This window comes from Haliotis rufescens, unplaced genomic scaffold (genome assembly GCF_023055435.1).
Source record: "Haliotis rufescens isolate VD_foot unplaced genomic scaffold, xgHalRufe1.0.p SCAF_95, whole genome shotgun sequence".
NCBI lineage: Eukaryota > Metazoa > Mollusca > Gastropoda > Lepetellida > Haliotidae > Haliotis > Haliotis rufescens.
In genome coordinates, this window is record NW_025964389.1 from 102,193 (window position 1) to 174,281 (window position 72,089).

The 72,089-nt window shown below is 38.8% G+C and overlaps 1 long non-coding RNA gene across 1 annotated transcript; it reads right to left on the reverse strand.

Moving 5' to 3' along the window:
- Positions 1–11,037: 11,037 nt before the first annotated feature.
- On the reverse strand, positions 11,038–38,483 carry LOC124112638. The gene is made up of 3 exons (XR_006857638.2): positions 38,307–38,483; positions 36,209–36,374; positions 11,038–11,285 (listed from the first exon to the last, which is right to left on the reverse strand). It is a non-coding gene; the product is annotated as an uncharacterized LOC124112638 (long non-coding RNA).
- Between the last annotated feature and the right edge of the window lie 33,606 nt (positions 38,484–72,089).

Sequence of the window (72,089 nt, forward strand, 5' to 3'; positions counted from 1 at the left end):
CTGTATGGCTTCTGTCGTTTTTGTTTTATCGTGTCATGGACTGGCTCTGTCTTTGGAGCTTCAGAAATTTGTATTACGTTTGAAAATAATCATTTCCATATTCGTTAGAAATCTCTACTGAAGGGAGAGTCCATTTACCCCAGCGGTAACACCCGTCACAAACACACGCAAAGGCAAGTCAAATGTGGAACATATGGTACGAGTAAAAATAGGGAATTGCATCGGACATCATGTTTATCCTTGATTCAAAGAATGGATTTAATGCTTTAACTATTCCCGTCACGAACGGCGTTTATTATCAAGTCGCACATGACTATTGTCAATAAATAAAATAATCAAATCATTTGTATATTGAATAAGCGGCATTGGCTCAGCACATGCGAACAAAACAATTCTTTCCTCAGCGACACACCTGTCTGCCTGTTAATATTTTCTAATTAACAAATGCAAATTATATTTTCAGCATTGATCAATGACAATTTGGATGGAGCGTTTTGATTAAGGAAAGTTAATAAATTCCATGAATGAAAACATCCCGCAATACATTCCATCCCGCGTTATTGATTGACGTTAAGTATAACATATTACTGTTGACGGGAAGGCCCTGTTCCCGCGTCCCAACCACATCCAAACTCGCTCTTGTGTTCTCTGGAAACCCGTCAACTCCTTGCAGAGAAAACTGATGGCCACAAGATGCCCATCTCTCCCTAAGGTTCAACCACTGTCAAGGAACCCTACCCCCACCCTCGGTCTTAATGATCAGCTAAACGGAAGAAACAATGAAATGGGAGACTCAGTTTATTTTCCTAACTTAATCACCCGACAAAGAAAAAGAAACCTTCAAACAAGAGGCTCCTGTCAACACGGCAAAAGCGTTGTGTAGTGAACGGGATACCGCGTGGTTTTCTTGTCAGTGAGACCGACATTGTTACTTTCCTTCTTACAATCTGAGTTCAGTTACCAATACAAATGTGGATGGAACGCGAGAACGATTGCTTTCATTGCGTGTTTATTTGATGTATATTTACTTTATCGGTGAAGGTCGCTATTGTAAATCCGCTTTTTGTTTGTTTCATGAATATCTGATTCTAATAATGATATTCCTGATGACGACAACAACAACAACAACAACAACAACAATAATAATAATAATAATGATAATAATAATACAACAACAACAACAATAATATGTTTTTATCTATAAAAAAATACATAATCTTTCATGACACCCCCCACCCCCTCTTTCGCTGTGTCATTTGTCATGCCCAGCTTCATCTCAACGCCCCCCCCCCCCCCCCCCCTCCCCCATCCATATTATAATAATTGTTTACGAAAGAAAACATTAAATATAACGAAATAACAACATTTTTTAACGAAAATATAATTACGAATCGGTCAGCTGAAGATATTCCCAATAATTTTCATTTTTGTCAAAATTCATGAACCGATATTAATTTTAAAGATGAAAGACGAATACAAAATTAACACTGAAAATCAAAATTATGATTTAAATCATTTGTCATTTTGAATCACATATGAAACATGAAGCGTGCTCGTCATGAATGATTCTGCAAATTCACCTGTGTAATTAAATCAAATTATTGAAATAAACTACAAGCATGTTAAAACATTATTTACAAAAGGTTCCTATCGGAACATAAACCCCTAAAGAAAGATCTTTATTAGTTTTTATCTTTTCATATTTTCATAAACTAAACGACCGAAACCACCGCATCCTCCGGACCTATTATTAATCCTGTAATGAAAAGAAACAAGAAATACGTTTTTTGCCAGATAATGCCCCTGCTTTTAACAAATGATTAAAAATCAGACCATTTTCCGCATTTTTTAAAAAAGAAATGCATTTGTAAGCCTGTTCCCGTTCAATCCTTTGTATTTTGGCAAAGATCACATAATGTTTTTTGAGTTCAGGTCTTGATACCACCTGGTCAAACTACAATTAGCGCTGGCCGGTATCCGAGCGAAGGTGATGTGAGTTGACAGGCTTTTTACCTGGCCGCGCATCCATTTACAGAATGCTTTTAACTTAAAACTAGCGATCTTTTGGCTCGCCGAACACGTCCGGGTCTATAGCGTCAACACGAGCAAATACTCGGGCCAGACTCCAAGTTGACTTTGACAGATTCTCTTTTAAGGGAATAATTGTAATCCCGTGGAGCCGGCGTTTTTTCCCTGGTGAAAAAATGAGAAATGTAAAAATATCCTATCACTGATGTCAAATTCCATAATTGGCATTAATGTTGCTATGGAAATATCCCAACAAATTATTTGCACTAAGGGAGTTTTTTTGTGATGCGGATATGTTTCTTTATTTCTTTGTTTTCCGTATGAAATGCGTTCTCATTATCTCTGTAGGAACGGAGGCTGAAATATGTACATTCATCTTGTGATTCTGCATAACAATGGATGGAGCTGTACCCTTAGAACGAGTACACGAATGAAGAAGTATTCTTCGTGAAGGTATTTCTACCACAGCATATCTGTGTTGAGGCATTGATTATTTGAAATTCTTATTTTAAATTTAAATTTATGTCAACATATTTTTTCAAGACAGGAATGACCAGTGATCAGTTGATTTTGTGGGTAAAACTTTAGGACAAATTGTTTTTTCCCAGTTTATAATTCCGGAAGCTTTTTAAATTGTACCAGAGGTTATTCCTGTCAATGGACCATCCATGCTTCTCGCCAGTGTGGGAAGGAGGTTAAGTAAACTACGTTTATGACGAACACGCTTATAACGAACTGGCGATGTAACGATTTTTTTTTTGTCCCTGCCATTTGTTGTATATTTTATCAGATGAAATTGTATTTGTGTTTTACTACGCTTTTAGAGTGCAAACCATTGCGGACGAGGGACACGAAGAATCGACCATACATACTACACGCAATTTGGGATTCGAACTCGTCTTGGATATCACAGGCAAATCCCTGGTACTACTGGGCTAGCCATGGCTGTTGTTCCATGACATGTTTGGGAATTTGGGAATATCTGGCTACTGAATATCTTCCTAGCCTGGTGGTTAAAGCTTTCGCTCGTCACGCCAAGGACCCGGGGTTCGATTCACGACATGGGTAAAATGTGTGAAGCCAATTTCTGGTATCCCCCGCCTTGATATTGCTGGAATATTGCTAAAAGCGGCGTAAAACCACACTCACTCACTCCTAGAAATAATTTCAATATACAGAAAACAAAACCATTTATACACGTCGACACCGGAAAATAATATCCCTCTTATGTCTGAAGACCATTTCTGGTGCCCCCCGCCGTGATATTACTGGAATATTACTAAAAGCGGCGTAAAACCCTATTCACTCCCTCACTGTAATACGAGGGCCCTGTCTCACAAAGCGAGCTGAGCACTGAGACAGTGCTAAGATAGAATAAATTCATAAGGAGATCGCTTTGCAAATCGCGGCCCCGCTCTATAGTTATTTTATAACTCATTCTAATAATTCTTTACAATTGACATGCCTTTGCGTGTGTTTGTGACGGTGGGGAGGATACGCTCGCCTTTTCGCGAAAACTTGGTATCATGATTATTTGGCAGTAATTCATTATATTTTTGTGAAAAAAGTCAAAGAATTCTGCTATGAGCAGGGATTTCTTATAAATATGGAAATGGTTTGTCGCTTTTATATACGCACATAACAGTTAATGTTTAAAATGAGCTACAAACTGTTTCAGTCAATTTTGTTATCAACACCTCATAATGTTACGTAAGGTACAGCGCATTGTCTGTAATCAAAGCAGACGAACTGATAATGGAAGGCTTTCTGCCTGTCCATCAACGGTACCATTGTCAGGGCACAGGAAACGACCCTATAATTGTCTGGGTGGAGTCAGGGCAAGGCACCATCTATATATCCACGCCATTAAGACGGTTCCACGACGAACCGGAAACGAATGTCCCGGCCGCCATCGATGTTTGAACCAAAGACGGGGACGTTAAAGGTGTCTGGGTATGAAACGCAAACCCTTGCTGCTCTGCTCGGCTCAGCCTGAGACGCCATTAGAAAGTCGATTGTCTTTGACGAGAGATACATTTGTTCACGTGAAGTGTCCCCATATGAACATTTGTCAAAATGTCTTTAAAAGTCCATTAGAATAGCTCAGTATTTGACATGATCGTTAAGTGAGCTGTCTACAAATAATTAACCTAGGAACCAGGTGTTCTAATCGAACACGGCATTACACAGTATCAGACGGAACCTCGTCCTTTTGTTTTCTGTCGTAATCAAAGATCTAAGTTCTTTCTCTGCATGCAGTGTCTGCGTTTGTAAAGCTTTCGCTCTGTGTATTGGCATAATGTTTTGTGATATACAACCCTCCGATATTTACCATGCGGATTTTCTTAATTGCATTAGGCATTTCCGTACAATACCATGGGTTAAAGGGAATGCTTTTAGGGGGTCGAGTGAGTGAGTGAGTCGGGTTTAACGCCGCTTTTAACATTATTCCAGTTATATCGCGGCGTGTCAGCTTAATGTGGGAGGAAAGCCCGAAGTGATGCTGGTCTCAGACGTTTACCATTTCGGTAAAACCCACGAGCACGGGTATGTGCTGACAAATCTAGAAACATAATCAGGGCGAACCTGGATTCGAACCCACAATCATAGGTTTCTGGCGTGCCCAAGGGACGCAACTCTGCAAAGCGAATCACGGCGCCTTAAACGACTGGGTCACCCGTGCCCCCTTTAGGGGGATGAGGATGAACCGAGTTTCTATTGATATACCCATGGCATTACATACGCTGTGTATGCGGTTTTTCATGTGGTGCCTAGTATATATTTCATGATATATGCGCGAGTAAGCTCAACCGTGTCTTTGCAAAGAGGGGGATTAAAAAATAAGACGAAATAAATTAATACAATTTCCTTTTATGCCTTTTTTAAGAAATGAGAAATAATTAATATTTGGGGAAAGTGTTTTAAAAAAACACATTGGCTCTGGCATAAACTACCATTCCGAACTGACCGACCATTATCATATTACAATGTGGGTAGCGTTCAATCAGTGAAAATATGTTTATATTGCTGTGCTGGAAGTTATATGAAAAAATTATACATTTCGTCGAAATTTGTGCTGCACCTGCATGTTGTGCAAAAATGGTATATGGCTGTGCCTTGTGTACGATCGGAAATAATATAGTTCACTGGAGTATGTTATGCACGTTCATTGTGTTACGACGGTGTTTTAAGTAGATCTACATGCAGAAACAAATTTATTTCATCGGATTAAGTATTGCACGTACATCTATTTTGTCATCATCATGATCATGATCATCATAATCATCATCATCATCCACAGTATGGGCGTCAACACCGTTGTTTGTTTATAAAGCACCATATGCACGTATATTATAGCGTTAAAAGAGACTGTAATGTTTTGCACAACAGTGATATGTTTTCAAGTAGCATACTCTCGTGGCTCGTCGTGACGATAATGTATTGACGTGGAGAAAGACGTCTATAAATTATGGCGTTAGTAATGTGCCGAATGCCACTTTGAAAGTTAACGATGTGTGCCGACTGAAGAAGCACTACTCGGCGCCGTGTAGATGGAACAGCCTGCAGTTTTTGTCTAGAAGAGTTGACATAATATCGAACCAAGAAGAAATAACGTTCAAGCCAATATCGATGAAAATTCTTATTTTTGCAATAATAAAAAACCCCAACCCTTTTGCACAATAAAAAATACTTTGAATGACAGATAGTTCTTATTTTGTTACGTGTCGATTTCCCAATTGAAACAGTTAATCAACCCCGAAATCTGTAAGTGAACGTATTTAGTGTGAAACCAACAAACAACCAACAAATGGTATACCATGAACAACTGTATTACATAATTAACTAGGTTTACAAATCAATGTATATTACTGCACAACAACTCCAATGGCAGTATGTGATAGAGTGGTAGTACAGTATTTAGTGGCGGTTTAAAATATGAGCAGTGGAAATGACAATGATCACCTCGCCGCAACAGTGGTCAACAGTGGTCAACAGTGGTCAAGCTTCCGACATAGGCCTTGGCCAGGAGTCGAGGGTGAAATGTGATCTTCACACAAAAGCTGGTCTTGATGTAATGTGAGATGAACTGTGAGATGAGGCAGGCACGCGCCCGCTCCACTTATATAGTCCAACTTACTTTGAGCACTTTCCACACAGTGCTAGACCAGTCTAGTGTCACTAAAACATCACAGAATATTCGACATGTTCTGTAGGACTTGACATCCATCAAAGCTATTCCGGAAGTTTACAGACAATGCAAGCATCCAAATATAATAACTCCCTCTCCACTGCTTGCATTAAATAGTACTACATTCCTGACAACTATTGAACTTCTACTGAATCTCAACAGAAACGGGGTAATACCCTCACAGTCATTGTTTGACAATAAATTACACCGCCATAAAAGACTTGGAATTGATTTCGAAATCGTTATTGTCAGACGAATAAGGTTCGTATGTACGTTATTCGGCATAAGAAAGCGAAATGAACGTGTACAACGTGGTGCCCCCCACTCTCCGCCGTGATATTGCTGGAATATTGCTAAAAGTGGCGTAAAACCATACTCACTCATTGACTCATTGACTCACTATAACAGCTGATGTAAATATTCCTTGTTTGTCGTTTCGTTACTAGTGAGTGAGTGAGGCAGTACGAGTTATTTACGTACACCTCAACTTGCCATGCCTACCTATCTCGGCCTCGTCCACACTCATCTTCATCCAGGTTTGTGTGTGAAGCCCATTTCTGGTGTCCCCCGCCGTGATGATGCTGGAATATTGCTAAAAGCGTCGTTGCGTGGATCGATGTTCATGATCACTGGATTGTCTGGTCCAGACTCGATTATTTACAGACCGCTGGAATATTGCTGGTACAACGTTAAACAACAAACAAAACAAAAACTACTACTGCTGCTGCTACTACTACTACTACTACTACTACTACTACTACTACTACTTCTTCTTCTACTGCCACCACTACTACTACTTATACTACTACTACTACTACTGCTGCTCCTGCTGCTACTACTGCTACTACTTCTACTGCTACTGCTACTACTACTACTACTACTACTACTACTACTATTAATACTACTACAACCTCTGATACTACTACTTCTACTACTACTTATGCTGCTTATACTACTACTGCTGCTGCTGCTGCTTCTGCTACTGCCACTACTACTTCTACTACTACTGTCACTTCTATTATTTCTACTACTACTACTACTACTGCTGCTGCTACTACTACTACTACTGCTGCTGCTGCTTCTACTACTGCTACTACTACGTCTACTACTGCTGCCACTACTATTATTACTACTACTGCTACTACTACTCCTTCTATTACTACTGCTACTACTACTTATACTACTACTACAACTGCTACTACTACTGCTACTACTTCTTCGGTTCCGACAATGCATATGTTTATGAATCGCTATCAAACAGTGATGACACCAGGTGTTCGCGAAAGAACATGTTAATATTCGAATCTAGGCCCATCAAACAAGAGGTTGATATTATGACCAATGTTCCATGGCATGGGGATGCGATACCACGCATTCAGCCACGTCACCTAGCTTTACGACTGGATTCATTTAGGCGACGACAAATAGAGCGCTGGGAATATATTTCTCCGAAATACAACGGGGCGGATGGCGAATAGAAAAATCCACCTAAATTCCGGGGATTTGATTCCACTTTAAATGCAATGGGCTCTTGTGTGTTGTTTTGACATAGTAGCAATAGACACATCTTGGCTTCAGAGCTAGGTTTCTTTAACCAATAGCAATGTTCTGATAATAGCAAAGTATGTTCTGCGAAAACATGTGCGATCATTTAAAAAGGATAATGTGCTCAAAACACTAACATGATCGATATCATGTTTGGGAAGCCACTCCGATGACGAAAATGAAGGAGTATTATATTGAGACAGGAGATCTTGCGTAAACTGCATATGGTAATGTGGATATGTTTCATAAGTTCACCATGCGCCTTGAGGAAGACAGTATATTTATACGCATATTAGATATAAGTGATTATACTTCCTATGTAGTGTCGGGATGGTGGTGCTGGGTGTACACAGCTGCTGTGTGGAAGATGAGGATGGAATGTGCTGATGATGCAGCTATATTCATACAGACACAACCAGAATATGTTGTTTTAAATGTGCTCCAACCTCCTTGTTTAGAGCCCGAAGATATCTCTGTATACAGTCCATTCTTAATCATATAACGTCTCGAAACTCAATATATTTTTCTCTCAAGACGATCATTTCATTCGTATCTTAGTGTCTCATAAGAAAACATTAAAATTCGAAAAAATTCCAAAACACGTCTACATTACTGTCAATATCTTCAGTTTCAAGAAAGGAAGAGATTATCTGTGCCTCTCCCTATTATACATAGCCTTGCAAAAGAAAGTTTTCAAGGCTGAAAACAGTCGCCGAAAAACTGCAAACTTAAGGTCCAAAACACAACTGCAGTTTACATCAAAAGCCTCTGCATAATATTAATGTTCTTGCAATTCAGAAAATATAAAGTAGTCAATGCGTATGTTCCTTCGTTTAAAAATATTAATTAGAAAAAGCCATGACTTATTTGTTTGGTTGGTTTGAAAGATGGGTCAAGGTTTGACAGACTCAGTATAATTATCGATAATAAACTGCACACAATTAACGGGTTTCCTTGCCGTAATATCCACCTTACCCCACCCTTTCTCTTTCATGTTAAAGCCATCTAGTTTCTTGCTGTGTGGAGTCATTTATAACATGTCGGAGATACGCACACTGACAGGAACCATCACATCTAAAAACATCCAACTTCAAATTACACTCAAATGAATTATTGGTCTCGCTTAAATTTAAACAGGGAGGGGGGTATGTTTTGTTACAGTGTATAACCCAGCAGGTTTGAGTGAAATTTAGCGAATTCTTCAAGCAAGGGGGCGGCTGGTGATCACAGCCTTGATGAGCACCCAAGCTGTACCACTTGTCAGACACGATACGACACCCCCTAGTTGATAGACAACATGGATGTATTAGGAGTGTGTTAATCTGTCTGTAAATTAGCACGACTATTTGGAATGTAACTGAACGTTCTGGGGGTTCCGTGGTTTTCATTACAAGGGGGTGCAATGCAGGCTGATAGGGCCGCTCTGACATCCCGTGTCTGATTGAGGAGTACACATGCTGTTAAACTCTCATCCCCATCTTTAAACTACGTAGGTATCAGTTTGAACAATGCTTGTATTAACGACAAGTGTAAGGCTGAAAGGCTAACTCCAATATCATATTTACCTGGGTATGCCTTGTCAACTTCTTGTTCATGTATATTAATGATTTGTGTTTGTTTTGCAGTATGTATATATTTGTAATCACTGTGTAAGTTGTATGAAAATTCGTAGTGGTCATTTTGGATGGATGTTTGCTGGAACACATGACTGTGCTGATAGTGTCTAGTTTTTTTCTTATTAAAAGCGACAGGTTCCACACATACACATATGTAGTAAAGGTCCACAATATATATTTGGCGTAAGGTTCTACACATACATGGACATTTGTAATAATATTCGACACGTACATGGACATTTGTAATAATGTTCCACACGTACATGGACATTTGTAATCATGTTCCACACGTACATGGACATTTGTAATAATGTTCCACACGTACATGGACTTTTGTAATAATGTTCCACACGTACATGGACATTTGTAATAATGTTCCACACGTACATGGACATTTGTAATAATGTTCCACCCTTACATGGACATTTGTAATAATGTTCCACCCTTACATGGACATTTGTAATAATGTTCCACCCTTACATGGACATTTGTAATAATGTTCCACCCTTACATGGACATTTGTAATAATGTTCCCCCCGTACATGGACATTTGTAATAATGTTCCACCCTTACATGGACATTTGTAATAATGTTCCCCCCGTACATGGACATTTGTAATAATGTTCCACCCGTACATGGACATTTGTAATAATGTTCCACACGTACATGGACATTTGTAATAATGTTCCACACGTACATGGACATTTGTAATAATGTTCCACCCTTACATGGACATTTGTAATAATGTTCCCCCCGTACATGGACATTTGTAATAATGTTCCCCCCGTACATGGACATTTGTAATAATGTTCCACACGTACATGGACATTTGTAATAATGTTCCACACGTACATGGACATTTGTAATAATGTTCCACACGTACATGGACATTTGTAATAATGTTCCACCCGTACATGGACATTTGTAATAATGTTCCACCCTTACATGGACATTTGTAATAATGTTCCACCCGTACATGGACATTTGTAATAATGTTCCACCCTTACATGGACATTTGTAATAATGTTCCACCCGTACGTGGACATTTGTAATAATATTCAACCCGTACATAGACATTTGTAATAATGTTCCACACGTACATGGACATTTGTAATGATGTTCCTCCCGTACATGGACAGTTGTTGTAATGTAGGCCAATAGAGAAGGCATAGTAACCATTACATTTGACTTGTAAACCAAATCTTACTTAATTCACTCGATAAACAATACTTTAAAAGAGAACAAGTAAAAAGCAAATGTATTTAAAAAATGTAAACTGCCGGGCAAAAGAAAACGTACACTTGAAAATAGGATTTGACCGAAACATTACAATTATTATTAAAACGTTAATTGTCTGAAAACAGTCGCCGAAACACTTCAAACTTGCAAACAACTAAGATGCCCGTATCAAATAGATCACCATCGACCATGGTGTACTCTTTCCTTTGCCCTGCAGTTTATTTGACCACCGATTTTCGAGAAATAAAGAAATGAGACCGTAATGTATGTTCAATAAAACCATCTCCCCGTGGCTGCCACATTGACCAACAATGGCACTGTGTACTGAATGCATCGTCTTAAATATTTCCAAGGAAGGAAAACACATTGTCGAGCTTCGTGCACCCGTGGGGCTAATCATTCATGATAGAAGTTTGAAAATATGATGACAAGATTTATTGACAATAAAATGTTATGATAAGGTTACACCATGCAAACAAATAATATTGTAATTAGTTTCAAAGGTTAAACCATGTTCATCTGTAAAAGCTTTATATAGCAAATAAATATTTGTAAATTGTACAAATAGAGACGAAAGTAACATACAGCCTTGGCAAACACCACTCGGGAGAAACGCAAAATTCAAATCAGGTACACCAGCAAGGTTTTGACTTGACTCACAGCTCGTACTGAAATACAGAAACAGAAAAAAGATACTATATTCAATACGACACATACAAGCATTACGATACCTTAAACGAACTCATGCGACATGCTGGATTCTTCAACATATTTGCAAATACGACATTGTATGACCTATGACTGATTTAAAATAATGCTCTACCATAATGCAAAAAACAAATGGTCCTATATAAAGGTGACTATTGGCGTTCTTTTTACTGTTGAAATTGTACTGCAATTGCTGAAAAGCCATTGCGATATTGTTGTAATTTGTACAACTACTGTGGTAGTATTGCGATACCTTGATTGGTATCTGTACCTTCCTACAACTTAGTCTTCATTTGGCATTCTTAGACCCTAATCTTACACCAACTCATAGATTCAACATAGTGGATAGAGCGTCTGCCCGGAGAGCGGAAGGTCGGTAGTTCGATATGACCGCATCATACCACAAGACGTTAAAAGATGGGACTTGTTGTTGCCCTGTCTGGCGCTAGGAATTAAGGGGATGATAAAACAAGGACTGGTCGGCTCGGAGTCATATATTGAGTGGGTTGTCCGTGTTTAACTGTGGCATAGTATCATTTACGTTTTTTGCTTTGAAGCTGTCAGGGGATCGAACCATCGACCTTCTACTCTCCAGGCAGATTCTCTTTTCACTACACCACGGAGGCGGTCGGCTGAAAATGATCAAATATCTCGTTCACTGGAAATTGTTTTATGGTGGTTGTTCCAAATATGGATTGTCATATTTACAACAAATTCATTTGACAGTTTCATTTGAATTCGTTATATCGAACTATCGGTTATATCGAACACATGTATAGTCACAATAAGAACTTGCAATACTGGTCAAAATGGTCTCTTCGGATATATACCAAACCAATATCAATACCATCGATGTGAGTTCGTTACATCCGGAATTGTGGTGTGTTTTCCTATTCGACAAACATTCGCTACAGCCCGTTAAACCCATAAAATGACCAATACAGAATCTGTGTGGTCGGTAAACCAGTTGTGAGCCTCCCAAGGTCTCCGAGTTTTGATGAACACATCCAGGGCGCCATACCGATTCTGTGGCAGACTCCGATACACCCAGCATGTCGTCATCAAGTCGCGTCCCCCAAACCCCCGTAAAACCCCAGGGTGGAGAATATGATGGCGGATCTGTTGCCCCCCGGCAATATAAACACGCACCCTCCCTCCTTCCAACTCCTCCATCGTGAACGTATCCGTTGTAGGAGGGTCCAGGGTCGCGAGTTTCAGTTTGCACAACAATATTGTCTCAAATTGTTTCTTCTGACACATCCCAGAACTGGATAATACCGCGCACAAATATAAACCTGGTTAATATCTAGGTCTAATGCAGCTGAAACGTTTCAAGGGAGAACTCTTTATGGTTGAGAATAAATGAAGTTTAAAGCCGCATCAATGACCGCTCCCCGGCGATTGGAGCTCTTTTAAAGAGGAGGAAGATTAAGAAACATATGTTATGTAGAGTACCCGCAGTGTTATCATCTGAAGCGATTATACCCACGGTCTTAATGAGCTTTTCTGGTAAGGTGAAAAGTTAAAATGCGAATATATTGTGAATTCCATCAAAGAAACAGTTTTGTTACTTAAACTACAGTATTTTATAGACTGAAATGAGAAACCTGACTCGTGTTCAATTTCATATAAATATATATATTTTTATATTTATATTGTAATTATTATTTTATGAAATGGGGACTTATTGCATATGTATGTAAATTGTAGTCGTAGATAATGAAATAGAACAATTGAGGTTAAGCACCGTGCGATCTACTGACTGTATTTCGCCACTTTCTAAAATCGAGTCTAGTTATACGCATCTTTAAGACACTGTACAAATAGCGAAATAACATGTCTCTTAACAGCAATAACATATCTACAATATAACGACCAGTGAGCCCTAACCAGAAATTTGAAAGACGGTGTATAATGTATAATAGATAAACGAATAATTTATATTCAAGGTATATATACATTGAAGATAAAAAACAACCAAATGAAAAACGCATTAATGTACCACTGGATTTAGATTATCTAAGTTATTTACACACTCAACGGACACATAGTGGGTGTGTTAACACAACAATGACACTAAGAGTATGCATTTACACGGAAACATCTGAATGCTTGTCCGCCGAATGTCTATCCCAAATAAACAAAGATTAATAAACACACACGTGTCAGAAAAGAGAAATAAACAACTGATAATAATAAACATGCAGGGAATACGGTAATTGGAAACAAGAGTAATCGAATTAAGAACTGTATTTAGACCAACGTTGATTTGCGATGTATAGTCAGCTTCAGCAGCAAAAATGTCCTTATCTCCGCATATCGCTGTTATCACCGTTATCGGTGCGATCCAGTGCATGCTTATCTCAAACTGACCACAGCTCTCTATCCGAGAATAGAGCTTGTATTGGAAATAAGGATTACAGTGAGTGTTTATTTTCAGTCAGGTTATCTATGATACATAATTAATTCGTGGTTTTCATTTCGATAACATCTTTTCAAACGACCATTTTACCGCTAACCCAGAGCATCGGTATTCAAGATATGTATGTTCTCGTTCGCGTTTTGTTTTCATTTTTGCGATTACGTTAATACGCCGGTAAGTCGGTGGAAATCAACAAGCAATATATATAATCTACACAAATTGACTTAATTATCTAGATAGTTCCTTTAACGTTCTTATCCTCGGTATATATGAATTAATCCAGTCATTTAAACTGCCGGGGAAAAGAGAGTATACACCAATGTTTGATGGTAGCTAAAAATGAAACAAATCAGAAATGGTTATTCGATGGTGATGTATTTGATACGGGTATCATAGTTGTGTTTTGGACCTTAATTGTGCAGTGTTTCAGCGGCTGCTTAAGCTCTCAGCCTAGTTTTGATTAATGTTTTGGTCGAATCCAATGTTTAAGCGTATGATTTCTTTTCCCCTGCATTTTGGCTGTCTCTGTATCTTTCGTGGTAATAATACGTCATGCTGACAAATCTAAAAAATAATTTCTGACGGAATACGAAAGAACAAAAGGTAAAAAAACTGTATCTGTGTAATCGTGTGGACGGGATTGCACAGAAAAAATAGCTATATTGACGGATACATTTAGTCCACATCTTCATCTTCTTACATGCACATTTGGGCGCCTTGGGAATATTTAAATACTTCGTTTGAAATATGGACAGGCAGATACATGTTGTAAAAGTTTCTAAAGTTAAAAATCATTCAGTGATTAGAAGAACCAAGCGCAATTCAAAACCAGGCACAGCGGTAAGGGCACTTGGACCACAGGAAATGTCATTTTTTTAATGCGGAAACTTTAAAATATTGGTTTGAAAATGGAAATGTCAAATTTTCGAAATGCGGGAATTTGAAACTACTGTTTTAAACAATAACGGAATTTGTTTTTTCCAGCTCTTGCAGGTTTTGGACATTATCAAGAACACAAGAATAGTTCAGATTTAAATAAGTGAAAAGTTTGTTTTTTTAACTTTCAAAACAGTTGAAAGCAGATAGGTGACTTGCTCACATATAAGGACAACGCTTCTGAAAACTTCACAATCAGCCTTTTTGACATATAAAAAATAGAATTATAAGTCCCAAACATTTAAATGCATTGTGTGGAAATGGGGAAGGTCTAGTTGTCATCCATATGAACACATAGGATAGGATTTGTCAAGGTTTGTGTGACTATTTCACTGCATAACCCGTTGTCTATTTTAGCTCATACCTTGTTCTTAAGAGAATCGACACAAAAGATACCAAAGGTGCAAACACATCACTGACTGCTTAACACGGGGATTTCATGTAAATCTTGAATGAAGGTAATACATTAAACGATAGACAACACTCACCTACCACATGGTTCTACGAATAAGCTATTTCATAAAATGTAATCGACATCACATGTTTATAGATACCGTTGTCTTTGATTCTATAACGGTGGGCCCATTTCAACAAAGAATACCCTCTCCACATAGGTGCGGTTTATTCTCGACATTAATTAATAGAAAATCCCTGAAGATTTCAAGAACGGATGTTTCCGACCATACCAGCATGGTGGCGAAGGGGATCTGATACATAGTTGTCGTTGCCATGGTTACCCGTGTTTGCCGGGAATAAGATTTATCTGAGAAAAAAAAAATTCTATAAAGTGATGGTTTTGATGTCTCTCAGATTAGTCGTGGAGCTCGCGACATGACGAAGTGTTCGAGACAACGCTTTCATCAATGTATGGGTATGTCGCTTTTATCAACAGCGCTAGTTCTACAGATACCGTCTCGAGTTAGATTTCAGCGTTCTATATGCGAGAAAAGATGCAAGAAGTGGATAAGCATCTCCGCGCATTCATCTTGCCTATCAGCAGCTAAGGCGCGTCTTGTCTTACAGTGCTATCTTCATATGCTAGTCTTAGTTGCCTTCTCCACGGTGCTTGGCCGGCGACTTTCAAAAGGTCTTAATATCGTATGTTCATATTGGGGCAATTCTCTTAGAAATGAGATTATTTGAGGCTTTAATTAGCTTTTTGATATTTCGCGGACGGAGATATGCGCTCTGCACCTGTTTATAATTTAGACGGAGAGTTTTTCCCATGGTGCGAGTTGGAAAGAAACCAGGCTTATTTGATCCTATTTTGACATTTTGTTTGTTGATGCTGAATCCACCACCAGGGACAGTCGGTGCTGTGATGTGTTACTACATGGAGTCGATCTTCACTGTCAAACGTCGCCCATTGCGATGGTGATGGTGGTGGTGGTGATGAAGATGATGATGATGATGATGATGATGATGATGATGATGATGATGAACATATTTATATTATTTTTAGGAAAGCATGTTGTTAATCAAATATCATGTGTATTATCAACTGTATTATTACCGTAAATTCAGTTTCTCTTTCATTGGTTATTTAATGGTTGGCAATTCTAGTATTATTATCATTATTATTATTTCTGTAGTAAATTCTTAGGCATGTCCATCAGTTAATGAACTACTACTGCTGCTACTCAGTTAAGGAACTACTACTGCTGCTTGTACTACTACTACTACTACTACTACTACTACGTACTATTATTATTATTACCACTACAACTGATGTTGTTGCTGCTACTACTACTACTACTACTACTACTACTACTACTACTACTACGTACTATTATTATTATTACCACTACAACTGATGTTGTTGCTGCTACTACTACTACTACTACTACTATTACTACTACTACTACTACTACTACTACTACTACTACTACTACTACTACTATTGTTATTGTTACCAGTGTAATAATTGGTTTATGAACCCACGTTACTTTTTCAGAGGACACTGGCAGTGCGTTCTGTGTCAAACATCAACCATATCAGTCATTTAAAATCAAACCTGGTACTATTGTGTTCGTTTCAATATATGTCGGTGCTAGGTTAATGTAGTTCATGAAGACATTGTTTTTTCGTGAGGGTCACAAGTCAGTAAGCCACCGCCCCCCTGCCAGCAGTCACACCACCTGCTTAGAACAGTCAGTAACAAAACCATGGCATGCACGGTGTAAGTACAGGACTAAGTCCAAAAAAACAATTACATATACATAAATAACGAAACCCGATAACTTACAGATGTAACAATAAAGACAGGGCACGTATATAATAACGAATTTAAATCAACAACATATCGGGTAAACAATCGTCTAAAATATGAAAACAAACACAAGCGTGTTAAAAGAATCGTTGTAATTAACTTTTATTAATCCAATCAATTAAAATAAACACAAATGCAATCAAATGTAAACTTTCAATGAATAAACGATTAAACGACGTACCAACCCACTGCGAATATATTTTAAGAAAACAAGCAATAATAGTGCAAATATAGATGATTCATATCAACAAAAAGCATAGAAATTATCTTACAAGAAAAGTCTAAAATATGTAACGGTATACGTACAGTGGTAGTGATAAACTAGTTTACTATGCAATAATACTACACGACATTTACACTTGAGCAGTGGTGGAGCTAAACGCATCCATTTTTATTTCGCGGTACTGCCACTGTTATTACGAGAACAATTGAGTTATTCATATCAAATGTCGCAATATCATAATCTGCAGTATTATCTATTCAAATGAGCGTGTTGATTACGTCAAATGTATGTCAAAGCAATATCTGAAATCACACGTGCAATACATTTTGTAAATTGTACAGTTTGGACACAGCTGTTGAAATGCTAAAAATAAGCGTCCTTAGACCGCTGTGGTGTTTGAATTAATTCATGAAAAATAAGATAGCAGAAACTACAGGGAGTGCAGTACTCGTTGGACAATTTGATATGACTTAAACACGTTGATTAGTAGCCCGACCCCCACGAGATTCCTGTGCAATTAAAACACATGTTGCCTTACCCCAGCCAAGGAAATCAGAATATATTAGAGCAGTTGGTTGAGCGTGCTGTTTTGCGTTATTATATGCCATCATACGGTCACGCGCTGGAATTGATATTTGAAATTAAAAATAAATTAGATTCTGAGTTTGTCTCTTCCTTCTGCCAGTATGATTTTAATCGTTCGATTTTAATTTAGAAACTCTCAAGTCCGAGAATTTAATATTTTTGTTAACAGTTTGATTTATTATCTGCCTTCTCGCTATACATCAGTGTCTTAATGATTCAATCGTGTTTTATTTAGAACATAGCTTTTGATCATATGTTTTAACAATCTGCAGATGTTACATCTACAACATTTTATGACTTTATGAAGTTTCCCAAATTCGATACGGTAAATTTGATAAGTTTCACCAGCTGTTGAAGTAACCAAATGAAATTAATGCTCTACAGAATACCTGGACAGTTACAATATGTTGTCACCAAGCTGTCTCACTTCATATTAATGCTATTTGCTGACCACTGTGTTCATTTGAAAGTGCCTCCACACGAGCCTGAGAGTCACACTGGGATAAAGTCTTACGTTTTAACGAAAACAATGTGAAGTACATCAGTGATCGGTTGGTTGTTTTATAAGCATGCTGTTTGTTCAAGCAGAATAATACCTTCTTCAAATAATTTGTCTTAATTGAATATTATATTTGTTTATTGTTATACTGTGTTATCAACAAATATTTAAGACAAAATACAGTTCATATATTTAATGAAATGTCAATGTTAATGTTAACCACAGTTTCACCTGGTCGCAGTTTCCTTCTTTGATCTTTTGCCGACAACAGATTTGAAGGACACCTGTTTCGTGTGGCACACATACACTCGATAACATATTTATCACATTCCAAGATGTGTGTGGTATGTCAATGGCACGAGTTTATGTTGACAATTTGTATTATAATATTCATGTTTTATCGATATTATATGATATGTTTTCTGCCACGTCTAGACCATGAAATCACATGTGACAGAAATGTTATAGTTTTAGAATACCATCACACCTGAACGTTGTCTTTTATTTAAATACCAGAACGATTTACAGGCAAGGTTACAATCGGTTTCGAAATTAACACATCACTGGAAAGTGCATTATGAGTTTGGCGCTGACAAAGGACATTTATAATTATTTTGTGCATTAATTTATAATTTAGTTCCTCTTTATTATAAGGCAAGATAAACATTACAAATACATAATATTGATATTAGTCAATGCCATTCTCTGTTTCATACAGTATACAATTTATATGGTATGGAACATTGTTTTGATGCTTTGTTGTCATGGTAACTTACAGGTGATACAGTATTACAACCACCCTCAGCAACCCCTCCCCCCCCCCTCCTTTCACCAACCTTCCCACCATTCCGTCACATTCTCTCTCTCTCTCTCTCTCTCTCTCTCTCTCTCTCTCTCTCTCTCTCTCTGCTACTTGTTTCATCTCTGTAATACAGGCCTATATCGATGTTTCATTTCAAACATGCTTAAAAATCACAAGAGTTAATATCCTTATGAAAACTGCAATTTTACAGTAAATATGTTTCCTAATGTTATACAGTAACGTCGATATCTATGAATATACTTATATGCTATTTTTGAGTGTAAACATATTATCTAATATATGTCAGATATGTTATTTATGTTGGGAAATATGCAAGAACATATATTTCATAATCGAATAAAATCAACTGCAACTACCGTCATAGAGCTGGAATATAATTAATATTGCTGAGTTAGGCGTTAAAAAACAAACAAACAACACATGTATTCCTACCACATTCATATCACTGCTTCTTCTAATTCATTTCTACGTATGCTTCGATCATATTAATAATATTTCATCATGTGTGAACTTGAATAATTTCATGCCTACTGACCTGAGTCAATATTCAATTTCAATAGTAATAAATACTCAAAATAGAAAACGTTTTAGATTATCAGATTATTTCGATCAGGGAGCGCTAACACGTAACGATTTGTAGTCAAGTTTTATCTTTCGAATTATATACACAAAGATTTCGATCATACAACACAGGTATATTCTATTATCAGAAATTCCTGTCAACAACTAATAGCATGTCCATGGATAATCAAATCATACATAATATACGCGATATGGGAATGAATAAATATTTGAAATAATCATAAGTCAATATCCTTGACAAAGCAGTAATTTCCATGTTTTACCTGATGTTGGACATATATATGCACATACTTATATATACTTCAATCATGAGCATATATCCCAGATATATGTCAGATTTGTTGACATATTTTAAGAATATTAAATATTGCTTTACTCGGTATAATGATTTATCAGATTCACGGTAGCGGATGAAGGAACTTCTGTCAGTAACAAACCTAGATACATGTGTTTCTCGAGTAATTAATTACTCGTTCGTTTCAGATTTACGAAATGAGGAGTTTTAGTAAAAGCCATTTGCCGATACGCAAATGAACATCTATCATGGAAAAGATAAATCTCTTTGAAGGAAAAAAATCTAAACACTGAAATCTATTAGCAAGTCTTGCCACACGCATCTCAAAAGTCCTTAATGACATTTTAGTGAATAGATCCAGATCAGATACAGACAACCGCGAACTACTAAAACGACGAATTGTGAATATTCACGGGAAAAAATATGTTTATTTTGTACGTTCGCGTGTTTTATCGCTCATCAGCCGACATTATACGCCCACAAATGATACAATTTAATGAACAAAACATCGGATTTAGCAAGGAACGCTAGTGGAGCATTTAAGCGTTGGCTAATGAAGTTTGAAGTCAACAAATTGTATCTTATCAGTAAACATGTGTTCGCTAGTTTGTAATTGAAGCCTGGCCGGGGGGCCTTTGAATTTCGCCATGTGACCTCGGAACGTCAGTATAAAATTGATATTTATAACAAGGTGTTCACTGTATACATCATGATTGATGGTGCGAGAGTTTCACGGTGAAATATGGGTGTATAGAAAGTTGGAGGATAATGTTATCTTGCTTCATTATTTAAATATATTCATCTGAGATTTTGGTGAAATGTGTTAAAATGACTTCAATCAAATGATCACACATTTGACTTTAATTTGTATGGTTGAAATAGATGTTGTTGCTTGATAATTTATTTTTTAAAAGGGCGAACAATGAGTTCATGATGATTTGTACAATTGAATGAATTTACACCGTGACACAATGTTGATTAGCGACAAGGATGCGCACGTACGTGACATCAGCATGACAAATGAAAACAATGTCACACACGGAAACATTTGCATAAATCTTACCTGTAATTATCGATTAATCCTGATCACCACTAATTTCACCTGTTCGACTTAACAGTTAATCCGTTAATTAAGGTGTTATGGATTAGTCCGCTCTACGGTGGGTGTTAATCCGTCAATATTAAGTTTGAAATAACGCAGTTATGAAATTGCATGAATGGAAATAGCCTTGTTCCACCAACGTTGTCTTAAGTTTGAATGAGGATGGAGGCATTTGCCAGACTTTTATTTGTCATTCAGGTTTGAGATTCTCTCCCGGGGTGGCGCGTTATGCCACGGCCTTGTTCCTCTCTGGGTACCATCAGAAACTATGCGCCGTCGCTTATTTCTTTAACAACTTCTCAGCAGCGTCGCCCCAGGTCTTGCGTCCATGCGGCGGAACACTATGATGTGTCAACTCCAGACAGGGTTTGAGCGATTCTCACTGCTTGCTAAAATTACAACGGACTTGGTAATATTTGGTCGAAACCAGCTCTCTAATCATTGAGAGACAAGGTAATCTTGCCGGGCATTGAATCTCTGAGAAATAAAACGTCTTTTATCCATTTCATTGATTTTATGTTATAAGCAGACATTTTAATTACCGCAGACAATAGGAAGGGAATGGGATTCGTTTGCTCTGCCATTTTCCCGCCTTTTCTTATAATGTCGTCTGCTTCGCCAAACGGAAAGTTTTTTGCTTAGAGGAATCAAAGGACAGTTTTGGTTGTGTTGATAGGTTACGTTCTGTCAGGAATTTAGCGATAACTTTCAGAAAATAAATAAATATGGCCCTAGAATCGGGATAAGTGAATCGGAAAGAGCCCCGGGGTTAGATTCCAATACCTCGCTGGCTGAACCTGTTGTCTCTACCCTTATCACTGATAAAAAAATATTTCGTGGATCACGTGATTAGTCCACGTGACACTAACTAGCTGAATTCTTATTTTTATCAACAGAATGCTTTGTGCTTTGGGTTTCGACTGATGTTTTTAAATACTTGCAGTTAAGCTTTTAAAATTGAGTTTTCAGGATTTATCCCAATTACTCAGCACTTCACAGGAAATGCATCGCCAAATGTAACGTGATTTGAATGTGTTTCAAACACAACGCAAACAGATGTTTTTTGATAGCATTCACCGTTATGAACCAAATTGGTAGCGAAAATTGAAAGAAAATAATTTGAACATGACTTGATTAAAATATCTTTATTCAATTAAAATTTGATATAAATGACATATTCAACATTGTATTGGATATACATACTATACGATGTGTTCATTCTAAATATGAACAAGGAATGGGCTGTGAGGGAGAGTTAGGTGGGTGGGGGTTGTTGGGTGTGTCCGCACCCTCTTACACGCCTCTATCGTCACAAATACACGCAACGTGCTCTCTCACGTCAAACATATATCTGTGTGAAACACAAATTTGTTGTCTGAATTCCTAATTTAAATTTAAGTTAAATTACTTATAGAGTATTTTTTTTGCGTGTGGTTTGACGCCCACTCAGCAATATTCAAGCTATATGACGCAGTCTAAGTTATCATGAAGCATTTGGACCGATGTGTAGGACAGACGTTTCAAACGTTGACACACAGTGTATCTACAATGCGAAACATATTTTAATCTACAGAAGCAATTTAGTGATAAACCAGCATATTTCATTTTGATAATGGGTTCACCCTTTAACAAAAGATATGCATTCCTTGATATAGAATTTCACGGCTATCAAGGGCAATCCCCCAATGTGTACAAAGAGGTCACTGTATTTAATAGTCTAATTCCATACTATCGGCATTAACACTTTTCGTGACAGACCGACAGGTCGGTAGGCAGTACGCACACAAATAGCTGTTATTCTGTAACAAGAAATCAGACATCTAGTTCCTCGACTCTACACATATCTTCTTTCCAACGAATTCACAGATGAAATTTCGTTTCAGGCATACCTGTCACAGATTTTGGGTCAACCGGGCCGAAGACGACACCCGATTGCTCCGATTTGAATGACGTCTGCCACAAAGTGATTCATTTTCCGTTTCTTCTCAGTTCGCTCATTTATCACTCTGTCACCCGTCCTCACTGCGACTGTTACAAGCTCCTTACACCCGAGTAGTCACCCGGATCGGGTTTCTTACACCTGGCCGATATTTGCTTCGTTTCATTCACAGATCCAACTTTTAAATCTACACTTAAGCGCCATGTTGAACACCTAACCTGCCCTTCGCGAGGAAATCTTTTCATGTCTTTAAGTTGGGCTAAAGCTTTGAGGTTTAGATAGGAGGCGAAATGTGATAGAAAATGGGATCTTTTAAAGGGATTTAGAGCCGAAGCCAAAAATTATACTCCGCTTTAACAGATCATGATGGCCGTTATTGAAATATTTTGTGGAAAGATTTGATACCCGCGAATGCTCATATTGGTTTCATCTGGTCCAGCAGTGATAAGATCTCACTTTCCCAGCCACCTATGAAGCGACAATACGCGATAAAAAGATTACAGTAAATCAACATGGAGTTACTATAATGCTGGATGTTTTTTAACCGCCGATAACTTTAAACTTACAAATGGTACGCTGAGTCGCCGATTTCTATTAGTAACGAACAAGAGGGTAATTTGAAAGAAATGTCAATTGTTTTAGTTTTATTAGATAAGATAAGATAATATTTTATTTGCGTGTCACGTAGTATAAAAAAACAACATACATTCAAAGTACATGACAAAATATAAAATATACCACCCGGCCAGTTGGCCTATGAGACACGAGAGATAAAAAATAACTCAGTTTTATGTAAAGAGATTATACTAGTATCGTTTAGTGAGATACAAAAGCAAAATATATACGAACGTGTGGTAACATAACTATTTTATAAGTACTTATTTGAAAATGTCCCATTGTTAATATCTTTTGTAACTGTTGAGGAATCCTTTAAGGAAGAATACCATTAAAACTGAATATATTTAGACTTTTATAAACATGTGGTTAAATCCTATAAGGAAGAATAACAATTACTTACGGATCAGAAGTGCACTATTAACAATGCAAGTTGAAATTTTCTTCTTTTATACATAGCAGTAACAACTGCGGCTAGGGGAATAGCTAGACAATCATTCTGCATAACATATATAAATTGGTCTTCTGGGGTTAAACTTCTGAGACAAGTATATATTGGAGGAAACAAATGAGGATAGTCATATCATATTTATAGCCACCGATTTGTGATTTGGATTGAGTGCTGTGGAATATCTATGGGCACTTTTCAAAGTAAGGACACACGGAGCTAAGAGGTAACGACTTGCCTTATCTATCTGTCCACGATATTTAAAAGGAGCTGCCGTAGTGGCCATCATCCCATGATGAAATGTGGTCCATGAACGTTGAAATGTCTAGGACTCGCCCAAGACGTTGCTCTTGCAATAAAGCTGTTGGAATGTGTGAGTGTGTGTATGTGTGTGCGTGGTGTGTATGTGTGTTTGTGTGTGTATATATGTATGTGTTTGTGGTGCGTGTTTATGGACAAGTGTATACCGAGTTGTGTTTTATTTGTTTATTATGAACAGTGTTTTGTTTATTGACTGAGTGAGTGTTGTTTTGCGGCACAGACAACAACATTCCAGTTGATGTATATCACGTAATTGAACTGAAGTCACCATCTTAGATATATACTACTGTAAAGAAGTTAGAGATCACCCGATGCTATCATATTGCTACACTTAATGTATTTTGGTGTGTCATGGTATGACAGACTAGGTATAGCAATATTAAAGGATCGGGTATTCTCTGACTACTTTTGAGTATATATATATATATATATATATATATATATATATATATATATATATATATGTGTGTGTGTGTGTGTGTGTATCCACATACACAGAAGATACATATTGCATGTAATTTTTCAAATAATAAATGACATATTGTTAAAATCAGGAACAATTCCGTTACTTAATGAGGTAAAGTGAATATGACTTTACGCCGCATCAGCAATCATGCAGCTATTCGCGGCGAGACATATCAATATATCTAACATATATACATTTGTACATCGTTTGGAGCCTCGTGACAAATCAGTAAGAACACGAGGTTTTCTTCTTAAACCTGTTAATTCAGCATTACTTGCGCAATCAGATTGAAACAGACCTCCATTGTGAGGTCAGAAAAAGAGATCTTCGATGGTCGGCAGAACTCTCCCGACATATAACCTGTTAATATGAAAAAATATTCAGGCTCAATGTCGACGCGCGAGGATCCGGGGTAGAACAGGTCTTCAGCAACCCATGCTTGACGTAAAAGGCGACTATGCTTGTCGTAACAGTCGACCAACGGGATCGGGTGGTCAGGCTCGCTGACTTGGTTGATGCATGCCATCGTATCTCAATTGCGTGGATCGATGCTCATGATGTTAATCACTGGATTGTCTGGTCCAGATTCGATTATTTACAGACCGCCGTCATATAGCTGGAATATTGCTGAGTGTGGCGATAAAAAACAAACAAACAAACAGGCTTAAAGTCATTGTTCAAATGGTCAAGTGAAGAGCTTGCGGCGATTTATTTGGTTGTTAATATTTTTATATAATTGTTTTTCGCAGAGACATTATTTGAGATGTCACTATAGGTACCGGATGATATATGTATGTAACCTATGTGCACATGTGTGTATGGTAGAAGTAAAGTCATGAATGGAATTTGTTTTTTTAATATTTACATTTTGTAGGTTTATATTTACCCGAGGGTCAAATTTGAGTCGCACCTTTCAAATGAGACAATACCAAGGTATTTGAACAATAATCAAAGTCATGTAGCCCTGCCGATCAAGACCATTTCAGGATCCACACCGAATGCCGAATGTACCCGCCATACCGACATATTTTAACGGATTACCTTATCAACATACTAAATGGTATTTTCAGAACGCTCCCTGTAAATTGACACCATTCTGATGCGGGTGTGTTCTATCCAGTAATCTCTTCAGGACGATCAACTGCTCTCAGTCAGTCTGACTAAATTGGATATCGAGTGTTACTTCTTCGAAACAACTTGTCAAGTAGAAGCCTAATGTCTGTAAACGAACACCTTGTGTCCAGTACCCAGCCTTAACCGGAGTAGAAAATTGTCAAGAATGGACTTCAAGTCGACGGCATTGCAGCCTAGCAGGAGGGCCCTAAGCTGGTTCTACTAGGGGACGAGCTTGTGGACGCGGTAATTCTACATAGTAAGCGAAGGCCGTTTATCTGAAGGAATCTGACCCAGTCTTCGCAATTCTAGCCGGAATAAAAGATTGCCTTGCGACTCTATTTGTTCGGGTTTAAGAGCACCCTACAGACCAACACTAGGTCTTTCAGCAGCACAATGGAACGTTTTTGGGGAGGTGATAATGACTGCTTTGTCACTGATCTGGGTTTAACACCTTTGGCAAAGTCATGGGTCAGTGCGCGCGGACCGTTTGAAAGATCCAATCAGCGGCCATTTTGGATAATATTATCCTCTGCAGTTGCCTCCCTTGGATGTTCATCTATTCTGTTTTGTTGTGTTTTGTGTCAGATATGATTGTGTTGTATCTGTAAAATAAAAAAGCTCGTGAAAGTCACATGAATCTCAGTGAACTTTTCGCAATGTACACAGGAAAATGCACAAAATGCTGAGTGTGCTTGTTTTCCAGGGCAAAAGACAGTATACACATGAAAAATGGATTTGACCCAAACATTACAAATGTTATCAAAAAGTGACAAGGTGAAAACAGTCGGTGAAACATTGCAAAGTTAATGTCCAAAAATAACTCTGACCCCCGTACCAAAAACATCAGCATCTCATAATCATTTCTTGTCTGTTTCATTTTAGTCACCATTAAACATGGGTGTATTCATTCTTTGCCTGGCTGTTTACTTTTAAACAAAATATGACCGTGAATCAACAATGATTAGTGTGCCACAAATGACATCAACATATTGAAGTCAACGTTAGACTCAATATAAACACGGGTGTAACGAACTATCTTAACGTAAACCACGTAACTTCTTTATAAAGATGTTTTAATGCATCTTACATGACATTCAACTCCCGATGACTGCTAAGAAACTTCTTCGATATATCCATTCTTCGTTATTCACTCATACAATGAGGTTAAACTCTTCACCTTGGACTCAAATTGAATCGTTTAAGTCGATTATTCTCTGAAAATGAAACCACACAATTCTCAACACAAGTAGATGAGCCCGCTTCCCCCCACCCCCACACCCAACACACACAAACTAAATTATTCTTATACTGTACGGTTGGATCCTGACCAACATGTATATAATACCACATGATGAAATATGTGCATATTTTCTTTACACATAATACTCCAAACCAAAGTGAAAAAAAAACAAGTTCGTCAAACTACTAATATCTACCCTTGTGTAAGAAAAATCAAGGACAATCAATTTACTTCAGAATAGGTATATTTGGTTAAATCAAACCGTAAATATTTTGGTTAAATAACCAGGGATAAAAATACACTTCCCCTAATCAATTTGAAAAAAAACTTTCACATCTTCAGGGAGGCAGTGAAATAGAACTCTGTTCTGTTTCTTTTGAAATGATTTGAAAAACACAACTACACAATTGTGTCTAACGTATATATATGTATACTTTTAATTTTAAAAAATGAGTATATACATATTTATGTTTTTCGTCCACCAACACATAAACACCCGCTTTAAATTTGACGATATTAAACAGAAATTACCAGTGACTGATTCAGATGTACTTCGTCTCTTTCAGACGAATGTAATACACCCTTTACCCGGTTCTGTTGAAGTTAAAGCGGGTAGGGGGTACCGGGTAGATTAAAAATGTGAATACAAGCCTCAAGTACCCGACGAATCGAGCAGACTGCTCAGTATGGTGGGGGTATTGAGAACGGCGCCATGAAAAAAACTCGCTGTCATTTTCCCTGTTTGAGAGTGGTTTCGTTGTGATTTTTAAACGGAGAGCAAACGGACGGAGAACTGATACCCTTACACCCGTGCCGTCTGCCTTGGGTGATTGTTTCGGGGGGCCAAGTCACTGCCTCCCTGGGGGGATGCCGACTGCGTTATGACACTATCCCCCTTAGATATATGAGGAATACCTCTAGAAAATCGCCATCCCGCCGAGCCAAGAACTATCATATTAAACGCATTTACGGAGAGAAACATTGTTCGTGAATCATCACTTGTTTTGCGAATTTAGTAAAAAGACAACTTTTGACATGGCTTTGGAAGCATGCGGTGCGATCTATATAACCTCTTTAATAAGAATAAAAGTAACTATAATCGGTTTTACGGGTCACGGAGTTCATTCTTCAGTGTTGCCAGCGAGCCCTACTGTTTGGGGATCGCATGTCGTCATTTTCTGATGATGGTAGAGGGGGTTGCCCCATTATAAACGCTGTGTCGCCAGACCCACGGGAGACTGCCATTAAACCTACGTGACAGCCCGCAATGTACGTACACAAATACCTAACCAGTCTCATATTTCATACCCTGTTTTTTGAAGTGTTAGACTGGTGAAGTTCGCTATGAATTATGAAATCGCAATGAATAGCGTTGTTTGGAATAGGTCGCGCGGTGCGATTAAATCCATCTAACTGTGCAAGGTGATGTATTATTCATAGTATAATATTATGGCGTGATTTGTAGCGACTATTTCCACCACTAATAATATAAGATTGTGTTTAATGCCATTTCGCGGGCTTTCGAAAGGTCAAAGTAATGCCTGCCATTAACTTTCGAGTAAACGGTCACGTGTCTATGTTTATTGATAAACAGGACTATCACCACATACTTGACACAAAAATAATATAATCGTTCGTGTGTAATTGAATTTTTTTTTATCAAGATTACATTTTGTTGGAAGAAGTCAATTTCAGCAGGTGTCCCTCCAAGTGAACAAATTTCCATATATTTCTAGTTAATGTTACGTCCACACATCAAAAAGTTACCAAAACACGAACATTAAATCAAAATTATCTAAAACCGTACTTCTGTTTATGTTTTCATTTTAAAAGCTTGCATCCTATACTTTAATCTTTTCAAAGAAACTAATTTAAAGGGTGCTAAACATCATATAAATGTGACGCACTTTCATAACTTGTTTTCAAAAACAAATTTACATTTGTACAAAAAGCTATGATGGCGGGTGTTTTTCATTGATAAATCTTATCTGAGATTAAGCACAATTGTGTAATCGGGAGTATGTGATTCGCTACCTGTTGAGTACTTGTAAAGAACTGCGTTTGCATCAAATCTCGCGCGAATTTCCGAGATACGGAAATCAAAACCCGCTGCGACCCATCCCGGGACCTGTGCGCGCACACCACGTGACTCCATGGAAACCGACGAACTCATCTACAGGGCTGCTGTATCTTTAGGGCTAATCTAAGACCTGAGATTTACAACTCAGCAGTGCGCACGTGCGATATCTTGCACGTGACGGGGCGTCCATGATGTCGATGTCGATTTTAATACATTGTAAATATCTTTCAGAGATACAGATTTCAAAGAGCTACTTTTGGAATAGTTTCTCTGAGCACCGAAGAAGGCGTTTGAGAAATGCCATAATCGCGATTTTTTTCAGAATAAATTCGCCAACTGATTACCAGTTTTATCCGATATTGATCATATTTTAATTTTATTAACCTTTAATCGGTATCCATATTGAACACAACACTACATTATTTTGTTGAACTGTAAATGTACATATTTCTTATATTTTCTGCATGGCATTTCATGCCCCAAAACGCTGATCAGCATGGCATTCTAAAATATTAATCCATATTTCCCTTCACAAAATGTAATAATAATCTGAGACTTATATAGAGTCTAGCTGGTTGATTTAAAATGGAACAGAACAAATCCTATCTGAACAAGTGATTAGAGTCCGGGCTTTTGTATGTAATAAATGGAAATATTTCACTTTGGGTTCTGTCATTGATACGTTGTGTTAAGATCAACTTCTATCTTAAGGAGACAGGCGAACTATAGACTAAATAATTCATACATCTTACCCTGTAATAAACCCAATTATTTCTCTTCCCAATTTCTCCAGTTAACGAAATCTTGGCTATCAGTAGATCTCTGTCAAAGCCGACCGGATAATTATTTCCGTTGATTAGTACAACGCTATCGAGGCTTTTAAACAGCTGAAGATGAACGCGGAAGAAAGGAATGGTATTTGATACTTTAATGAACATATTTACTGATTTTCCTAATCCATTGGCGAACAGTTTTTTCAAGGTACACGCATTAAACTCAAGAACTATCCCACGGTGTTTCAAAGCACAAGGTTTTTACTACAGAACCGGGCCAAGCCGTAGCGTTCTGGTTAATTACAGTTATTAGCAAAACCTGGAAGCTAATTACGGTTCGATCCGGAACGAAATAGTCCGAGAGATTGCGTTGTAAATAAAGACGGGAAAACAAAAGCGGACAAGGAATATTCGACGACGTTGGTAATTGCACTGCGGCAGCGGTCCATCTGATTGAGCCGCCTTGGGCATAGTCGGAAATGAATCTCCCTCCGCGTCAAATACTAAATCAAGACAACTCATTTCTAGTGGTCCGTTTCGTCAGTTGGACTTCAGCAGAATTATCTTGTTCTGTCCGGCTAAGGATTTAATGACAGACAACGACGTGAAATGATCGAAAAGACGAACGGAGAATTAAGCAAACGAGAGAGGAACGATTTGTTTGTGTTGATCGCACGTGCACTCATGACAAACAGAGTAATTTATTAATTACACATTTCTCCAATATGCGGGAGATGTTGTTGTCGTTACGTCATTACCCTCTTCGTCGAAAAAAGAGTCATTATATGGTTATCATGTAATGTTATGGTTGTAAATTTAATTAGGATTTGTTTGTTAACAAAATAAAAGGCTATCCTGTTGGTTCTTATAGGGGTAATGAGATGTTGTGATACTTCCGAAGCAAGCCCGTCAACATAAATCGTCTCAAAACTTTAAACGGGAAACTAGTGAGTGAGTATTGTTTTACGCCGCTTTTAGCAATATTCCAGCAATATCACGGCGGGGCACACCAGAAATGGGCTTCACACATTGTACCCATGTCGGGAATCAAACCCGGGTCTTCGGCGTGACGAGCGAACGCTTTAACCACTAGGCTACCCGACCGCCCCTTAAACGGGAAACTAGAGGGCGCCTAATATTGTTTAATACAGATAGATGTTGGTCAGTCAACTATATACGTGTGTTGTGTTTTTCCACTAAATTTTTCAAACAATCATAATGTTGTGTAATTCAAATATCCTTTGTCTTATTATTTACTAATAATAGTGTTATTCATCTCAATATAGTGTTGTTCAACTTCACTTCGCGCTATTAAGAATAGATATTTAATAATTGAACTATATATTATGTTATTCAACTAAATGAGTTTTTGCAATAGTGTTACTAGACATTGTGTTATTAAACTTGACATTATGTTATTGCACTAAATATTGTTGCCAGACACTGTGCTACTGAACTATATACACATGTATTGTGTTACTCAACTAGATATTGTGTTATTCAACTATACATTGCGTTCTTCAACTAGATGCACTAAATATTGTTCCTAGATATTGTGTTATTCAACAAGATGTTCTTTTATTGTCCAAAACATTGTTACTATATATTGTGTTATTCAACTAGATGTTCTTTTATTGTCCAAAACATTGTTACTAGATATTGTGTTAGTCAACTAGATGTTTTTTATTGTCCAAAACATTCTTACTATATATTGTGTTATTCAACTAGATGTTCTTTTATTGTCCACAACATTCTTACTATATATTGTTTTATTCAACTAGATGTTTTTTATTGTCCAAAACATTGTTACTAGATATTGTGTTAATCAACTTTAAAATTCAAATGTTACAAACTTAACACAAGCAACAGTTTCTGATTTGAAAGTGCTGTGTTTAAAAAGTCAAATCCAAAAAACAGTGAACAAAGAAACAGATACTATAGATGAACACTACACTGAAGTAGTAACCTGTGTTCTTTTTCTATCCTATTTCAGCATTGCAATAGTATACATGAAATACAAAAACTTCATTAACATTTTTGTCAGTTGACGTTTAACCAAAGATGCTTCTTTTCTAAGATGTTGGATATCAAGATATAACTTTTACTACTGCCAGTGTTGTTGATAGCTTTATCATTGCAACATAAATGTTCAGACAACAAACACTTTTTTATGCAAATTCTTTCGCGAACACCTGGTGTCATCACTGATTATCAGTGATCCATTCATATAATTGTCATCGCTATTTTACCCAATGGAACCTGTTTCGGTGGATAACCGAGACTGGTTATTCTCTGGCGTTGATGTTTTATATTTTGTTCTTTGTATCAAACAAGAGAAGTATAATCAAATCTATCTGATGAAACGGTATTGCAGAGCCGTACTTGATACGCCTACAGACACCCGTTCAGACGGAACAACATAAGATGTTGGCACCGATTTCTTCATCCATGGATTGGTATACAGCCGGTGTATAAGTCCGTATTAAAGTGGAATTCCAGTTAGTCTGTCATTGAGGAGTTCGTCTTTTCGAAAGGCCGATGTAAAATGAGAATTCAATTTAACATTTCATGTCACATTTAAATGGCACCGGAACCTGGGGAACAAGCGACATATGATGACATCACGAATGTCTCACGGAGTAGACTATACAAATTGCACTTTAAGGTCAATTTTGTGAAATCAGACGTGAAAGGATTTCATCCCAAAATTTATTTATTTAATATTCTCTTTAAACGACATTCAACATGTACTTTTCCACAGAAGGGCGAACTTGACATATATGGATTGATTGATGAAAAATGTGAAGTTCAATTTGATAGAAATGTCTTGATAATCCGTGAATATACTTATCTAAAAAATTAACGGAACTACGGTATTGGTAAGCGTGTGTCATCGCTGATTTTCAGTGATCCATTCATACAATTTTCACTTCTAGATTGCTTTTTACGCCCAATAGAATCTGTTTCGGCGGATAAGCGAGACTGGTTGACGTTTTACTCATATTTGCAATTAAATTGTGTATACCCAAAACAAAAACAAACAATAAAAAACCCCGAAACAAACCCAGAGAATACTCGACAATGAAGTGATATAGTGCACTTATCAGTTACACATCGTAAAACGCTTTGAGCGGAGTTTTTTTTATGATTATGCAAAGGGTTTTGGCGCATTTATTTACAGTGACTTTTTGTGTTGACCATGTTAAAGCATTTTAGCAAAACACAGAGGTATACATTGTTCCGTCAGTACGCCTATGAACTCCCAGTGTATGCGGGGTATCAGTATATGCAAACAACAGGCATACAACGCTGACAGTAGCCAGTGATATAACTGACCATTTTCCTTTCGTAAGGAGACATATTTTTCAGATCATATAATTAAACTCATAACTTTGAATTTGTACAAGAACAGATACGTTCCTGTTATACATTCTTCATTATTCAGTACGTTTTGTATTGTTGTTAGTATTGTTGTGTGTGTATTCATATAAATAATAGCTACATAACTATTTCCATATTTGTAAGAAAGCTCTGCTAAAAGAAGAGTTGATTGTACGATTCCAACTATGTCATGAACATGGGTTTACGAATCACATCAATAAGGATACTATGGCTTCAGTGCTTAAAACCCAAACACCTGAGCGCTGTTTGAGGAATTCGTTCACACGGTGTTAACAGGCATTCCCCTTGAACCGAGGTACATCTCAAGTGCTTCCAGCGAACGCTACGCTGTGGGAACTAGCCAGGAACACGATCAGAAAATTAAACTCGTTGACAATAATTCTGAGAAAGTCTCCATGTTTTACGATCCATCCCCGCCTTCCCCTCCCCTTCAAGCTCCTTCCATGCGGGGGCAATGCGAAGCCACTTCGAAATCTCGGCGCCGGCCAGATAAAGTCTCGCGGAACCAACTCTCGCCCCGCCGAGATGTGAAGGTACCCCCCTCGAAGCTAGGTCTCCTAGGTCTATTAATCTATGAGTTATATAGGGGTGATGCAGAAACATGATACAAACTTTAACTACTTAGGGAGCCCTTTTTACTGTCATGGAGTATTTAAGTAGGCATTTCATATTTCGTCATACTCTCGTGGAATGAGCTGAAATCTCGTGAGATATGGCGGTGGTAATACGTGCTGACACTTTCATCACTCTCGTTCTGAACATTCGTGGATTTCGTTGAGTGCACCGAAAACTTATGTTTGCTAGTTTAGTTTACGAGGGGCAGCAAATTACCCACCAACTCGATGTGTGGGAAGACAAGCCTGGGGATGATACATCTTCGCGAATCAAGGGATGGTCAAAGGAGTACATACTAATTATATTTGTTATGCTATTGTTAAACTATGCTTGTAACCTCAACAACCACCCGACTACAGACATAGATATTGCTTCTAACACATAGTTTAATAATAATCCGTTTGATCTTTAGAACAGTGTTTTGAAATGTTGATTATGTTAATAAATAAAACGACGCCAATAAGTTAAACATGTTTTAATTTTAAATGTGTCTTTCAAACTAAATGTACCAAAGACCAACACGTTCAGACCATTTGCAAACAGAGCTCAATCGTTGCTAAAGAAAACCGTCAAAACCCTTACCATGTTCATAAGAAATCACTGCTGTTTGTTTGTTTGTTTGTTGCTTTAGCGCCGCACTCAGCAATATTCCAGCTATATGACGGCGGTCTGTAAATAATAGTCTGGACCAGACAATCGAATGATTGACATCCAGAGTCGATTGTATGGTTCCAATTTTATCATGCATGAGTATATGTTAGTGAATCACTATGTAATAGTGATGATGCTACGAAATGCACCGTTTAGCGTTCGATAGATTGCTACTTAAAGCTGATTCCCGCTTAGGTGTAGGTATAGAAACACCTGTACCTAGTACTGCACACTCACTGCATATTTATATACACTTACTGTATTTCCCAATGCATTTTCTCAATATATATATTTCTCCATTGCGTTATTTCTTAATATATCTTGAAATAAGTTTCAAAACTTCAATTAATCAATAATACTTATTTTCAATTAGAAACATTGCAATTAAACATTCACTCGTAGATCTGCGAACCATTTCTCACCGCCATGTATAACATTGTAGTGAGTGAGTGAGTATGGTTTTACGCCGCTTTTAGCAATATTCCAGCAATATCACGGCGGGGGACACCAGAAATGGGCTTCACACATTGTACCCATGTCGGGAATCGAACCCAGGTCTTCGGCGTGACGAGCGAACGCTTTAACCACTAGGCTACCCGACCGCCCCTATAACATAATAGAGTGCCCATTATCAGTCAAGGTATGTTCAAATTAAGACATTTGCTCCTTGTAATAGGTTGGTACATTATTCACAATTAGATTGATACGTACAGTAAACTACGGTTATAACGAACACGCTTATAACGAACTGACCGATATAACGAACTTATTTTTAGTCCCGGCCATTTGATGTATATATGCTGTATATATATGCTTATAACGAACTACGGTTATAACGAACTAAAATTAGTGGTCCCTTTGAGTTCGTTATAACCGTAGTTTACTGTATTATAATCTGTGACTTAGTGGTTAAGTGGTGGTTGACAGTCTTGAATCACATTTGCTAGCACTGCCAATCTGGCCGAGCCAAGTTCCCTTTAGAAGAGAAACCTTAAAAATATCAGTTCCTGACACCACAGAGCAATTGCCAACCCTACAAAGGCTCACTGTGGTATTAATCACATTCGCCATATCCTTATACAACCCCGATTATCGTCAGCGGGTGAGTTGTTCATTGGCACATGGGTATATGAGTTCACTAAAAGAAGAATTCCTGCAATGCAAAACAATTACGGATCCATTTCAATTTGTAAATTCCGCTGTCACTTTTAACACCAAATTGAATTTGACGGTTTTAATCCTGTTTGGAAATTTTGATTACAATTGTAAAATATGGCAGATGGGACAGGAAGAAAAATAATTTTCATTGACGAAAAGAGTATTGACGCAGTATGCACGACTTCTCACATTACTAAATCCCTGGAAAGCATTTGCTACAAAGTGAGAAAGGGCAATGTCAGATTTGACTAATCGGTTTTGTATTTAAACTGTTGAAAAGTGTGATGGAAAACCTAATATAAAGCCTGCTTCTCCCAACTCACCTATTCTTCAATCAAATGAAACCAAATTGCTCTATTGTTGTTCATCCTTTTGTTAGAAGATCATGCTCACTCGATCGTCTTTCACAGCAAGAATTAGCGCCAGGTCACGTGGCCATTTGCTGCGGGGTTGTCACATGATAGCTCCACACGCGCGACGAGAAGTCTGCTAGGTAAACAAAGCAGAGATAATGAAAGGTATCACAAAACTGAAACTAAATTTAGTTTTGGGTATCATGTGTTAAGATAAACAACACCACAACAGGGACAGTTTATTCCTATTTTAATCTTCTGAAAAATAAATATGCCTTTTACTTTGATGCATTGAGACTGAGCGTTTGTGCGTGTCATTTGACTGAACTGTATCTATTCGTAGAAATATAGGAAGAGGGTACAATCTTGAATTGTTTGTTTCCTTTTCTGATGAAATTTTTTTTGGTAATGAATGCTTTTCATCCAGGTTAAGGACAGGTCAGGTTGACTTTGGGAACGTCAGGGAACTGGGGAAAATATTTTCATGAATTGTCTGCGAAAATATTTTTGATATGTTTTCTGCTGCAGGCGAAGCAAAAAGATCTTTATGATCCCCTTAAACCCCTTATGATCACCTGCTAAGAATATTTTTATTTATGATATGGGGGGCAAGAATAAATTTGTGTCTAGTATAACTGCAATTTTTTTTAACACGTTTGTCATATCCGAGATTTGTCAACCAACCAGAACTAGATCGGAATTTAAAGGCAACGTGATGATGATAATGATGATAATTGTGAGGTGAAGGTGGTGATGACAAGGCATATGATGATAAAAGACAGTGATTGTGATGTGTGAGCATTCAGGACAAAAACAAGGGTGATAACGATAATGACTCCGCTGCTGTTGCTGTTCATGGCGACTCGAAAGATGATGATGATGGTGGTGATGGTGATGGTGATGATGATGGTGATGGTGATGATGATGGTGGTGGTGATGATGATGATGTTGGTGGTGATGGTGGTGAAGATGTCAATGAAATTTGCACATTAAACACACAATGGGGATGGTGATGATGATGTGGTGGTGGTGATGGTGGTGATGGTGATAGTGATGTTAAAGACGTGTGCACATTAAACACAATGGGAATGATAATGATGAAGAGGACAAGATGGAGTCTATGAACATAGCGATGACGACCATCGCGGAAGACGACACGGTGATGATACAAATGATAATCATGATGGCGGGCTGGTAATAATTGATGATGATGATGATGATGTGTGGGTGCAAATACAATAAATCACCAAGTACCGAACTGCGTCACCCAATCTTCTCATTTTATCCAAAACAACAATAACACCCCCTTAAAGCATGTGATATATGACTTCCTAAACCTGACCATTCATTCATCAATTATAAACAATTAAACTGAGTTCGAAGTTTTTAAACTTCGCATTTTAAATCGAGCGTCGCGCGACTAGTCACGTGTACTAATGACTTCCCCAGATTAAAGTTCAGACGTCCTACTTTGAACAAACATCCCGAAGGCGGATATTTGTAACATGACTCGAAACCAACACGAAACAATTATCTTCAGCGTAACGAATCTTGAATAATGAATGGGTAGCATCGTTTGTATTCCTCAAATATCACTCGACATGTTCGACTCGTGGCGGGTCTCGCGTCGTTCACACTGCGCATGCGTCGTCTCGAATTTAAGAATGTGTAAAGATTGACAAACTTGTTTATGTTGGAAATAACTACTACCTTGAAGACCTCAATTAGTAATCAGATCAATGTAGCAGCAGAAAGACATTTTTATGTAATTTGCGTAAGATGGGGAGCAGACTGTGACAAGATGAAGGCCGGTTCTTTAGACGTATCCTGGATACAGAATAGGAAGAGAGTTAACACCAACGGTTAACCGTTATCACATTGCATCCTTTTCATACACACATAATGGCCAGTCTGTCCATGTCTTGCGATAGAACAATGTACGCATATATCTCAACAAGAAACTGCCAAATAGCTACTTCATATTTAAAATCAAAGACTGCATGCACATGTAAGCAAGAAAATAGTTTGGTAAAATTTGTTTGGGTAGAAGCACTGAAAGCAAACTGACCTTGACCTTGACCTTTTGTATCCTCAGTTCCATCATAGTGGAAATATCATGAAAGTCATCGCAAGATAGGATAATTTTAATATAGGGCCGTGTGAATGAAGACCTGTCGCACGGCAAGCTTATTTCATCTAAAAGAAGAAAATAATCAGGAAAGACGTCGTAGATATTCGTCGAGTCTATACACCATTCCTGGCCATATTGATATGGGCAGATAACTCTAATAGTTCCTGCCTTATGAGAAGACCCCTGGAGTGGATGTACATAAATTTGCAGGATATCTTTACCGTGCCTCCCCATTTCTCAGTACATATGTTGCTGAGATCTTCGGTTGATAATGAAAAAGATTTAACCTTGCCAACGAGTTCAGAATTGACACAGATATTTAAACACATTCCAAAAATGAGTGGAAGGATATATGTGTTAGGCTTTGAAGTTTATTTCTCTAATTTCAATCTGATTCATTTATATTTTCATCAATGACATTTCCATAAGGTGATGTCCACTTCGTATGGAGTGACGCATGTTTGGAAATCGACAAATGCCACATTTCTACATATTACGACTTTTCATTTAAGCTTAGTGCCATTGACGAAAACTATCACGTTCTGAATTCGAAAAAACGGACTGGAAAACAATAGTTAAATAAGTTAATTAAATTCATTTATTCAATATAAAACTCTGTGGTGGAAGAACCAAAAGATGAAGCACATCAGATAATAAAATAAACAATAAATGACATAATAATGAGATCAATTGACTTTGAATAGACACGTAAAAATCAAATGTCCATGACTTAGGAAGTTCATCATTTTTATAAATGATGATAATATTACGTTATTAGCACATCACATATCAACGCCACAATGGAACTATACAATAGCTGACATAATTGTTTCCAATTCAGAGATGAAGATTAACTATGAACTAGCCATCTGTCGATAATGGTCGTTTTGACTTTCAGTCCTATTTATCTCCATACTTTTCCAACATTTTCCCATCATGAACTCCGACATTTTATATCCCAGAGTAGCGTTTTCAAATACCCGATGCCAACTTTGATTGTTGCACCCTGTCGTTTCAAAGTGCAGGACCACTATCTGCCTATAAAATCAAAGCCTGCGACGTCAAAATTTTGCATACTGGCAGAATTTGGGGCCCAAATATGGGTAATAAAACCCCACAGTCCGAACCGAACAGCTCGTTTAGCCGCATAAACTCACCAGGAGAGTGAACGCTTTAGCTTACAGCATGGAAGGTATGGTGGAGCTTTATTACTGTTTCGAGATCAGGGGAGCTATTGAAAGGCTCGAGCACAATGAAGTAACGGTGGAAAAATATGGAGAAAATATCACCTAAATTGGTCTTCTCTATTTTATGTGACAATCATGTGAGAATATATCATTGCATTTACAGATTGACGTCAACCATACGCTTTCTTTTGTGTGTCGAATTTATGTCTTTGTGTTTTGTTTGAAAACGTGACGGTTCAGAAATTGAAAGAATCTAAAATCCGACATTTAAAATGCCGGTTATGTGTAAGATTTTTATAGAATGTATAAACATTGTAATGGTTGAAATGCATTATTTTTAATAGATTTGGGTTATGATATGAATCCCGAGTATGAACTATAACAACAAATACGTTATTCATGTTTCAAAAAAGAAATGTCGTATAGTAACAATTTGTGTCAAAAGATAAAAATATATACGTAATTTATTCTCTCTCAAAAGGCGGTTGAAATATGTAAAGGTATAAAAATTGACGTGGCAACCTAGTGAAATCGACTTGTGATAGGTTTAAGTCATTTTTGCTTTGCCCGAAAACCAAATTAAAAAAACACACGAAAAAAAACATTAATTGAAATAATGAACCAAAGTTCAAAATTAATAAGCAATGACCCCAAGCCCCTGTAATCAGATTTACAATCTTACAGTTCCCCCCTCCAGCTCTTGAGATGCAGGTGCGTGTCCGAGCCAAAAAAAAATTCACAGCGACTGAAGAATTTGACAAATTTCTGAGCCACCACGCCCCTTCATCTTTGCCCCGGAGGGACGGGATGGGAAATTTGAGGGTATAGCGCGGATTGTGAGCGATTAAAACTCACATAGCGGATGGTTCTAGATTGTTTTCCAAAGGACATAATGCTGTGATTGACATGTCGATTGTTGTGAATTGTTTTGAAATCCGTACCACGCGGACTGAAATAAACACCACAGTTAGCCGAGTGCCTATTAGAGGTGATTGATGTTAATGAAATTAGACAATATAATTAGTGAAAATATTTTGTTGGAAATTGCGTCGTGTACATTAAATCGTCGAGAGTAAATTTGAAGTAATCAGGTTTGGTACAGATAAAAGCAGAAAGCTATTGTCCTTTCGACATGCTACATACAAAATAATATGGTGCGTGTTTTTCTGGAATGTGTTTTGTGTTTAAAAACAGTAATTATGTTCATGCGACGGTTCGAGAAGTCATATCACCTTGTGGAATAACGTTCTGGAGGTAAATATTTACGGATCTCCTGAAGTCGAAGGTGCTTGAAAGTCGTCACGTATAAAATTATTAGTTTAAAGCAGAGCATGTTTACTTCAGATTTGAAACCTGAAACTTTGTTCCGAAACACACGTCCTACATCATTGCTATGAAATATATGTAGTTTACTAAACAAGAAGTAAATATATCTACCTTTTATATAAGACACACATTAAGAAGAAAGAAGCGTATTGTACTATAAACTATTTTAAAGACTATATGTTAGTGTGCAGCAACACATGCAACAGTTGGACGATGCCTAGACTTTATATCATGGTTAATGATGCTTTTCGTCAACAGGCAGCAACAATTTATTATTGTAAATTAGGAAGCACAGTTAATCTTGCTCACCATTTATGAAAAATAGCCAGTAAGTGTTCTTTAATACGACCGTGGCCAAGAATAATGTTAATCGTGCATCCCTGTACGTATACTTATGCATATACTTACTCACATACTTACTCACGTACTTATTCACATACTTATTCATATACTTATTCATATACTTATTCACATACTTACTCACATACTTATTCGCATACTTATTCACATACTTACTCACACTCACATACTTATTCATATACTTATTCACATACTTATTCACATACCTATTCACATACTTATTCATATACTTATTTATATACTTATTCACATACTTATTCACATACCTATTCACATACTTATTCACATACCTATTCACATACTTACTCACATACTTATTTATATACTTATTCACATACTTATTCACATACCTATTCACATACTTATTTAATCACTGACATATATGCAGTCTCCAAAGGGTGTTTCGATACACGAAATGTTGTATGTTAGCAGATGCACATTTGCTGCTTTGGTGAAGAATCCCTGTCGGTGCATTTCATTATCCGGCTAATGTCCACTCAACGCTTACCATCGATGTGAGACTTCCTCATGACACTCGTCATGTTGCAGACACTCAATACTGAAGTTTGTCATACGAGATTCAAATACAATAATAGCATGACGAATGACATGTGATATAACTTTTGAGTGTGTTCGGCTAGATGCATGAAAACCCCATTTTCCATCTTTTATACCTTGTCTGGAAGAGTAATTTTATTTTCGAGGGATTATTTGTGCCCCCGAATGTACATAATATGCCTCGAACATCCCTCGATTGTCATCAGAGCAAACAGATCGTCGAGGTCATCACGAAAGAAGCATCATAGAGACCTGATCATCTCCAGGCCATCGCAAGAATATCACCAGATCATCATCAGATCATTACAAGACCATCACTGGAGTATCACTTGGTCATCATCAGATCATTACAACACCATCACTGGAGTATCACTTGGTCATCATCAGATCATTACAACACCATCACTAGAGTATCACTTGGTCATCATCAGATCATGACAAGACCATCGCACGACTATCACTAGAATATCATTTGATTATCACCAGAACATTGCTAGAATAATACCAGGTACAACTAGAACATGATCAGACCATCACTAGAACATCACTAGAACATTACCAGAGCATCACAGATCATCAAAAGAGCATCTCCAGATCATCATCATCAGATAATAATTTGGTACCCTGTTTATCATAGCCAGAAATGTATTTATTTGTTTGAAATACGTTTCATTAAAAGGACTACAATATATTACCGCCATACATATAAGAGATTTCTACCATCGTGAGTTCATGTGGACAGGCACATATCGACGCCAAAGGTAAATTAAAGTTACCCTGAGTTTATACAATACAATTAATAGACACAAACATTCTCATTTGGCAGAAACAACAACTGAATGCATTGCACGTTACTGCCAGTTCTATATTAAGGAACATTTCAGAAATAGGACTAAAAAAACATCTACTTTTGCCCAAACCGATTAACAGCGGTTATGCAATATGAGTCAATGTGTTTATGATTTCGTTCAACTGAATCCATGTATACTATTTATAATTTATTTATATTTATACTATATATATACATCTATAAATACTTTATTTGTCTTTTCTGCATCTCCATCTAAACCCAGGTATTTGCAAACCATTTGTGACATAACTACAAATCGGAGCAATGTATTCACGTTAGTGCATAGTCTGTTGAGGTGCTTTGGGCGACGAACATGCTTGTTTTTCTTATTTGTTTCAGACAATGATAACTGTTTATCCATCACATTAATCCTTTCAGTCGTAGCCTTTAAATCGAGTAGATGCCCAGATTAACTACATAACTTTGAATGCGACAATCGAGTCCAATAAAGCGCTATAGTGTAAGACGTTAGCCCGTATCAACAAGATCAAACGAATCGTGTTCGATAATATAAGGGTACACGATAACCGGCTGGAGAACACTCGAAAACACAAATTAAATGGTACTCTATCGTTATTTACGAAACGCAGTTCTAATGCAGGGTCACAAGGCGAACTAATCATCACAGAATTGAATCCTTTCACTACAAATTCGAGACTAACGTTTCGGCGTTTTTTTGAAGTCGGCGTTCAAACGATGATAGAGCGCACCTTGATGAACCTTGACCGGTGGTCACTGTGGTATTGTAAGCTCGTCCATCTTTGACCACTGGACCAAATGTCATATTACCCCATCGTTCGACGTCCCCTATTTTCCAAATTAGTTCTTTCATTGGATTAAACTATTAGCCGTTAACGCCAACATACCCTGAGGCTTCATGACCAACGAACGTCATTTTCTCCTCCCCTGTTACCTGCCGTCGGATTATGTCGCCTATATTGAAAGTTTACGACTTGTAAGAAGCTGTGAGAATGGTGTGAAATTTCTACAAATAAAGACATAAAACTAAATGTTTTTGTAATTCTCAGCTGAAAATGAGGTGTAGAGTTTTGGTTTAATGTATTTACGGGTGCCCTCAAGCTTGGATGTGTATGCTTGTAGTTGGTTTCTTGGACTGGGGCGCACTAATTTTACAGTCTCCTCGCGGGGAAGGTTGTAACTTGGGTGTCGGTTTTAATGCTCGTTTTCCCTTTTCATGCATGGATTTAAATGAGGTGACACTTTAAATCCTTTATATCTATAATATATTACCCGTTTCTATGAATATTTGAAGTAATAGTGTGACATAAAAAAATATTCTTTCAGTACAAGACATTTGAAATAATTGCATTTTTGACACGCATGTTTAATTTTTACATATTTACATACGCCAGACACCGTGTGTGTGGTCAATGGTGAGAAGATATATGATGTTCTGCATGTTCTTCTGATGTAACGGGCTGATTGATGCATGTCAAATCCTATTAGCAATCTTAACAGCCTATAAATCTTTCATATGGGTATATTCCGCAGGACTCTACATGACGCAAAAGACTACCCAGGAAAATCTCCCTGGGGAAAGTTCTTAAAACTGACTAAGAAAAGACAGCATAGTCTATTGCTGTTTTATTTCCTTAATTAGGAAGTCATGGGCCTATAGTACAATGTATATACAATGTTGAATGATAGACTGCCATCTGCTACATAAACTGTCGAGCAAAAGAAATTATGTTTGATGTTTGATGGTGGCTGAATATGAACAAACATGACAAGGTTATTCGATGGTGATGTATTTGATACGGGTATCATACTTGTGTAGTGTTTTCACCCTTGTAACACTTTGATAACGTTTGGCCTAATCCAAGTTTCCAGTGTCTACTTTCGTTTATATGTTGCCGGTTCTAGTTCTAGTTCTAGTTCTAGTTCTAGTTATGCATGATGCATATACATGGCCATGTTTCTTCATATTAGTGCATCATAACTTTTCAACAAAGACTGGCAATAGTATATATTTGGTTGTACACACTATTCATATGGTATATGCTTCATTTTCAACTGAGAATAAAAAGGATACACAAGCAAAAAATGATACTCATCTTCATCTCTGTTAAGGGTACACTGTGAACATGTACTCGTATCCATTGGCATATCAGTGTATCCTCTAACTTCACGTAACAGCTCATGTGAAAAACATCTACAGTTTGATTTCATAATAATCAATATAATGTGTCTTAGTTTACAATGGTTTTAATACAAAATTCAGTAGAAATCGAATGCACTCAAATCATGCTTATTTGAGAAATTCCCCTGTAATGATACTGAAAAAAAATAGTTTTCAAGTCTTGATCGTCCCGTCTCATCGTGACTTATATGTATATTTTTTTAATTTTTAAATTTCTTTTCCTAAAACATATCCTTCGCATCAAACATCCATTAACACAATATATCTGAAAATACATACCATTTATCTCCTATTTGATCATATCTTCTGACAACATATACAGTTTAAGTCTTAATTGATGATTTCTTAAATGAAGGCTGCTTTACTCATTGACGTGATCCCTTCTCTGCATCAGAGACATGTACTGTCTATCTCTGGCACGCCATTGAGCGTTTGCACCGAGGACAAGTACACGAGATGGCGATAAGTCACCATACAGATTAAAGCTCCGCAGGCTTTAGGTTTTGTCGACATCAGGAAGCATATTCAAATAATTGTTGACTTGAAAAAACTATATGTCTAATTTCCGTATCGCCCAAATGGCTATATAAACCATACGATCCGGAAATAGAATACGGGCATAAATGTCAAACCTTTTGCGCCAAGGAACATTTATCTCAGTTCTGCACAGATTAACACAGAAACACGAGCCAAAGATGCTGCATGATATCTCGAAGACATCATTGATAAATAATAAAGTACATGTGTGTGTAAACACTTGGAAGAAACTAAACCACCACCTTTCCCTTATTTTCATTAATAATAAACAGCTGGGCCGAAGGCAGTATACACCAAGTTTGATGGTGGCTAAGAATGAAGGAAACAAGAAATGGTCATTCAATGGTGATGTATTTGAAGGGGTATCACAGTTGTGTTTAGGACCTTATATTTGCAGTGTTGCGGAGACTGTTTTCATCCTTGTAATGATTGATAACGTTTGTGTTTTTTGGTCGAATCCGATTTTCAAGTGTATACTTTCTTTGCCCTGTAGTTTAACATCGCGTTGTTGTCTGTATTTTTAGAAAAATCTATAAATTGTATGGATCTCATTTTGAGAAATGTCTACGATACCGCCAGTACCCAGAGGGTACAAGAACATTGTATGTTTCACCAGGTGATGTTATCATGTGATGCAAAAAAAACCAGAAGGACCGATTGAAAGGGTAGGCAACTCAATACAACATACCATATATATCCTGCCCCATCGGTCACAGAGAAAAACCTACGAATGGTGCTGACAAACCCACAGGTATGGTGCTGACAAACCAAGGGTCATAACGGGGAAATTCGAACCCAAGGCTAGCGGACGTCATGTATAAATTTGGGTCGTGGATTTCATCCCCCACGTGCTCTAGTCTTACATAAAAAACGTATTGTTTATTTCAGCCAAGGACAAATGTTTTTGCTAATGATATTATGTACCCGAAGTTTGTGAAGATTTAAGAAATATAATTGAACATATATATTTTGTTTTCAAATTACGACATGTGAGAAATAAATAAACCTTCTAGCAAATACATTTATGAAGTGACAGTTTAGGAATTAGAAAGTTTAATTTACAGTAAACTACGGTTATAACGAACTCAAAGGGACTACTAATTTTAGTTCGTTATAACCGTAGTTCGTTATAAGTACATATACAGCATGACTACAGCAAGTAGTCGGGACCAAACAGTAAGTTCGTTATATCCGTCAGTTCGTTATAAGCGTGTTCGTTATAACCACAGTTTACTGTATATGTAAATTCGTACTCAGGCTCATGACTGGAAGGGAAGTCATAATTCCTAGAAGTTATAAAACAATATATTTACATCGGAGTTACTATAAAAGTTACCTACAAAAACCCCTGCAAAAACAGTCTATTGTACGATACAAACTATATCACGAGCATGTGTTTATGAATCACAATCAAGTAATGATACCGGGTGTAGGCGAGAAGGTGATCATATCCTGCCCCACCGGTCATAAACACATGCTAAGGCAAGTCAATTGTAAACATAACAATAATTTCAGCCAACACCATGTAATACAGATACGTATTAAACTTGCATGAGAATTGAATAGCGTCATTCCTGTGTGACATTAATGTTATTTGCTCCCATTTGTTTGTAACGAAAAGAACGTGAAAATGCAAATAACCTTTCTATTTTTAGGGACATGGGTGTCTCTCACCATTATATGGTGCGCTAATTATATACATTTGATTTATTGGTGTAATCTCCGTTAACATACACTCTAAGTCAAGTCAGTATAACATATTCATTTCTTTACCTTTTATGTATTTAAAACTTTATAACACCTTGACACTAATTCACATGTATACTAACACCACTCACTCATCTATTGATAACTGATAATGTAATACTAGTATATCTACCTGACCGATATACTGCTATGCCAGGATTGGGAAATTACCCAATACATTGCCAAATGATATTACGTTCCAAACTATCAATTCAAAAACAAGCTAAGTAGCGCTACTGTGTTGGTGCACATTAGTGCAATCAATTAAGCTGTTAACCTTTATGATATACGTACAACACAATTCCTTAATCATTTCCTGAGCGACTAATTGCTATATATGCCCACTGACCTCTAACTAATATCAATATAATTAAAATGACCACAGTATTAAACACAATTACTACGGTATATGAAAATGTCAAGCATTTTCCTTCAAGGCAAAAATGTACAAATATATCAGTATATTCACCCCTGCATAATGACGTCTTCGAACGGCGACCATCATAAAGTGTTTAAGTAGGTGAGTGACAATGACTGCTTTATTCACGTTGTTTGTAGTGACCCCAATAACTTTCTCTTAAGTGTCAAGTGCCAGAGATCTGGACAGTGGTCACCATTGTCCACTGATCGATCTCGTTTGTGGTCTGAAAACGGGCTTTTTCGTATCTACATCATTGTGAGTAAGTGCTGAAAGGCATATATGTATACATAATGCAATTACTGATGGGGTTTGATGTGGGCACTGCATTATACAGGAGTTGATTCAGTAGAACAATGAATTGTGAATTAATCTTTTTTTTCTTTTCTTTTTGGGGTGGGGTGGGATGTGTGTGTGTGTGTGGGTGGGGGGTGGGGGGTGATATTGACGGTTTCGTGAGATATCAAAAACACCTTTGTGTGATTGGCATGTCAATGGTATGTAATTACATTATTCAGTTAGTATTTACGTAACACGATACCCGTCCATTGTGGGATCAAATTCTCTTTTTTATGATTTTTTTGTTTAACGCCGAATTCAGCAATATTCCAGCCACGTGACAGCGGTCTGTACACAATCGAATCTGGACCAGACAATCCAGTGACTGATACCATCAGCATCGATCTATGCATTTGGGAGATGATGACATGCATCAACCAAGTCAGTGCGCCTGACCACCTGATCCCATTAGTCGCCTCTTATGACAAGCCTGGGTTGCTGAAGATCAATTCCACCCCGGATCTGCACAGGGGTATACTGTAAAATAAACTGGCAGCTAGTTGCCAGTAAAAGTACCATACATGAAAACATTCATGCCGTTACTACAGTAGGCCCGTATCTTCGAGGGGGGCACGGGTGGCCCAGTCGTCTAAGGCGCCGCAATTCGTTGTGCAAAGTTGCGTCCCTTTGGCACGCCAGAAACCTAGGATTGTGGGTTCGAATCCCGGTTCGCCCCGATAATGTTTCTAGGTTTGTCAACACAATACCCGTGCTCGTGGGTTTCACCGAAGTGGTAAACGTCTGAGACATGCATCACTTGGGCTTTCCTCCCACATTAAGCTGACACGCCGCGATATAACTGGAATAATGTTAAAAGCGGCGTTAAACCCAACTCACTCACTCACCGTATCTTCGATCGGAACGTTACAGGTACGTGAGAAACCATGTTTTACTGTACAAAACCAGAGAAAGTGGTTTACAAATGTAAAAATCTTATAAGATTCCCGAATTGACAAATAATGCAAATCAATTGTTTCATTCATTACATTTACAAAAGTTAGTGACAATTCATATAATTGAATGTACAACTTACAGCCCCAACCATGAACAGTCTCTGAAAATACACGTTAGATCGGCCGTGGCGACAATGGGATCAAAATTATGTGTGAGTTCCAGGTTGAAGAGAAAGACATGTTCCGTATGTGTCGATGGACTATGTATTGAGAAACAAGGCGTAATGGTGTTGTCGGTGGCGATGATGCAGACGCTACAATGATACATTTGGAACAACCCAGAAATCGACTGTTTTAAATCTAACCTTCAGTGCACACATGGTCAAAAAGACACAGAAGTATACCAATAGCATAAGAAACATCATCAAAGGATATTTGCAACCAATCAGTAAATATCACCCGGTTACTATGCAGTATCTATTAGTTCTGTGTTGCGGCACACCAATCTGATGTTCATGCTGTCAATCACTGGATTGTCTGGTCCAGACTCGATTATTTACAGACCGCCGTCATATAGGTGGAATATTGCTGAGTGCAGCGTGAAGCAACAAACCAACCAACCAACCACAGCAAGCTGCATAGAGCGTTTTACAAAATTAAAGAAGCGGATGTAAGTATTACACATGAGTCGAGAGTGACACTTTCTAAGTGGAGAGTCTGAAAAAAAGAAACTTCAGACGAATCATTATTTGACTTTTATTATATTTCAGGAACAGGCGATTATTCTGCTAAGTTCGAGGTAAAGATTTGTATTCTCTAACATTGGCTCATTCTTGTCTTATGCAAAATGCGTGCGCTTTATTCATGCGCAAATGAATCAGAATTTCTGCTCGGATTGGCAAAGTCAAAACAAGGTAATTTGGCCAAGAAGTTTAACTTAAGCTTCAGGTATATCGGTGATCTGTTATGGCTCAATAACCATCAAAAAGCACATTCCCTTCCATTGATTTACCCACCTGAAGTAGAAATAAAGGAGACCATGGAGACCGCTTCATCTCGTATTTAGATCTATGCATACAGATTCAGAGGGACAAAATACTCTCCACAAGACTGTATGACAAGAAGGACGACTTCAGTATTCCAATAGGTAATGCTCCTTTTTTGTCAAGCAATATTCCCGCAGTTCCCGCACATGGCGTCTACGTTTCATATTTTTAGGTACACTCGACTATGCTCCTTCAACCAAGATTTCAAAGAACGTCATACGACACTTGTTGTTTAATTAAGGTTACAACATTCCAGGCCTCAGTAAAGCTTTCAAACAGTGTTATGGTAGACATGTGGAGGACATTCCAGATTTTACGCTTATGTGACAAAAATGATGTCCATACAATTCCCTATTTTGAATTGGACCATATGTTCCCTTGTCTTTCGCGTGAACAATTGACTTGCCGTTGTATGTGTATGTGTCAGAATACGAACACCTTTTCGCGAACCCCTGTATCATCACTATTTGATAGTGATTCATAGACATATATAGATAGATATTTGAATGTGGAAAGGGTTTTACAGTTTGCATTTCACAGAAGGTCGTGTATGAATATGTTATTAAACTATATACCATAGATTATTGGTTATTTTGCTGGATTTGATTATTTAAAGCAAAGCTGTTCTTCCTTGGGTAAAAAGAATAACAAAAACAAATTGCAATTGAATATAACATGACTTAGATATAATATATATCTTTATTGTCTTTACAAAGTACTTTGCATGACATAAGGACAATACAATCACACATGTCGACAACATGAATAGAGAAAAAGCACGAAGAAACAAATTTTGCTTTTCACTATCATCATATGTGTCAGTGTATATCACATAAAACTCTTGTTACACTAAGTAATTGCTGATACAAGTTTAGATGTTGGACAAAAGCAACTTATGCCCCCGGTCGTTGTAGCAATGAATAAAACGACTTCAACACACCCGACGGCGTTAAATTATATCAGGGGAGGTAATTAAGGTATACAAAGATTGTCATCAAGTTCTATTGTGTTCAGCCTTCTGTAGACAGACATCGCGAACCATTGTACACAAGCCGTCAGTAATAACGTTCATTATGATCAGATATAGCTTTATTGTCATAACACTCCGCCTTTCATAGTTACAAAATCACGTTTATAAGATCCAAGTATATTTTGTATTATATACTGGTTCATTTTGGTATTAAGATACCAGCGCAATTGCTTATTTCTTCTTGTCAAATTGGGATTATAGTTTCTATATTTGCCTACGTGTAGCTGATAACAGGAATGGAGTTGGCAGATATAACCTGGCGCCTTTGAGCAGCAAGGATGGGCAGGAAGGAATAGAAGATGAGAGGTGTTAAAAATAGACAAATACTTAGTCTATTCTATTAACGTCTGTATCTATTTGATAATAGCAGTTTTCTTTGCCAATGATTTGAGAGATTTGACGTCAGGATATGCGTAAGATGTGTTTTCTAAACGAAACGTAATCAATATTGACGAAAGCGAGTTGAGACCCAGTGATTATGATAGTAATGCATCTACAACTTTAGAAATTTTAATAAATTCCCAAAGATAGAATATATCAATACTTGAAAAGATAAATATGGATCTTGAACCTAAATTTGTGAGTGAGTGAGTTGGGTTAACGCCGCTTTTAACAGTATTCCAGTAATATCACGGCGTTAATTTTAAAGAAATCACCAACATAAACACGACACAATAGATTAAACTAACGTTTATATATTTTTGATTAATCACGTCCATATATGTTCTTTTAATAATTAAAGTCAAATTTATAGAATGGATTCAATTTTGCATTTATAAATCTACTGTATTTGTTTTAGGGTTAAAACATATTCTTGTTTACAGTTATTAATACGAATTCCGTAATCGGTTGCAAAAGCACATACCAAGGGCTTTTAATTAATTCTAATTGTTGCCTTACATGATTTAGAATTAAAGATTCAGTTCAAAGCCACAGGGAGGGACAAGACACCAAGTACATTATCGTTAGATAAATTCTACCTTGAAGTGCAGGCCTATCTTTGGGTCGTTACCTGAAGTCGCCCATTGTTATACGGTCAATATAGATCAAAGCGGCACTTCAAAGAAACAGCATGCATACCTGAACAGGTAGATAACTAGAAAATAATAATACACCACCTTTGTCCTGTCGACTGGCCGCATATAAAACTAAGTATTTTATACAATTAAAACGTCGTTTTGCAAAAAACATTAGATTAACCGTAACAAGTGCTTTTCAATCTAAACATATGCTGAATTAAGTGATAGGTTTATAAATATTTTCCTTACGCCCAGTCCTAATCACCATGATTAGGGATCGTCTGAAGTAGGATTAGGTCGGATAAAGGGAGGAATTATTATCTAACACAAATTTACAAGTGTTAAAAGAAAACAGATTTTATTGATAGTTTATGTAATTAAAGCAAGACACTGTTCTGTAATTGATGTACCGCTAATCAAAATGTTGAATAATATTACCACTTGAAACAAATATGTAACAACGATACTCTGGTTATGTAGATTATATATTAAATAGACTTCATAATGTCGTCATTCATCAACTTAAATTCTTTACTTCGTATTTCAGATTTCGATGGTCGTTATACTACGATTGCTAATATCGCCATTGATATGATTCATGCGTGCCGTGACATGTTGCAGACAGCCGCTTGTGTTTTTCCAAGTACATTTCCATCGATAAGCACAATCCCGATGCACTTTTTAGACACCGGGTGTTCTAATTGTCAAATGAAAGCTTCTGGTAAGTATTAAATGGGTACATCCAACGGTACCTATAGTTTGATAATATTACTTTCAACGTCGTGTTTGTCTATGAATCTACTTTACATGATTCCTAAATGAGTGAGTGAATGAGTGAGTATGGTTTTACGCCGCTTTTAGCAATATTCCAGCAAAATCACGACGGGAGACACCAGATATGGGCTGCATATGTCCATGTCGGGATTCGAACCCGGGTCTAACGCCTGACGGGCGACCGCTTCAACCACTAAGCTACCCCACCCAACCGAAGTGTTGAACATCTGAGTCCCGCATCCTCTAGTAGATAGAACACCTTTCAGGACAGTAGTAGGTCGGTGGTTCCATCCCCTGCCGCGCCGTACCAAAATACGGTAACAGTTGGTACTTGTTGTTACCCTGACTGGCGATCGGCATTAAGGGGGATAAACAATGAAGGGTAGAATCGAAGTCAGTATACGGTTTTTGTTTGTTTTCTTTGATTGTTGTTTAAAGCCACACTCCGCAATATGCCAGCTATATGATGGTCGTCTGTAAATATTCGAGTCTTGACCAGACAGTCCAATGATTGGCATCATAAGCATCGATCCACGCTATTGGGATACGATGACATGCATCAACCAAGTCAGCGAGTCTGACCCCCCGATCCCGTTAGTCGCCTCTTATGTCAAGCATGGATTGATGAAGATCAATTCTATCCCGCATCTTCACAGGTCCGATATACCGAGTGGGTTATTCATGTTAAAACTGCGGCATGGTATCTCAGTGGGCCAGCACTATAAAACCGACATTTGTCCGGACTAGTAAAAGCAGCCGCGCACACACACACACACACGTGCATGCACGTCGCTGTATAAGTGCAATAATCTTTGACGCGTCGTTAAACCCTTTTTACCTCACCCCGACTAAGACCTGCATCACTTTGAGCGTTTCTCCAGGCTGACATTACAATATATAACTGCAATCCTTCCAAGCAGCTATGGCCGCCTCCGTGGTCTAATGGTAGAGCGTCCGCCCAAAAGACGTTAAAAGATAGTACTTGTTGTTACCCTGTCTGGCGCTCGGCATTAAGGGGCTAAAACAAGGACTTGTCGGCTCGGAGTCAGTATACTGTGTCTGAGTGGGGTATTCATGTTAAACTGCGGCATGGTATCTCAGTGTGCTAGCACTATAAATCAGAATCAGTCCGGACTAGTACAAGCAGCCACACACACACACATACACGTGCAGGCACGTCGCTATATAAGTGCAATAATCTTGGACGCGACGTTAAACCCCATTTCACCTCACCTCACCTCCAAGCGGCTATAAACCTATATACTACCCACAACAACTGAACCAAAACTAATAAAGTCAAAGGAAACCTATGTTATAATACTTACGGTAATTATACATAAATATGACGAACGTTTGAAACAATTGTACGGTAAAACATGGATCACAGAGTTTGGCCCCCCACTCTCGCCCCCACCCCCGCAGGTCCCCCGACACAATAACACAACCCCGTGAAGAAATAACACAACGGTAGCTGGGGTTATATATCAATCAATAATCTCATAACGGTTGTAAACTTGTCAACGCTGATTACAAGATTGACAATAAAGCCCGCGTCACGCGAAGAATTCGAGAAATGTGATGCACATTAAACCAGTTTATTCGATTAAAGGTGGTACTTATATTAAGTATCCTGTTGGTAAATGTTTACACACACAATAAAACAAACACGAAGTGCGGCGTGCATGTCTTCTAATCACGCTTAGTCGTAAAAAGGTGTGACTTTCATTACGTTGATATTGATAAACTATTTTGCGTCAAATCACTTCTCATTCGTATCGATCAAGCTTGTAAACAAAATTTGAGATCTCTTTATCAAAGAGAAGAATATTTTATAACCCACAAGCGTCAATGGGCGAAGGTGCTAAAACTGTCGTTAATCTCGAGTAAATGGCCTATTAAACAACACCTTCAGAAATACGCGGTCAAAATTAATGCTAACTGAAGGTGTATAAGATTTGGAAAATGAAAATAGAACTTAAATATGTAGTCGAAAAAAACCCCTTAAAACATAAAAGTTTCACTTCTTTCATTCCCAGCCTTAGGGATACAGTAATGCGTATTTTCCTTTGTTATAACGACTCTTAAAATCATGTTTCATATTTGTAGTAATATAAACATTGATCGACATTAACCTATAAAAATAGGCTGCATGAAAATAGAGTTTTCACTGTATCTCTCACATGTAAATTCACAGGCCAAAGTCTGTCGCGCGTCTCATAATCTATATGTTATGTAATAGGGTGTCCATTTACGACCGCTTCAATTGGGGACGTGCTCTCCACAACACCGTATAGGCGCCGTTTGAAATGATAACTCAGGTGAACCAATTCGTAAACGGTCTTAAGCAGCTTTGATGAATACCATTTATAAAAAATGCCTTTCTTTAGACTCTACGCCTACCCTTACTGATATGAGTGAGTGAGTGAGTTGTGTTTAACACCGCTTTTAACAGTATTCCAGTTATATTGCGGCGTGTCAGCTTAATTAAGAGGAAAGCCCGAAGTGATGCAGGTCTCAGACGTTTACCACTTCGGTGAAACCCACGAACACGGGTAAAGTGCTGACAAACCTAGAAACATAATCGGGGCGAACCGGGATTCGAACCCACAATTATAGGTTTCTGGCGTACCCAAGGGACGTAAGTCTGCACAGCGAATTGCGGCGTCTTAGACGACTGGGCCACCCGTGCCCCCTTACTGTTAGGAGGTACGATGCGTTTGTAAACAAAGTAATATTTTTTTCAAACTTTTCAGCGAGGTATGATTCTGAGCATTGTTTCGTAATATATAATGCAGGTGGACTAGGACTACTACCATGAGAAGATCCGGGGTAGAATAGGTCTTCAGCAACCCATGCTTGCCGTAAAAGGTGACCATGCTTGTCGTTAGAGGCGACAAACGGGATAGGGTGGTCGGGCTCGCTGAGTTGGTTGATGCATCCCAATAGTGCAGATCGATGTTCATAATGTCAGTCACGGGATTGTCTGGTGCAGACTCGAATATTTACTGACCGCCGTCATATAGCTGGAATATTGCTGAGTGCGGCGTTAACCGACCAACATTTATCAATACCACTTCAGAATATATCATAAAAATATGTTCATATATGAAAAGAAATCTACCATGAAATTACGAATGTAAGTGAGTAAGTAAGTTGGGTTTTCTAAAACTTCTAAACTAATACTACTATTATCTCTAATTCATGTACACAACCGCCGTGATATTGCTTGAATTTTGTTAAAAGAGACAAAAAACCAAACTCACTCACTCACTCAACTGTGTATCAAGAAGCGGCATGTTGATAACGAGCTGTCCATTAATATTATCTCCTAGGATTGAAAATTCAAAATAGTATGAAAAAGACAAATCCTTATATTTGGTTACGCGTTTGTCAATTACAGCCGTTCAACATTTGGAGTAACGACAAAGGAATGTATCATTTAATTATTTCAGCATAGTTTTCGCTACCGTTGGAAGGAGAAACTTTGAAGCATCTCCCACCATTGTTTCCCCAGCGCTGTGTAAATAAAGGCAGAAATAAGAAAACATATATATGTTGAGGCTAAAGTTATTCGTCTCAACGGGACAAGCGGGACAAAATAACAGTATAGAAGTTTTTGGATTTTGAGAGAAATTTCCTGCGTTGATATTTCCACGTAAAGGTGGTTCGGAATGTATGCCTTCTACTTGACATTCAGTGTATCGTGTGATATCTATGACAATATCTTACAAATACACCGTCTATTGTTTCCTTCTCGGTGGGGGAGAATTAAGAAAGTGTCAAGAATCAATGAAATACCGTTAGGCACAGAACCGACCCCTAGTATGTTGGCATCTTAGCTATGATAAAATACAAACGCAAATACACCTGAAAAAGTCTGTTTGTTCAATGGCTATTGAAATCTGGCAAAAGAGGGGACCCTGGCGAGCCTTGACCCAAAGGCTCGGCCCACAATCTACTCCCAGAAAATCTAATACGAGTTACCTGCCGTGAGCCCGCTAGGGGGCGCCCGGTAACGGCTCGCGCGCACTGCACGTGCCTCATTGTAGCGCGCGCTTAAGACCCGTATGTCAATACGGATAAGGACAGATCAAAGAACGATAGTCCGCGAACTGCGATCCTGCAGAGAAATAAACGAAGTCCGTACGGATAGACTCAGCAAGGGCCGAAGATGCAGAAGAGAAGAAGAATATTTGATGAACGTTGCTGTCGGTGGTACCGACGGCTGCGCACGCTGAGTCGGCGCAGCTGCTGATGTTTACAAGACTGACTTGAAACGAGTAGAGGATACATCATACCCAACAAAACGACGCGCGTCTTTCTTGTTTAGAAACACATCTAGAGTGGCCGGTTTTTATCGCCTGCCTTGTATCAGGGTGTAAGACGACAAGCATCATCGCTTGAACAGCTGTCATCGAAACTGTGAGACGCGTTTATCCATGAGCTTGATTTATTCGGTTTTTATACAAGTTAGTATCATTTGCGTGTTTTGTTCGTTAATCGGAGAACAACGCTTGTTTAGAGAGAGAGGAGCGAGGTGTTTGTCATTGATATACCGCGGTATTTTAATCGGGATAGCTTTTTTCGTTAAACTGGTGCACCGTCTCGATTGCGCTCTGAGGAAGCTCCGTATCTTTTTCAGGGTCTGAAGACATTTACCGAGTATTTGTGTTGAAGGCGTTACGGGAAAAAGAGTCCACACGCCACGGCGATAGCTATTACCTGAAACCAATTATTGTTACATTCGAACACCGTTAGACCGTCCTGGTAAATCCACATTCATCATAAGGGAAATAACTCTGAAATATGTTCGTCTCGGCGATTTTCACCGTAAACGGTGGACCTGAAACGACCAATATCGTATGCTCTAAGATTCAAATAAAAGTTTCTGATACATGTTAACTTCTGTACTCGTAGGTATCTTTGCCGGAAGAGGCTCCAGACTCAATGAACCGGGTTCATGCTCAGTGACTAGGTTGATTGAGCATCATCGTAACCGACAACGTGGGATGTTTGTCATAATATCAATCACTGATTTGTCTGATCCAGACTCGAATATCTATTACCCGCCGTCATATAGGTGGCATATTATTAAGGGATGCGTAAAATAACAAACAAACAAGTTCGTGACAATGCATTAACGGGTTATAGCCCAACAAATGTGACAGAACCAGAAATGACTGAATAAACGAGTGTATCTTTGTATAAATACGCAAAAAAATCAAAATGAGTGAGTGAATGTTGTTTACAGCCACAGTCAGCATGATTCAAACTTTTTCAGAGGTATATTTAAATGGACAGATCGAGACAAACGTGTGACCGAAATTATGAGCAAACTTTTCGTGATGTGTGAACGATGACACGCAACTAGTCACAGATTCAGACCACCCGATCCACAATGTAGACCACCCGATCCACAATGTAGACCACCCGATCCACAATGTAGACTCGGAGCCTGTTCTACACTCACGACCCGTGAAGATCCGGGATAGAATAGGTCTTTAGCAACCTATACTCGCCGTAAGAGGCGACTAAAGGAATCGGGTGGTCGGGCTCGCTGACTTGGATGATGCATGTCATCGATCCCAATTGCGCGGATCGATGCCCATAATGTTAATCACTGGATTGTCTGGTCCAGACTCGATTATTTACAGACCGCCGTCATATAGCTGGAATATTGCTGAGTGCGGCGTTCAACAACAAACAAACAAATCTTTACTCACAATGCCCACATAAGACAAATAATTAAATTTATGGCTTACTTTTCAAAACATTTACATTAATAACTTGTGCGTGAATGAATTAGACACACACATATTTACAAGCATAAGTTTACCCATTACTGCTTGCACGCACACTGATGTGGATCTTCCCCCCCCCCCAAATGCCTCTTTGTTACAAGCAAGTGTTGATTTGGTACATCCTCTCGATATAATGAGATAGATATTCATTTACAAAAAGCGTAATCTAACGAGTCATTCAGTTTTCGTCCCTCATGCCGCACTGCTGATCTTTTTATGTGAAGCCCTCGGTTAAACTAGCCTTTTTGTAACATTTCGTTCCCATGAAGTCGTTTGATAAAACCTACATTGTCAGGTTTTATGGTTCAAATTACCACGATACGGTAATTACCCAGGAGTCCTTTATACAGAACGGATGTGGGCCTGTGCGCACCGGAAATGAATCCCCAGACGCTTCATTGGGCATGTCTATAGCCTGAAGGCACTTCCGGTTGGACCAATGGCGGCATTTTTGCTCAAAGAAAGTCAAGGCTGTGAATTTTCAGGATCGATTTCGGTTTTTAAGGAAGGTTTTCACACACAATTTATCCGTTTATCAACCAGATTCTCAGTGTAATGAGAACACGGCGCTGCTCGTCCTGCTCCATCCATGTGGAAACTTGTCGGGGGCCTTCCTGCCCAACATGGCGACTCTAACTGGAACCGATCGCACGACTAATGTGGCCCTACGGCGCCCGCGGACTTGAGTAAATGGAGTCACGAACGTCCGTTGAACGATTTCACGAAGCGGTAACTTCAGTGGGACCTGGTGAAGTAAGTGGTGCAAAGAAGCCTGCTTCAATTTCAATTGTCGCGTCTGAGAGGTAATCAAGACACGATTGAGATGATTCTTGTAGACAATATTGAGCTTAAGTACACTTGTGTCTTGTAGACGGTTATGAGTCTTGTGTCTGAAGACAGTCTTGATGCACTACGTGTATGTAAACAAGAAGAGGAATTTAAAATTTGTAGACAATCACTTAATTAAATCTGTCTCGTGTCTTATGGCAACCATTTGATAGGTCAAGTGTCTTTAGACTATCTTGAGATGACTCTAGTGTATGTAGACAATCATTTGATAGGTCTCGGTCAAGTGTCTTTAGACAATCTTGAGATGAATCGAGTGTCTGCAGACAATCATTTGATAGGTCTAGTGTCTGTACACAATCATTTGATAGGTCTCGGTCAAGTGTCTTTAGACAATCTTGAGATGAATCGAGTGTCTGTAGACAATCTTGAGATGAATCGAGTGTCTGTAGACAATCATTTGATAGGTCCAGTGTCTGTACACAATCATTTGATAGGTCTCGGTCAAGTGTCTTTAGACAATCTTGAGATGAATCGAGTGTCTGCAGACAATCATTTGATAGGTCTAGTGTCTGTACACAATCATTTGATACGTCTCGGTCAAGTGTCTTTAGACAATCTTGAGATGAATCGAGTATCTGCAGACAATCATTTGATAGGTCTAGTGTCTGTACACAATCATTTGATAGATCTCAGTCAAGTGTCTTTAGACAATCTTGAGATGAATCGAGTGTCTGCAGACGATCATTTGATAGGTCTAGTGTCTGTACACAATCATTTGATAGGTCTCAGTCAAGTGTCTTTAGACAATCTTGAGATGAATCGAGTGTCTGTAGACAATCATTTGACAGGTTAGTAGACAATCTCTTGTGTCTGTGACCAAATGAGAAGATCCACCTGGTGTCTATGGACACCCGTAGATGATCATCAGATATTTATGGTTTATTGGAAACGAACATCAGATAAGTCATGTTCGTAATAAACAGTTTCTAGTGGCTGAATGTTTTTTAACGCCGCTTTGACCATTACTTCCGTTATGTTACATCGTGTCAGCTTGAAGTGGGAAGACGGGTGTAAGTGATACCTAACCAGAGCAAATCTGGAATTGGAACTTTGGTTCTGTAACTTCTTTAAGTGACATTAAGAAGTATATAATATGAACGAGGAAGATAGTTCTATGAATTGGACGTTTCCGTGTAGATACTATCATCGTTATCAAGCACGTTTCTACAGCGATAAGTCGCATTCATTGACATGAAGACGTTGTACATCCACAGCACTATCTCCCTTGTCTACGATCTGTAGACCCTGACGCGGCAGATTCGCAACGCCGTGGACCACTGGACCACCGATGTCAACAAGAACATGTTTCATGATTGTCTGGGGCCATCGGTGTCCGATGTCTACAAAAACACGTTTCATGATTGTCTGGGGCCATCGGTGTCCGATGTCTACAAGAACACGTTTCATGATTGTCTGGGGCCATCGGTGTCCGATGTCTACAAGAACATGTGTCATGATTGTCTGGGGCCATCGGTGTTCGATGTCTACAAGAACATGTTTCATGATTGTCTGGGGCCATCGGTGTCCGATGTCTACAAGAACACGTTTCTTGATTGTCTGGGGCCATCGGTGTCCGATGTCAACAAGAACATGTTTCATGATTGTCTGGGGCCATCGGTGTCCGATGTCTACAAGAACATGTGTCATGATTGTCTGGGGCCATCGGTGTCCGATGTCTACAAGAACACGTATCATGATTGTCTGGGGCCATCGGTGTCCGATGTATACAAGAACATGTGTCATGATTGTCTGGGGCCATCGGTGTTCGATGTCTACAAGAACATGTTTCATGATTGTCTGGGGCCATCGGTTTCCGATGTCTACAAGAACATGGTTCATGATTGTCTGGGGCCATCGGTGTCCGATGTCTACAAGAGCATCTTTCATAATTTCTTGGGGCCATCGGTGTCCCATATCTACGAGAACATGCCCTACCTCATGGTTGTCTGGAGCCAACGTTTCTTTCTGCAGTCTACAAGAACATGTCGTATGTTATTATTGTCTGGGGCCTCTGGGTTCCACTGTCTACAAGAACATATCTCATACTTATCGCTTGGTCTTTGTTTACCGGTGTCTACACGAACATGTCCCGTCTAATGATTGTCTGGGGCAACCGGTTTCCACTGTCTGCTAGAACATTTACTATCTCATGAGTGTCTGGAGCATTCCTCCCACACAAAGTAACATGCTTTGATAGAACTGTTGAAAGGAGTAATAAAACAACATACTTAATCTCGCAGGAAGTTATAAGATTGTTGTGCCTAAGATTATCATGAGTTGAAAACTATATATTGTTGACAATCATAAGTTGTGTGTGGTTCATTATAAATAATCACGAGTTGAGTTCTTTGTCTTGTAGACAATCATTAGTTGAGTATTGTGTCTTGTAGAGTTCCACGAGCTGAGAACTGTGTCTTGTAGACAATCATATGTGAGAATTGTGTGTTGCAGACAATCACAAGTTGAGTGTTATGTTTAATTGAGTATTGTCTCTTGAAGACAATCATCAGTTGAGTTTAGTGTCTTGTAGACAATCATTAGTTGAGAATTGTGTCTTATATATAAACACTAGCTGAGCAATGTGTCTTGAAGACAATGATTTATAGTTGAGTGTTGTGTCTGCAGACAATCACAAGTTGAGTATTATTTTTTTTGTAGAAAACTATGAGTTGAGAACAGTGTCTTGTGGACATTCAAGAGTTTTTTTGTTGGTTTTTTGTGTGACATTTTTTATTCCTTTCAAAGAGTTGTACATCAGGTTCAGAGGTTACACAGTAGGTTTAGTCAATTGTAGTGAAAATACGTTACATAGATGTACTTTTCTTGTGATGACATTCAAGAGTTGATTATTGTGTCTTGTAAACAATCATGAGTTGTGTGCGGTTTATTGTAAACAATCACGAGTATAGTTCTTGCAGACTTTCACCAATTAAGTATTGTGTTTTGTAGAAAACATTTGATAAAGAAATGGGTCTTGTAGAAAATCACGATTTGAGTGGTTTATAATTGAGTATTGTCTTTTGAAGACAATCATTAGTTGAGTTTAGTGTCTTGTAGTCGATCATTAGTTGAGAATTGTGTCTTATATATAAACACTAGCTGAGCATTGTGTCTTGAAGACAATATTTTATAGTTGAGTACTGTGTCTTGTAGACAATCGAGAGTGTTGTTTCCAGACATTAATCATTACATCAGGAGCGCATTGTGTCCAGAAGACACAGCCGCGATATGGGTTCTGTTTCACGAAATTAAGCGCCAGATAAGTTCTGCCTCTTCCAGACAACAAAGCGGTTGGTGTGTTCCGTGTGTCCCAGACAATCATGAGATAATCTTCCTGTCACCGTGACAGCCGTGAGATGACTCTCACGAATCAACGATGATTGATGTCAGTGATAGTCCGGAGAATACTTCTAATTAGTTCAGTTCATGCGCGTGCCTTTCTATGTCACTCTGTTGGGCGTGGCTCAGTTAATTTTTCAATACATGTGTTTTTGTGTTATTATCTCATCATGGCGTCTCGGAAACATGTTAAGGTGAAAGTGATAGGATCAACGGTTGACACATATCTGGGTTACATGTATCTCAAGTGGAATATGACTACGTCAGTAAGTAGGGCCGAGCGCCACCTGTGCTGGGCGAATCCGCGGATCCTGGCACGACTACGATACGTAACTCGTAGACTACGCCAGTCGTAGAACTTTAGAACTTTTGAGTTATTGAAGGAGTATGGTTTAACGCCGCTTTTATAAATAAAATTTATACGAATTATTACGAATAGCAAAACCAGGAAGAGGCTCTGTCAGAAGCAAATATGAGCGCAAATTAGTGGGATAAAAGCTTTACGCCGTTTTAAGCAACATCCAAGTTAGATCACGCTTGGGGTCAAACGTAGGAGGGAACACAAACGTCCATGGACGGAAGTAGCAGTAACAGAGAACAGAACTTTATTACGCTCAGGCCGAGATCCTCGGCATATGAGGTACAAAATGAGAGCAAAATACACATTATAATAGCGGATATACGGTTAGCCGGAAGATTTTACAATTTGCTTTACATATTTACAGAATTTACTAAGGTTTTTTAATACAGATATCTCTTTACAAGTGAAAAGTCTTTGAAATTTAATCATATTAGGTCTTTTAGAATATGTAGGTGGGATATACAAACTTCTTTCTTTAGTAAAATATGGACATTTAAAAATATAGTGAAATTAATCTCCAAAATCATCAATAAAACACAGTTTACATTTTCTTTCACAAATAGGTATCCCATCTTCCTTTTTCAGTTAGTAAGTGGTGGCATGAAGTACGAAATAAAAGTAGAGGGATAGCTTTATTTAGGGGTAGAGACGTCAGATAATTTTCTAATTCAAATTGTGGTTTCAAGAGAGAAAAGACTACACTTTTTTTTTAATTTTCCACCTCAGAGCTCAGAGCAGAATACAAAGATTACTTAAAAAAACAAACTTGCTAAACTAACAGGATTATTTCACTGACATATGGGGCGGTCGGGTAGCCTAGTGGTTAAAACGTTCGCTCGTCACGCAGAAGTCCCGGGTTCGATTCCCGACATGGGTACAATGTGTGAAACCCATTTCTGGTGTACCCCGCCGTGATATTGCTGGAATATTTCTAAAAGCGGCGTAAAACTATACTCACTCACTGGTATAGTTTACTGGCATCTATTAAGACGGTTGCTAATCCATATTCAATAACCGCGTTTGTAGTGTTTATGCCCAGGTACGTGTTTTATTCCAAACGAAAGTAAATTCAAACCTACCCACCAACCCACCCCAACAAAACTCGCTACCACGATTAACAAGTGTTACCTTGTCACAACGGATTAACACTAACTCTCTGATAATTATGATGTTTGAATGTACGATCATTAGCAGCCGTGTTTAGCTTCCTGATTGAGGTCGACGAGACTATCGGTTTGGTATTTCACCAACATAAATCCAACATTCCACATATTTAAACTAAATCAAAACAGGTATTGACAAAACAATATCAACCGATGCCCCAAGATTAGCAGAAGGGCCCCCATCTGCCTTGGTTTTGCTGTAATTTAAGACACGGTGCTGTTGTAAGCCTGAATCAACAACATTGAAGACCCTGCCTGAAAACCCTACCTCCCCCAAGTCAAATGCTCACGACCCACAGGTGTCGACAAACAATAACTTCTGTATAATGACCCCTCCCTCGCCTCTCCCCCTCCTCCCTCCCATGCATGTAGGGACATAATTTAATCCCTTTAGAACAATATGCCGACATGGCCATATGTCTCACCTTTGACCTCAGGAATGTATTTGGTGCCTTACCAAAATATCGTAATTGAAGGAAGGCAGGATAAACAGGCAAATAAATGGGCGTGGCACGACAGTTGTAATTAGGAGAACACGGGGACATTAATTGTACTCCGGGTTGTCATCTCCTGCCACGTGGCTTAGCCCTGAGGGTGGGGCCTGTCGGAATGACCCTCGCTCTGATGACCATATGTTGGTCTCGGTCAATATTTTGGTCATTATTTGATGGTTTTGTAAATTAATCCCCGCTCACCACGACAGCGAGCGTTGGTCAGTGCCCTATGATGATAAGGCGTGCGGCGGGATTTTAAATCCCAAATAATGGACATGGAAAGGGGTGTTTCCTTTGTGAAATAACAAACACTCTTCTGGTGGACAAATTATTAGTGTAGGGATTCACACGTTGTTTCATCGCATTGTCACTGCGGTGGGGATAGCTGAAATCCTCAAAATTCAGAATTCAGTTTACAGCTCTGTAATTCAAATTAATTGTTGGAGACAAGACGTCTTAGAGTTAAACCTTAAGGGACATTGAAGGGGCTTGTTAATGACACTTCGGGTGATTTATAACGGGCATCATGCATCTCTCTAGTATTAGCCGTTTTAAACGTTTCCAAAGCGCGGACGTGGGAGAGGACAACAAAGATGGCGTCACCAAACACCCAACAAAACTACTAAAACTGTTTGTTTACAAACTTATATTTATATTTAAAGAAGAATAAAAACAATGATCTTCAGTAAAGTGTGAACAATACTATTGGCCCTTTTATGAGTAGAAAACTTGAAATGTTCTTGATTTAAATACGATTACGAACAGTTTAAGAATTATTAAGGAATTAATGTCGAATATGTCAGTCTTTCAACTTATTTTACGTTATCTCTGTGGACTCGAACCAAGCAGGATGGGCAGCAGCTCACAATTTTGAGAAAATACTATTCATATTTCAGCCCGAACTCCATAAGCAGCGGCTGATTATTGTTCAAACTTGATTTAATATTTAGGTGATTCCTGCACGATGAGAGTCACGTATTTCTTCGGTTTTGAGTGTTTAAAAATCAATAAAAAAAACCAGTGGCGTGTATGCAGATACTTTCTTTTCTTTGACAACCACATTGCTTTCTCTGTTTGGTATTTTACATCATGTTAAATTATCTATAGCTACTTGAATATGCCACAATTAGTAAAATATTGAATGTATTGCAATTATCCATCTTTAAGACAAAATCGCAATGTGAAGTTACAATACAAGGCCCAATATACAATACACACCCTCCCAACAGGACAGAGATCAATACTCGTTTAAACTAGGCCACACGGTATTGAGGATCACATTTAAAAGAGTAATTTATCAGGGGAGGAAATGCACCCGTTTCGTTTCAGTCAGCTTGTGTGATTTTACAATTACCCTGACATTACAACTAATGGCGCTGTTTAAAGCGAAGCGTGTTAAAAGGCGGACAGGAACAAAATGGCGGCCGTTTGCGGATTATGTCTAACAGCATAGCTCGTGTATACTAAAACGAACGCCGGTCCTTTTAACATGAATGTCATTATTCATATCGGTCACTGAGTTTACAAATGAGTTATTTCTTTCAAACCATTTCTTTGTGTATTAGCAGTACTAGCTGTCGCTTTTAATCATCTTTTAACGTTGGGTGAACCCAACAATGAACAGTTATACATTCATGCGTGGTTGTTGTAGAGTGGGTGGGTGGGTTTCGGGTGAGTGAGTGTATGAGTGAGCGAGTGAGAGGGCGAGTTGGGCTTAATTGAACGGTATTTACGGATGTATGGTTTATTTACGTACACCCTGCATCAACACAAGTCCGAGACATTTTCCTATTTTATTTAAGCAACGATTTAGTCCTGATAAATAAGGATCGATTCGTGGATACGAACCAACGAGAAGCGGATCCTTCCGTATCTATGGGGCGCAACCCTGTACATTTAATTACGTTGCCTTAGATAAGAAAAAGATCGTTGTGTCACATATTTTAGGTTCATGAAACAGTACACAGGCCTATGCGATACACAACACGGCACATATACTTTGTTTGTTTGTTTTGTTTGTTGTTTAACGCCGAACCCAGTTATATTCCAGCTATATGACGGCGGTCTGTTAATAATCGAGTCTGGACCAGATAATCCAGTGACTGACGTCATGAGCTTCGAACCACGCAATTGGGATACGGTGACATGCATGAACCAAGTCAGTGAGCTTGACCACCAGATCCCGTTAGTCGCCTCTTACGACAAACATGGGTTGCTGAAGACCAATTCACACTCAAATTATTGTTCAGTGGAAAATTCTTCCAAACCTGAAGCGGTAGGTTGAAAAACATTCGCTCATCACGTCGGAGTACAGGGTTCGATTCTCGCTCGTGTACAATGTTTGAAGCCATTTCGCTGGCTTATTGTTGTGACGAAGCTGGAATATTGCAAATCCATTCTCACTTACTCACTCCAGAATGGTAAAAAGGATGCTTTAGACTTGGTGAAACGTGACTCTATTGAGGTAAAGTATTCACTCCAACACTATTCACAATATAGCGTTATATCGAGGAAACAAGGGGTGCCATCACAGCTTATAATACGATAGCCATTTCAGAAAGCGGGGTGCCTCGTGTGAGCACTTTGTTTGCCACAACAATTCCTGGTGTACTTGTTTCATCTAGCAATTCATTACAGCCAAGCCCAGCACGACAGAGACAAACATTACTTCCTACCGTTAAAACCAAGTAAGAAAAATTACCACAAAACGTTGCTTAATTTAACATAATGACCATCACACGCTGATGGGGTAGAGCCATGCGTTCATTATGTCGGCGTCGCAATTTGCTTCTAAACGAAAGTAGCAACTGTTTTCAGTGTTTGGAGACAACCAATCGGAATCAATAGAGAAAATAAGCAAACGAACTGCCCACTTCTGGCAGACGGGGGACATGCTACTCTGAGTTTTTCGTGCACGGAAGCAATTGTCCATGGTTCGTCAGCTCCGTAATGGCGAGACGCCGGTGTCATTGTTGTCTGTTGTGTCTGGTGAAACCATGAGAAAGGTTCCACGGTACGATTATGTACCTATTCCGTTCCGCAATCTAATACAAGGTGAGATGACCGCCTCCGTGGTCTAGTGGTAGAGCGTCCGCCCGGAGACGGGAAGGTCCGGGGTTCGATTCCCGGCCGCGTCATACAAAAAGACGTTTAAAGATGGTACTTGTTGTTACCCTGTCTGGCGCTCGGCATTAAGGCGCTAAAACAAGGACTGGTCGGCTCGGAGTCAGTATACTGTGTCTGAGTGGGGTATTCATGTTAAACTGCAGCATGGTATCTCAGTGAGCTAGCACTATAAATCGGCATCAGTCCGGACTAGTACAAGCAGCCACACACACACATACACGTGCATGCACGTCGCTATATGAGTGCAACAATCTTGGACGCGACGTTAAACGCCATTTCACCTCACCTCACCTCACCTCACCTCACCTCACCTCACCAGATGAGATATGATAAGGACCATGTTCACAGGATCTGATACATTTGAGAAATGAGTGAGTGAGTATGTTTTTTTGCCGCTTTTAGCAATATTCCAGCAATGTCACAGCAGAAATATACTTCACACATTTTACCCATGTGGGAACTCGAACCTGGGTCTTCAGCGTGACGAGCGAACGCTTCAGCCACTTGGCTACCCTACCGCCCCAATTTGAGAAATGAGCAAAGCTTGTAGACATTATTAGGAATATTTCTGAAGTGTTGACATGAAAGGATTTATACGTTCTTCATTTTCAAAGCTATGTTTAAAAATGCCAAATGTAACGGTAAAGCTTAAAAAGTGCTAAATATATTGATTTTAGAGGAAGACAGTTCCCATTTAATAATAGTGGAAAACAAAGCAAGACTTTGACCAAAGCTGAATTTCAGGAGACGTTGGTAAAGTTTGTTTGTTTGTTGTTTAGATCCGCATTCTGCAATATTACAGCAATATGACAGCGGTCTGTAACCAATCTGGACCCGACAATCCCCTGATTGATATAATAAGCATCGATCTACGCAGTTGGTGAGGTGGGGTAAAATGGGGTTTAACGTCGCGCTCAAGATTATTGCACTTATATAGCGACGTGCATGATCCTTCCGCTCTCTGGGTGGACGCTCTAGCACTAGACCACGGAGGCGGTCCTCCGGTCCAAATCAGCGAGCCTAACCACACGATCCCGTTGATCGCCTCTTACGACAAGCATGGTCGCCTCTTTCGACAAGCATGGGGTGCAGAAAACCAATTCTTAGCCGGTCGTCTAAGGCGCCACAATTCGCTGTGTACGAGTTGCGTCCCTTTGGCGTGAAAGAAACTGTGGGTTCGAATCCCGATTCGGCCTGAATGTTTCTAGATTTGACAGCTCCATACCAGTACATAAGACAAAACTCACTCATGCTAACCAGTATAACAGTCGACTCTGGTCAACACAAATGCATTAATACTAAATACCAGGCCCCCAACACATGTAATATAATATCTCATTTACGCATCGTTCTTGAAGCAGTGTCCCTGTGTCTTCATCAGCAAGATTGGCACCTTGATTCCAGGTCTCCACGTCAAACAGTGGCATGTATAATTGAATTCCAAGAAGACGGTTTATTAATACCCATACTAGGGAAACCCTGCTTTTTCTTCCATTGTTGTGACGGTTAATAACTTGACTGCGGTGATTAAACGGGTTGTTTACATCCTGATTGGCCCGCGAAACAAGGTACTATAGATACAATAACCACAGGGGAGACAAATTAGTGTAGGTGTTCTCGCCGCTAGGGGGCGCGGTTTGGGGAAATGTGTCGCAGCGCCGCTTCATTCTCGCAATCTCGCTCTGGGCAGATCTCGTTTCGCGAGAAAAGGATACGAGAAGTCATCAACGCGAGCTTTGATGAGAATTTACGATATGAAGTAACATTCGCCGGCAAAGGGTATTATATGATTACCAAGGTAGTGTGATTAGGACACCAGCAAGCATAAAATTGTCGTTTAGATGGCGATCGGGACGGTGTACAATGGCAGCCCATGGGGCTAATATGAAAAATGTCAACATCTGATTAACTCATTACACGAATGCTGTTGACGTGTAGCGTAGACGCGGCGCGAACAGGAAATGGAATCGGGGCCCTTGTCAAATAGGCGAATTAAGATGGATGCAGATCGGGATAGAGTGTTCTATAAGGTCGCGCGAGAGCAATACTGAGGTAAAGGAACACAACACAAAGACAATAAGTCCTGTTCTAAAGAGATCAGCGTATGAGAAATTAGCACTGCGGCGAATTGACGGATCTTCGTCGCGGCAAAACTCGGTTTAATACCTGATTTCCTCCTAGATATTATCGCCCGACTTTGAACGGGGCGAATTTCCGTTTCTCAGTGTGGTATTGGCCCTTGTGGTGATGCCCCTTTCACAGTTCTCTCATTTAGTTTCCACATCTCTGAAATTCTTCTAATTGGCGTTGTAATGTGATTTTCGCTTCATTTTGTCAAAGCTGTGCTTGATATACGAGAATTTTTCAACTTCATTTCGTTCCATTAGGCGGTGGAAATTGTGGACGTAGACCAATAAGTTAAATTTATTCAGGGTATGGATTAACAATCACATTGCATTAACCTGGTTAAGTTGTTGTCAAGCTTGAGGGAAGGCCTTATTTATGAACGTCATTGACTGCGGTGCTGGTGTTGGTTATTAAACAACCTCATGATTCATTTTCGCAGACTGGGATTACAAGACGGACTGGAAGCGATTCAAATCTGCAAGTCGGTGCCAACCCACCATCGATGTAGGTGAAGACATCCCTGTGGAAGTACCGAGAATGCCGCTTGTATGTCAGTGAACTGGTGCTATAAAACCAGCGTAAGTCCGGACTGGTGAACGAAGCCGTACACACACGTGCATGGATGGTGTTATAGAAGTGAAATTATCGTAAACCGACTTTAATGCCGATTTCACCTCAGGTGATGTGAGGTGAAATGGGGTTTAACGTCGCGTCCAAGATTATTGCACTTATATAGCGACGTGCATGCACGTGTATGTGTGTGTGTGTGTGTGTGGCTGCTTGTACTAGTCCGGACTGATGCCGATTTATAGTGCTAGCCCACTGAGATACCATGCCGCAGTTTAACATGAATACCCCACTCAGACACAGTATACTGACTCCGAGCCGACCAGTCCTTGTTTTAGCCCCTTAATGCCGAGCGCCAGACAGGGTAACAACAAGTACCATCTTTTAACGTCTTTTGGTATGACGCGGCCGAGGATCGAACCCCGGACATTCCGCTCTCCGGGCGGACGCTCTACCACTAGACCACGGAGGCGGTCGATTTCACCTCAATTCTATCAATAATTTTATATATTGTTCGTGATAACCTATCTGTCATCTACGTGTTACTTCACCTGTTCTCGCTGTGTATTTCTTATCATGAGTAGCACAACCTGAGATCTACAGTAATAAAGTTTTATTCTGTTCTAAAGTCGAGACGGTTGCTGAAGGCTTTTCATGATACGGCCGTTCTGTAGCATCAACTGAAAGCAACGTTTAGGCCATGCACATCAGATCAGAGGAACGGTATTAGATTACAGACGTCTTGACGTGGAACACGAATGTGGGCTGTTCTGTAGGCCCGAGATTCGAACCCGTAATCAAGGAGTTAAGAGTCGGTGATTTCCATATAGTACACCATGCTTGCATCCTATCGAGAACTGCTGTTTTATGAGGACACCTGCTGTGGCTGAACTGGTCTCGCAGCTTGCACGCGTGGCCGCCGTGGCGCATTTTACCCGACACTGATAACGGTTCTTGCGAATGTGTGCTGTCTCCGAGAAGGTGGCTTCTGTTTACCGTTATATAATACTACACGTGTGATCATCCACGAATTTGATATCAAGGTTGACATGCAAACAATCGTTTAATAAAGAATAACATTGATATCATGGGAAAGTGAATACTTTTTCCCGACAGAGGCACTTGTCGTTTATTTTATTTCTCGTGACTGATGAGAAAAACAATGAGTTTTAGAATACGGCGTTTGAGACAGAACCATTTTTTAACCCTAGAGAAGGGGCAAAACGTTGTACCCTTCTCAACGCTGTCAAACCCATGCGTTCAGAAACAGTGTTAAATCTTGAAACAAGCTTGAACTCTCATCAGTTAAACTGACTTTCTGACAATTTTGCCTTAAATTTCCGGAACCCTGACGCGCAAGTTCCCTCTCATCGCCCGGCACGTGCAGGTGCGAGCACTCAGTCCGTGCACAGCAGGTGTTATGTTCTGACGTAGAGCCAGGGGCGGATAACTCCTGCTACCCCGTGGCGGGGCGCGGTATTTTAGCTGCAGGCTCAGCATGTTCTTCTGACTAAAGCGTTTGACGGCAAGGTAATCCCAGCACCGTTGCTTAGCGTGTTTGTGTTTCTTCCCTTCACTGTGTTGTGAACGGCCTCAGCGTTTCATGGTCGTATAATAAACCACCCTTGGCTGAGATTGTGTCCCGAACG